This window comes from Erinaceus europaeus, chromosome 10 (genome assembly GCF_950295315.1).
Source record: "Erinaceus europaeus chromosome 10, mEriEur2.1, whole genome shotgun sequence".
In the NCBI taxonomy this organism is placed as follows: Eukaryota; Metazoa; Chordata; class Mammalia; order Eulipotyphla; family Erinaceidae; genus Erinaceus; species Erinaceus europaeus.
The window spans coordinates 56,160,215-56,232,303 of record NC_080171.1 but is presented as its reverse complement, the minus strand read 5'-3'; the positions used below and the strand labels follow the sequence as shown (position 1 = coordinate 56,232,303).

Below are 72,089 nucleotides of genomic sequence, written 5' to 3'. Positions count from 1 at the left end.
AGGTAGTTCACTTTCTAACAAAGTCCCATAACCTAGACATACACCAGTTTCTGTGAGAGAGAGCGTATGTGCACACGTATCCATAAACTACTGCAAAATATATACCTGAAAGCAGGATTACACTAGAGTTTGCAGTGAGTACCTCCCTAACACTTCCTCTCCACTATTCCAAACTTGGGATCCATGATTGCTCAACAAATTGTTTGGCTTCGTATGTTAACTCTCTTTTCAATCACCAGGTTCCAGATGCCACCAGGATGCTGGCTAGGCTTCCCTGGATTGAAGACTCCACCAATGTGTCCTGGAGCTCAGCTTCCCCAGAGACACACCTTACTAGGGAAAGAGAGAGGCAGACTGGGAGTATGGACCGACCAGTCAACGCCCATGTTCAGCGGGGAAGCAATTACAGAAGCCAGACCCTCTACCTTCTGCAACCCTCAACGACCCTGGGTCCATGCTCCCAGAGGGCTAGAGAATGGGAAGGCTATCATGGGAGAGGGTGGGTTATGGGGATTGGGTGGTGGGAATTGTGTGGAGTTGTACCCCTCCTACCTTATGCTTTTGTTCACTAATCCTTTCTTAAATAAAAAATTTAAAAATAAAAATAAAAAAAGAAAAAAAAAGGGGCATAAATATAGATAGTTATAGAAATAATAGTCAACCCATATCTGTGGCCTGCAGTTCCCAATGGAGGGCATGAGGACACAGAACTTTGGTTTTATATGGAATGGAATTATAGTCCTGTTATCTCATAATTTTGTAAATCAATATTAAATCACTAACAAAAGTTTTTTAAAAGTAAATAACAGCAAAGGTAAGTCCTAACAGAAATCTAGTTGAGGATGTTTATCATCAAATAAGTTTACCCCTACCTCCATCAGGTATCAGAGTCATCTGAAGGGCTTATTAAAATATGAAGAACATGTCTTTATTCCCAGTGTTTCTGATTCAACAGTTTTGTACAGGGTACACCTATGACTATCACTACAAATCACATAATCTATATATAATTTAACAGATGAAGGAATAGTCTTCTTGATTAATGAGTTCATATTTTACTATAATAGATGAAAAGAATAAATATTCCTAGTGGGAGAAGTTACAGTATTTTTTTCTATCACTGCCTCTTTACAGCAACAGGCTTAATGGCTTTTTTCCTCATTAAGGAAAGGAACTGACTATAGAAACTATACTAACCCAGAGCGCCTGTGCATAGATAGATAGATAGATAGATAGATAGATAGATAGATAGATAAGAAGGAGGAAGAGATAGAAAGGGAGAGAAAGAAGCACCTACAGCACTACTTCACCACTTGTGAAACTTCCCCCTGCAGGTGGGGACCTGGGGTTTGAACCTAAGCCCTGCTGCATGGTGATGTGTGCACTCTACTGGGTCTGCCACTGCCTGGCCCCTATACCTGTGCCTTTTATGGAAAATGGCCCAAACCAAGTTTTCGTCTGTTAAGAGTTTCTGGTCCTCACAGTTGTGGTTGAGTGAACTCAAAACTACAACTACTGCTATAATAGAGTAGACCAAGACTATGTTGTGAACACAAAGGAAAGCCAAACTCTGAAAGACTGAGGTGTCTAAGGTATAGGATAACAAGCTGATCCAGCAGTCTTCTCTGCTGAGGAGTATGGGTGTTTGGTAAGAAAAGAGACATCATGGCCAGTCTTGGAATTGAGTCATTTGACCCATTTCTTCCCTCTTCCTTGAGTCTTTTTGTATCCTGTAAATTACTGTGGAAATATAAAAGCTAAGTGGTACACCCACCTTAGAGCCCCCAACCATTATAATCAGCCAGATCTGCTCTGTGACTGCAATGCAACTCAACTTTCCCTCTGCTTAATTTTCCCTGATTCTCTTCCCACAAGTGTTTATCCTGAAATACTTCCCAGTAAATTACTTGAATTATAGTCTTTTTTTCATTGTTTGCTTTCTCAATTCCTATCTCTGTTAACATTGGGCAAATACCCATCATTTGGGACCACAGAAGACCCCAATTCACAAGCTATTTCTTGAACCAGATATATATTCTCTTCCTAGTGCTATAGTCCCACTTTAGGAATTGACAATTCATTCAAAAATGTTCCCTTTCACAGAAAGCCCATTAGAGTCTGTTTTGTCTGAATCACTTTGCCTTCCATTTTTACAGTTTACAGTTAACAATACTTTCCCCATATTTGGAAATTACTCACTTCCCTGATCCAGCTCTCTAGTCCTTTTTCCAACTATGACATCATCTCCCCAAACAATAACCTGGGTCCACCTGCATATTAGATGTCAGGCACAGGCAAAAACTAGTGAAGTCATGGGCCCCTTAGAATATACCTAAAACAGACCCACTAGCTTTTTCTAAAACGGAGACCCCAAATCTTCATCTGCAATGTTCTTTCCTTTAAGTTCATGATTAGTCAACAATTTGCTCTGCATTATATCTTAATTCTTTTTCAGCCACCAGGTTCCAGATGGTACCATGATGCCAACCTGACTTTCCTAGGCAGATGACCTTACCAGATGGCCCTGCCTCCCCAGATCTCTGTCCCACTAGGGAAAGAGAGAGACAGGCTGGGAGTATGGATCTACCGGCTAATGCCCATGTTCAGCAGGGAAGCAATTACAGAAGCAGACCTTCCACCTTCTGCACCCCATAATGATCCTGGGTCCATACTACTAGAGGGATAAAGAATAAGGAAGCTATCAAGGGAGGGGATTGGATATGCAGTTCTGGTGGTAGAAATTGTGTGGAATTGTGCCCCTCTTATCCTATAGTTTTGTCAATATTTCCATTTTATAAATAAAACTTAACAAATAGAAAGTCTTTGAATGTGCCAGCTAAGAGGTCAAGTAATTGTTTTTGCTTTTTATTTTCTCCACTTTTCCTGGAAAGGACCAATTGGATAAACTACTTCTTCAAGTAGAAAAATGAAGGAATTTATTATTCTTGTATGGTAGGGGCACAGTAAAATAAGAACACAATGGGGCCGGGAGATAGTTCACCCTGAAGAACATCTACCTTTCCATGTATAAGGTTCTGGGGATGAGGCCCTTGTTTGAAATTCCAACACCTTGCATAGTGTGGACAACACTGGAAGCTCCATGGATGGTATTACAGTATATCCTCACATTCTTTTTTTTCTTTCCTCCTTCACTATTTTCTCTCATTTCTTCTCTTTCTCTAAATAAAATGTTAAAATATTGGGCTGCTTAGCAATATCACATATGTATAAGATACTGAGTTCATTTCCCAATGCTGCATTAAAAACACTAAGAATAATGATATGATATGCAGGACCAAATAATAGATGAAACACTGGTACTAACTTGAATGGTTCCAGTGGAGTCTGGTTTTGCACAGTTTGTAGAAAGCCTAAAAGACCAGAAAACTTATGAAAGCAATGCATGCAAACTATGCAAATGGCTTGGTTTTATATTTGTTTCAAAGTACAACACTTTTCCCATTGTTCAGCCCAAAAGACCACAAAAAAGCAGTCCCAGTGGGTTTCCTTCAATACAAGTTCATGGAGATATGAAAACCAGTCCAGTCATGTTTTTGTCAGTGAATGTGGAGATGTGAACTTCTTGCTAAAGGTGGAGAAGATTTGAGCTGAACAAAGAGCAGGGTTCCCTTCACCCATAAATGTGTAACTTTTTCTATACAAGAAATACACTCTAAATACACACTGCATTTCAAACTGAGTTTTTAGTATATAAGCTTTATGCTAAGTCTCAGAACTCTGGGAGATAGAGGATAGATTTAATTATTAAACAACATATATAATAATATATAAACAACAGAAATAATATAGTTATTATTAACTTGATCAAAATGGAATAATTTAGGGGAATGAATTTAATTGTTAGCTGGTCTACTGTTTAGTATAGCAGTTCTTTATTTTTTATTTTTATTTATTTTTTATTTTATTTTATTTAAGAAAGGATTAATTAACAAAACCATAAGGTAGGAGGGGTATAACTCCACACAATTCCCACCACCCAATCTCCATAATCCACCCCCTCCCCTGATAGCTTTCCCATTCTCTATCCCTCTGGGAGCATGGACCTAGGGTCATTGAGGATTGCAGAAGGTAGAAGGTCTGGCTTCTGTAATTGCTTCCCCACTGAATATGGGCGTTGACTGGTCGGTCCATACTCCCAGTCTGCCTCTCTCTTTCCCTAGTAGGGTGTGTCTCTGGGGAAGCTGAGCTCCAGGACACATTGGTGGGGTCTTCAATCCAGGGAAGCCTGGCCAGCATGCTGGTGGCATCTGGAACCTGGTGATTGAAAAGAGAGTTAACATACGAGGCCAAACAAATTGTTGAGCAATCATGGGCCCAAAGTTTGGAATAGTGGAGAGGAAGTGTTAGGGAGGTACTCACTGCAAACTCTAGTGTACTTCTGCTTTCAGGTATATATTTTGCAGTAGTTTATGGATACATGTGAACATAAGCTCTCTCTCACAGAAACTGGTGTATATCTAGGTTTTGGGACTTTGTTAGAAAGTGAACCAGCTGAGATGAAATTAGAGTGTACTATAAAAGGAAAGGTCTCACCTGAGTAATGAAGCTGAAGGGTTGTCATTCCACATGTGAAGTCTCTGGACAAAGTCTGAGGTGAAGCATGTTGAGGTGGCAATTGTTGCGTTGGTTGGGTTGTGATTGGCGGATGCAATATTATTTGGTATGGATTGGGAGAGGCATGCGGGAAAGTGGGCCCTATCCAAGGGTTCCAGGACTGAGGGAAGTAGGGGCTCTATAGTGGAGATGTGAGGTTCCTGCTGTCTTAGACTTCAAAAGACAATCAATAGTTAATGTTATCATCACATTATTTGGTAATTGGGTTAACTTTGAAAAGTCCTTTTGTTATGGTTTGCTGTACAGTATCCAGTATCTTGTTTATAGCTGTGCTATTGTATGCTTCTAATCTACTTGGTCTAGGCTTTTGAGAGAGTCCACATATCAAATACACAGCCTATATATTAAAAAGATTAGGTTTGTGTTTTGAAAAACTTTGAGACATACAATTGATTTTCCCCCTCTCATATTGATTAACTACTGATTTATATGTCTACATTTTGCTAGGAGTGTACATAAACACCATTCCCATCACCAAAAGACTGTGACCCATCCCTCCCACCCATTCCCACCCCCCACTGTCCCAGGAAGCTGCATGTCTACCCCTCACCACAGGATTTTTTACTTTGGTGCCCTACTTACAATTTGATCAGGTCCTGATTTTAGTTTCCCTTTCAGATCTTCTTTCTCAACTTCTGTTGATGAGTGGGATCATCCCATACTCATTTTTATCTTTCTGACTTAGCTCACTTAACATAATTCCTTCTAGCTCTGTACAAGATGGGTCAGAGAAGGTGTGTTCATTGTTCTTGATAGCTGCATAGTATTCCATTGTGTATATATAGCACAGCTTTCTCAGCCACTCATCTGGTGTTGGGCACCTGGGTTGCTTCCAGGTTTTAGCTATTATGAATTGTGCTGCTATGAACATAGGAGTACACACATCTTGTTGACTGGGTGTTATGGAGACCTTGGGGTATAACCCCAGGAGAGGAATTACTGGATCATATGAAAGGTCCATGTCTAGCCTTCTGAGAGTTTTCCAGACTGCTCTCCACAGAGACTGTACCAATTTACATTCCCACCAGCAATGTAAAAGTGTTACTCTGTCCCCACATCCTCTCCAGCACTTGTTGCTACTGTCCTTTTTGACGTATGCCATTCTTACAGGAGTGAGGTGGTATCTTAGTGTTGTCTTAATTTGCATTTCTCTGACAATCAGTGACCTAGAGCAGTTTTGTTTGTTAGTCTTTTGGATCTCCTCTGTAGTGAATGTTTTGTTCATATCCTCTGCCCATTTTTGGATGGGGTCATTTGCTTTTTTGGTGCTAAGTTTGCTGAGCTCTTTATATATTTTGGTGATTAGTTTCTTGTCTGATGTATGGCATGTGAAGATCTTCTCCCATTCTGTGAAGGGTCTCTCTGTTTGTTTAATAGTTTCTTTGGATGTGCAGAAGCATTTCAATTTGATGTAGTCCCACTGGTTTGTTTCTGCTTTAGTCTTCCTTGCAACTGGGTTTGATTCATCAACGATGTCCTTGAGGTGTATGTGGGAAAGTGTTTTACTAATGTTTTCCTCTAAGTATTTGATTGTTTCTGGTCTGACATCTAGGTCTTTGATCCATTTGGAGTTGATTTTTGTTTCTGGTGAGATAAAGTGGTTCAATTTCATTCTTCTGCATGTTAAAACCCAGTTTTCCCAGCACCATTTATTGAAGAGAGCCTCCTTTTTCCATTTAATCCGTTGGGCCCCCTTATCAAAGATTAGATGCCCATAGGTGTTGGGATTTATTTCTGGGCTTTCAATTCTGTTCCATTGGTCTGTGTGCCTATTTTTGTTCCAGTACCATGCTGTTTTGATGATGATGGCTTTATAATATATTTTAAGGTCTGGGAGTGTGGTGCCTCCATTTCTGTTTCTTTTCCTCAAGATGGTTTTGGAAATTCTAGGTGTTTTCAGGTTCCAGATAAATGACTGTAGTGTTTGTTCTATTCTCTTAAAGAAGCTTGGTGGAACTTTGATGGGTATTGCATTAAATTTGTATATGGCTCTGGGGAGAATATTCATTTTGATGATATTTATTCTTCCAATCCATGAGCATGGGATATCTTTCCATTTCTTGGTATCAGTTTCTATTTCCTTGAGTAGCGACTCATAGTTTTCAGCATACAAGTCTTTCACTTCTTTGGTCAACTTTATTCCTAGGTATTGTATTGATTTTGCTGAAACAGTAACTGGGAGTGATTTCTGGATGTCTTCTTCAGATTTAGTGTTTGCATAAAGAAATGCCACTGATTTTTGTACATTGATTTTATAGCCTGATACCTTGCTATATTGCCTAATAACTTCCAGTAATTTTCTACTGGATTCTTTAAGTCTTTCTATGTATACTATCATATCATCTGCAAATAGTGAGAGCTTGACTTCTTCCCTTCCAATATGTATTCCTTTGATTTCTTTCTCTTGCCTGATTTCTATGGCAAGAACTTCCAATACTATGTTGAAGAGTAATGGTGAAAGTGGACAGCCCTGTCTAGTTCCTGATCTGAGGGGAATGCTTTCAGCTTCTGTCATTGAGTATGATGTTGGCTGTAGGTTTACTATATATAGACTCCACTATCTTGAGGAATTCACCATCTATTCCCATTTTTTGTAGAGTTTTGAGCATGAATGGGTGTTGGATTTTGTCAAAGGCTTTCTCTGCATCTATTGAGATAATCATGTGGTTTTTGGCTTTGCTTTTATTGATGTGGTGAATGACATTGATTGACTTATGGATGTTGAACCAGCCTTGCATTCCTGGGATGAATCCCACTTGGTCGTGATGAACAATTTTTTTGATATGTTGCTGTGTCCGGTTGGCCAAGATGTTGTTTAATATTTTGGCATCAATGTTCATCAGAGATATTGGTCTGTAGTTTTCCTTTTTTGTTCTGTCCCTATCAGCTTTTGGTATCAGGGTGATGTTGGCTTTATAGAAGGTGGAAGGGAGTATACCTGTTTCTTCAATCTTATGGTATAGCTTACGAAAAATGGGTATTAACTGTTTCCTGAAAGTTTTGTAGAATTCATTTGTGAAGCCATCTGGTCCAGGACATTTGTTGTTGGGGAGATTCTTAATAACGGTTTCAATTTCTTTGTCTGTGATTGGTGCGTTTAGATTTTGTAGTTCTTCTTGGTTCAGTTTTGGAAGGTCATATGTTTCTAGGAATTGTTCCATTTCTTCTAGATTCTCTAGCTTGGTGGCATATAGTTCTTTATAGAAGTTTCGCAGGATTCTCTGGATTTCTGTGGTGTCAGTTGTGATATCTCCTCCATCGTTTTCAATTCTATTAATTTGAGTCTTCTCTCTTTTTTGTTTGGTGAGTCTGGCTAGGGGTTTGTCAATTTTGTTTAATCTTTCAAAGAACCAACATTTGGCTTCATTGATCTTTGGTTCTTTTATTTTCGATGTTGTTTATTTCTGCTCTAACTTTAGTGATTTCTGTCCTTCTGGTTGCTTTAGGGTTCCTTTGTTCCTCTTCCTCCAAGTCCTTGAGGTGTGCAGTCAGGTCGTTCATTTGAGCTTCTTCTTGGTGTTTAATATGTGATTGTATGGCTATAAGTTTCCCTCTCAGAACTGCTTTAGCTGTGTCCCAAATATTTTGATAGGTTGTGTCTTCATTTTCATTTGTTTCCAGGAACATTTGAATTTCCTGCTTGAGTGAGTCTCTGACCCAGTGGTTCTTAAGGAGTATGTTGTTTAGCTTCCAAATTCTGTGTCTTTTAATAATTTTCTGTTTGTTGTTAAATATTAGTTTTACTCCACTGTGGTCTGAGAAGATACTTGGGATGATTTCAATGCTCTTGAATTTATTGATGCTGTCTTTGTGGCCTAACATGTAGTCTATCCTTGAGCATGTGTTATGTGGATTTGAAAAGAAGGTGTATTCCAGTTTTTTGGGGTGAAGGACTCTGAAAATGTCCAAGAGGTCTAGTCTGTCAATCTCTTCATTCAATTCTCTTGTATCTTTATTGGTTCTCTGCTTTGTTGATCTGTCTAAGTGTGAGAGTGGGGTATTGAAGTTTCCCACTATTATTGTATTACTATTGATGTATTTTTGAAATTCTTTCAGTAGGTGCTTAATGTATTTAGATGATCCCTCATTGGGTGCATAGATGTTAATAATTGTTAAGTCTTCCTGGCTGATTGATCCTCTAATCATTATGTAATGTCCTTGCCTATATTTTATTACTTTATTTAATTTAAAATCTATCGTGTCTGCAATGAGAATGGCTGTTCCTGCCCTTATTTGTGGTCCGTTAGCCTGTATGATAGTTTTCCGTCCTTTCACTTTAATTCTGTGTTTATCTTGTTGTGACATATGGGATTCTTGCAAGCAGCATATGGTTGAGTTATGTTTTCTGATCCATCCTCCACCCTGTGCCTTTTGGTGGGTGAGTTTAAGCCATTGACATTTATTGATATTATGGATTTAATGTATTGTAGTGCCATTGTTAAAAAAAAAATTTGTTTGCTCTGATATATTGCAAGTATTATAATGATGTTCTTGTTTATAAGAGGTCTTTCAGAACTTCCTTCAGGGCCGGCTTGGTGATGGTTGCCTCCTTTAACTGTTGTGTATCTAAGAAGGTTTTGATCCCTCCATCTAGTTTGAATGAAAGTCTAGCAGGATATATTATCCTTGGTTGAAACTCTTTTTCATTCAGGGCTCGATAGATATCTTGCCACTTCCTTCTGGCTTTTAGAGTTTGAGTGGAGAAGTCTGCAGATAATCTTATGGGTTTTCCCTTGTATGTGACTTTTTGTTTCTCTCTTGCAGCCTTTAGGATCCTTTCTTTATCCTTACTTCTTCTCATTGTGACTATGATGTGTCTTGGTGTCTTCAGGTCTGGGTTGATTCTGTTTGGTACTCTCTGGGCCTCTTGAATCTTGATGTCCTTTCTGTTATTCAGGTCCGGGAAATTTTCTTCTATTATTTCCTCTAGAATGTTTGCTTCCCCTTCCTCTCTTTCTTCCTCTGGCAGGCCAATTATATGAATGTTACTTCTTTTGAGATCATCCCATATGTCTCTGTTGTTGTTTTCGGTGTCTCTCAATCTCTTTTTTAAGCTCTTTCACCTCTTTCTTCGTTTTCTCTAACTCATCCTCTGTCTGACTAATTCTGTTTTCTTTTTCTGTTAGTCTGCTTTCCCTTGCCTCAGCTTCTTTCTTCATTACAGCTATTTTAGCTTTCAGTTCTCTAATTGCCTCAAGATAATCAGTATTTTCCTTGGGGGGGTCTCAACTGTTGTTTCCCTAATACTGCCATTTTCCTCCAATGTTGTTTTCATTTCTGTGATTAATAAGTTCATTATTGCTTGCATACTTTTCTTATCTATGGTTACTTCTGGCTGATTTGTAGTTTCTTCTGGGCTCTTGTCTTCATTCATTGGAGTAGCAGTTTTATTTGTTTTTGATCTACCCATTTTTTTGATTTATGTGCTTCTTTTTTTATGCTCTGTTGTTCCTCAGTTGTTGTGTCTTGAGTACAAGTAACCCTGTACTAAATACCTTTATGACAATTGCACTCACCAACCTCAGGAACTACAGTAGCAACTGAAGCAAGTATTGAAGTAGTTTAATCATTACCAGTTAGCTAAACAATTTCTCCAGTCCGTGAAATAATAGTAACCAAATCCCAGTGAAGAAAGAGAAAAGAAAGAAAGGATAGCAAGAACAGACAGTTATTCAAATCTACTATCCACTGTATATTCTAGGGGTAGCAAGAGGGCAAAGGGAACTAGAGCAGGGATACACACATAGAGAGTCCACTCTGAGTCAGATTTCTTCCCCAAAATAATTCACAAATTCAGACAGGCAAAGAAGAAGGAAGAAGTGTATGACAAGATTAAAAAAGAGAGAGAGAGAGAGGGAGAGACAAGAGAGAGAAAAGGGAAAAGATAAGAAAAAGAGCTATAATTAAAGAGCAGTGAAAGGAAATTCCCAAATGTGTATCAGTGAATTCAAAAAAGCACACTGTTTGTTGGTGTGGGGGCTGGGTGTTGTGAGTTTGGAAGCTGTAGGATTAAGGAAGAAGGGATGACAAGAATGAGAAAAAAAAAAAAGAAAGAAAGAAAGAGAGAAAAAAAGAAAAAGATAAGAAAAAGAACAGTCATAAAAGGGCAGTGAAAGGAAAGGGATTTTTTAAATGTATTTATTTTTAATTATTTAATTAGCTATGCGGGGTGAGGTGGGGGGGTTTGGCTACTTAGAAAGAAAAAAGGCCAGATGTTTCAGAAGGGTATAGACTTAGAATTAATGATACTCCGTGGTGGGACAGGAATTTGGTAAAGAAAAGGACTGGTTATGGGGGGGGGGGCAGGAAGGAGGTATGCTTGAAAATTAAAAGGAAGAAAAAAACTTTTTTTCCTTTTTTTTTTCCCCTTTTTTCCCTACTCTAATTCTTAACCCAAATTAAGTTATAGTCACCTCCTTGGTGTTACCGCTAGGACCCCTTATTGGCTGGCCTGCTAAAGGCAGAAAATCCTACCATTTCCAGGGGATGTGGTCAGAGCTCAGCCACCAGCAGCTTCTCAGTCCGCCATCTTCCGGGAAACTCCCCCCCCACCCCGAAGCTTTTTTAAAGGATTTCTCAAAGGTGAAAACTAGCTCCAAGTCCTTTTGATCCAATGAGAGCTGTACTCAAGGATGTCCTCGGATCCGCCCTCAGGGTAGTGGTGGTCCCCAGAGACTCCCAAGAGAAAGCCCCCGAGCTACAGTGCTCCCTCCTGGTCCTCTGCTGCCCGCCCAGCAGCGCTCTGCAACCGGCGGAGGAGCCGCCTTCCCGGGCCTAGGACAATGCCCGGCACACCCACCTTGCCCGCCGCCTCCTGGGAAGTCTGTAGCAGCCCGTCCACTAGTCCGCGCCACCTCTACTCTAATTCTTAACCCAATTAAGTTATAGTCACCTCCTTGGTGTTACTGCTAGGACCCCTTATTGACTGGCCTGCTAAAGGCAGAAAATCCTACCGTTTCCAGAAGATGTGATCAGAGCTCAAGCCTAGCAGCTTCTCAGTCCGCCATCTTCCCTGGAGCTTTCAGCTAAAATATTCTTGACTTCAGGTTCCTGATTATTTAACAATTGGTTCTGCTTTATAGCTTAATGTTTTTAAGCCACCAAGTTCCAGATGATACCATAATGCCAATCTGAATTCCTTGGGTGGTCGACCTCACCAATGTGTCCTAGAACCCCACCTCTCCAAAGCCCTGCCCCCAGTTCTTTCTTTCTATCTTCCTTTATCTATGTCTCACAGTTCCAAACTACCATTACCTCTTTGAAAGAAGGCATAAATGAAGGGGAAAGAGACTACATGGGGTTGGTGGGGGCAGGAGGCCAGGGATATCTCCAAAGCAAATTGTGAGATAATAGGAGAAATACTTTGAGAGACCTGTATGTGTCTTGTAGAGTCTAGGAGCAGAAAGAAATCATATTCTCCCTGGATGGACTAGGGGTCAGAAACTGAAATAAATAAAATAAGAAAAATGTCCCCAGAATGCTTCTAGCTAAGTGAATTTCAACTACAGGTTGAAAATTGAAGAAAGAGGACTAGGTGGTGGTGCACCTGGTTAAGAACACACTTTACCATGCACAAGGACTTTGGTTCAAGCCCCACTCCCCACCTGCTGGGGGGGGGCACTTCACAATTATGAAACAGCTTTGCAGGTATCTATCTATCTATCTATCTATCTATCTATCTATCTATCTATCTATCTATCTCTTTCTCCCACTCTCTCTCTCCCTCTCCCTCTTTCTCTCATAAAAATAGAAAGAAAAAGTGGCTGCTGGGAGCAGTGGATTTATAGTATAGGCACCAAGCCCCAGTGATAACCATGATGGCAATAAAATAAAGAAAAAGAAAGAATAGAATAGAAAAGAGAAATTAACATAGAAGGGCAACAAACTGGGAGATACTCTACACCATAGAGTGACACTTCCCCATGCACAAGGAATCAGGTTTGAGCCCTGGTACCACAACATGAGAGCATCTGCAGGGCAAAGCTTCGCAAGCAGTGGAGTAGTTGTGTTATTTCACCTTCTCTGTGTCTCCTTCTCTTTCTTTGTCACTCATCCTCTTAAAAAGAAGTCTACCAGAAGCAATGTACAGGCATGGAGCCTCAGCAAAAAAAAAAAAAAAAAAAAAGTAAGGAAGGAGAGAAGAAACGTAGGGGGAAGGGAACTAAAAGATGAAAAGAGATGAAAGGAAAAGGAGAGGAAGAGAGGAGTGAAGAGAAAAGAGCAAAGAAGGGCAAAAAGGTAAGTTTGGACTTTTTGTGGTTTCATTTGTTGTGCACTATGAGGAAACTGTCTCAGAAGACACGAGAGCAAGAGACTAGTGGAGAAAGGGTGTTGGAGATTCAACAAGCAGGCTCATCATGTAAGATCTAAGCACAAAAATCTCTGAAGTACTATAGCTATATCGGATGTTGTGGATATCAGAAACCACATGTGGTATATAAGTTTTTAGAAGAGAGATATCTTCAATAAGGCATTTCTCTGAATGTTGTGTGCTGCCTGGTTAGTGAATGCCTGATATATTAAAAAATAATAATAAACTCAAACAAGCAATGCCAGTTGGCCTCTCTTTTTTGTAATAAGATTCTTTTTTACTTTTTATTAGTGATTTAACATTAGTTTACAAAATTAAAAGATAATAGGGGTATAATTCATATGGTTCCCACCACCAGAGTTGTGTGTCCCCTTCATTTCCATTGAAACTGCAGTAGTTCTCCAAAGGTTGCATATATGGTAGATTCTATAACTATTTATCAATATCTCTATATATATTACTTTGCCTATTTTTCCTATGACCCTACCTTCACTTCCTCTTTAAGTCCCCTTTATACCTATTACTACTTCTGAGTGTCTTTCTTTTTTCCTCTTCTTTCAGGTAAGAAAAACAGTGTTTGGCTTCCTCTGGTGTTTTTCAGATTACCTTCCCTTTCACTAGTGACATAAAAACAAGATTCCTCCAATAGCACAGCTATATACAAGATACTGGGTACTGTACAGCAAACCATAACAAAAGGACTTTTCAAAGTTAACCCAATTACCAAATAATGTGATGATAACATTAACTATCGATTGTCTTTTTGAACCCTAAGACAGCAGGAACCTCACATCTCCACTATAGAGCCCCTACTTCCCCCAGTCCTGGAACCCTTGGATAGGGCCCACTTTCCCGTATGCCTCTCCCAATCCATATCAAATAATATTGCATCCGCCGACCACAACCTAACCAATGCAACGATTGCCACCTCAACGTGCTTCACCTCAGACTGTGTCCAGAGACTACACGTGTGGAATGACAACCCTTCGGCTTCATTACTCGGGTGAGACCTTTCCTTTTATAGTACACTCTAATTTCATCTCAGCTGGTTCACTTTCTAACAAAGTCCCAAAACCTAGATATACACCAGTTTCTGTGAGAGAGAGCTTATGTTCACATGTATCCATAAACTACTGCAAAATATATACCTGAAAGCAGAAGTACACTAGAGTTTGCAGTGAGTACCTCCCTAACACTTCCTCTCCACTATTCCAAGCTTTGGGTCCATGATTGCTCAATAAATTGTTTGGCTTCGTATATTAACTCTCTTTTCAATCACCAGGTTCCAGATGCCATCAGGATGCTAGCCAGGCTTCCCTGGATTGAAGACCCCACCAATGTGTCCTGGAGCTCAGCTTCCCCAGAGACACACCCTGCTAGGGAAAGAGAGAGGCAGACTGGGAGTATGGACCAACCAGTCAACACCATGTTCAACGGGGAAGCAATTACAGAAACCAGACCTTCTACCTTCTGCAACCCTCAATGACCCTGGGTCCATGCTCCCAGAGGGATAGAGAATGGGAAAGCTATCGGGGGAGGGGATGGGATATGGAGATTGGGTGGTGGGAATTGTGTGGAGTTGTACCCCTCCTACCCTATGGTGTTGTTAATTAATCCTTTCTTAAATAAAAAAAATTTAAAAAAAAGATTCCTGGTGACAAATGCTTCAGGTCCTGGTGGGATAGGGGTACAGAGCTCTCTGGTTTTCTTTCCTTATCATTTACCCCTCTGGGAGTATAGAGAATATGGTCCAAAATTCTTTCAGGGGTGCTGAAGGTGGGAGTTCTGGCTTCAGTAATTACTTCTGCACAGGACATGGACATTGGAAGGCCGACCCATACTCTGAGCATTCTATCTTGCATTAGCTGGGTAGGGCTCTGAAGGAAGAGATGAGGTTCCAAAACACACTGGTGAGGTCATCTGATGAGGGAGGTCAGTATGTAATCATAGTAGCATCTGGAACTTGGTGGCTAAAAGGCAGTAAGACAGAAAGTAGGACAAAATATCCAATAAACATGAACCATAAATGGGAATAGGGCAGATGAAAGACAGGACTTTAGGGTGGAAAGAAGCAAGAAAGTCTATTTTAGTCCTTGTCATAGTAATCATTGCTTGAACCTGATAGCTAATGTGGAGGTGGACTAAAAATATTGTTAGGGGAGATGGTGTCAGAATTGAGAATAGAAGTAGGAAGCAGGATTAGGGCAAGGAGTTGCTTGCAAACTTGAAGAAAATATATAAATGCTATTAACTGTTAACCACAATGACCTTATCTAGGGCCCATGTCTATTCATATTTAGCACAGGAGCCTGAACAACCTCCGAGACCCTACAACATTAAGCTCACAGTTCATGGTTACAGCTGGGAACATTCTAGGCTGCACTCATTTCGGGACCAGTCTTCCTCAAGTGGCAGATAGGATGACCCAGCCTCCCTTCAGAGAATGGGGCAGTCCATAACATTTCTAGTTCATAGTGAGGGTAAGGTCTTGAAGAAATCCACACGAGGACTTATGATGACATTCCCAATGGATGTAACAGTGACAAGTCAAGAGGGATCTATTAGATGTCGAGACCTATATTATCTATGGGGTAATCCAAGGATTCCAGTTGTCCTCTCACAGTGATTATCAAGGTTGGGCTATGGTGTCAAACCACATGGTCTTAACAGTAACCCATATAGCTACACAGGGTTATTGTAAGTGAACCAAGCTGTGAATAGACCTCTCTTGCTCCTCTCTCTATCTCCCCCCCTTTCAATTTCTCTCTGTCTTATCAAATATAATAGAAAGGAAAGAAAAAAAGAACAAATGGGAAAAAGTGGGAGAAGTAGACTCCTAGTGCCAGCATTGAGCTCCAGCAATAACCCTGGTGGCAATAAATAAAATTTTTAAAATTAAAATAATAAATCAAGATTGTGTATCTTGATTTTGGGTTTATTTATTTATTTTTTATCATAAACAAGACCATAGGATAAGAAGGGTACAATTCCACACAATTCCCACCACTAGAGTTCTGAATCCCATCCCCTCCACTGGAAGCTTTCTTATTCTTTATCCTTCTGGGAGCATGACCCCAGGATCATTATGGGGTGCAGAAGTTGGAAGGTCTGGCTTCTGTAATTGCTTCTCCACTGGACATGGGTGTTGGCAGGTTAATCCATACTCCCAGCCTGTTTCTATCTCTCCCTAATGGGGTAGGGCTCTGGAGAGAGGTGGGGTTCCAGGACACATTGGTGAGGTCTTCTGCCCAGAGAAGTCAGACTGGAGTCGTGGTAACATTTGCAGTATGGTGGCAGGATAATGGAGCTGAAGGGTTGACATCCCATACCTGGCATCTCTGGACATAGTCTGAAGTAAAACATACCAAGGCTGTACTGGTTGCATTGATTTGGTTGAGATCAGCAGCTGCAGTATCAATCGGTTTAGACTGAGAGAAGCATAAAGCCACACATGCCTCAGAGGTTCCAGGACTGGGAGAAATGGGTTTTATAGAGATTGGAGAAGATTCCTGCTGTCTTAAAGTTTTAGAAGACAATATAAAGTTATTGTTATAACCAAGATATTTGGGAATTTGGTTTATTTTGAGAATCCCATGGCTAGGATTTGTTGCAGCATACAAGACCTCACCATGATTTATGTTATTTAATGCTATTTCCAAGTAGCTGTATCATGTATACTGACAAAACCAGTTGCTTCTGTTCTCCCTGTTCTAAAATTATAGGTGATTTAGTATTTTAAAGAAAAAGTCATTATTAGAAATATATTAACAATTTATGTCCACTATTAAAATTCAATCAGGTCACCAATTTGAAAGCTTAAGTGCTTAGATTGAAGGACTATATACTCAGAACTGGGGTCTATGCATCAAAAATTTTCATATAGTTAATCTATTTCCCACTCTCATATTGATTAAAAAGTGATTTATAATACTATAAGTTCATAGGAATGTATATATATTTATTATTTTTATTTATTTATTTATTTATTTTTCCTTGCTGAGGCTTGGTGCCTGCACCATGAATTCACTGCTCCTGGAGCCCATTTTTCCACCTTTTTCTTGCCCTTGTTTTTTTTTTTTTTTTTAAACCTTGTTGTGGTTATTATTCTTGTCATTGATAGGACAGAGAGAAATCAAGGGAGGAGGGGAAAACAGAGAGGGGGAGAGAAAGATAGACACCTGAGACCTACTTCACCACCTGTGAAACAACTCCCCTGTAGGTGAGGATCCGGGGGCTCCAGCCAGGATCTTTACACCAGTCCTTGCGCTTCCCACAGTGTGCACTTAAACTGGTGCACTACCACCCAACCCCTGGGATATATATTAACACCATTCCTTCCACCAAAGGTCTGTCTCCCTACCCCTAACCTCTACAGTGAAGCTGAACATCTACCCTCACCCTCCACTCAAGAGTTTTTTACTTTGGTGCAATACTCCAAACTCAATCAATTTCTGCTTTGTGTTTCCCTTTCTGTTCTTCTTTTTCAACTTCTTTTTATGAATGGAATTATCCCATACTTATCTTTTTCTTTCTTTTTTTATTGTTGTAGTTATTACTGATGTCGTCGTTGTTGGATAGGACAGAGAGAAATGGAGAGAGAAGGGGAAGACAAAGGGGGAGAGAAAGATAGACACCTGCAGACCTGCTTCACTGCCTGTGACTCGATCCCCCCTGCAGGTGGGGATCCAGGAGCTCGAATGGGGATCCTTACGCTGGCCCTTGTGCTTTGTGCCACATGCATTTAACCCACTGCACTACTGTGGGACTCCCTATCTTTTTCTTACTGACTCATCTCACTTAACATAATTCCTTCTAGCTCCATCCAAGGTGGTTTGGAGAAGGTGAGTTCATTATTCTTAATAGCTGAGTAGTATTTCATTGTGTATATATACCACAGCTTTCTCAACCATTCATTCTGTTGTTAGACTTGGGTATTTTCTTTTTTTAAATATATTTATTTATATATTCCCTTTTGTTGCCCTTATTGTTTTATTGTTGTTGTTATTGATGTCATTGTTGTTGGATAGGACAGAGAGAAATGGAGAGAGGAAGGGAAGATAGAGAGGGGGAGAGAGAGACACCTGCAGACCTGCTTCACCACTTGTGAAGCGACTCCCCTGCAGGTGGGGAACCTGGGGCTCAATCTAAGATCCTTACACCATTCCCTGCGCTTTGCGCTACCTGCACTTAACCTGCTGCGCTACCACCTGACTCCCAGGTATTTTCTTGTGAAGTAACAAGATAGATGATAGATGGATGGACAAGTAGACATATCAAGATGTAGATATAAGCTATTTGTATGTACATGTATATATGTGTATATAGAGAGAATAAGAAAGTGATATTGAGATAGAATAGCCTCCAGAGGAAGAGAAAGAGAAATGCCTATGATAAGAAGGAACAAAATAACTGAGAGATAGAAAAGTTGATTTAACAGAGCAGTGACAGCAATTTTAAAAAAATGAAAGAAAAGGAAAAAAGGGAGGATAAACTCTCCAAGATGAAGTTTTTCAGGAACTTAGCAAGGGATAATATTTTAAAGATTCTATATTGCAGGCATCAAGGTACTAGTGTGCAGGGTGGAGGTGGGCAGAATCCAGATTCTTCTTCTAGCGTTTGCCCTTATTCCGTAGCCAGTCAACAGCGTCAGGTTGAGCCTGATGTAAAGTTTCGAGACCTTCTTTGAATCTGGAGAGGTGGCAGTCATTGACTATGTGGGTCATAGTCTGTCTGTAGCCGCAGAATCCAGATGCTTTTAAATATCTTTATTTATTATTGGATAGAGACAGAGAGAAATTGAGAGGGGAGGGTGTAAAGAGGGAGAGAGACAGAGAGACACCTGCAGCCCTCGACTTTTGTGAATTGTAGTGTATGTGCATAACCAGGTACGTTACCGCCTGACCCCAGATGATTTTAATAAGTTTTGTTCTGGATTATTAAAATGATAACATTTTCAATTATGTTTTGATATACCTTTGCAAAAACGCATTTGTTGGCATATATATGACCTTATTTAAAGAGAATGAGTATTTGAAAACTTGAAAAGTTGGCATTAGACTGAATGTCTTTAGCATATACTCAAATGTATATATAAAAACTGCTAATAGAATTATAACTATTTGGGCCAGACAGTGACACACTAAGCTGGGTGCATGTGTTACAATGTACAAGGACCTGCATTCAAGCCTCTGGCCCCTCACCTACAGGGGGAAAGCAGTACTGAAGACCTCTCTCTCTCTTTCTCTCCTCTCTCTCTCTCTCTTTCAGCATCTCCCCCTTTCTTCTAGATTTCTCTCTCTCTATTCAATAAAAAAATTAAGTTGGCCTTGAGCAGTGAAACAATGATGACAAGAACAATGACCATTTTTAAACAAATGGAGAAACAGTAACTGAGTCAATAAACATTTCTGGGAAATTTACTAAAAAAAAAAAGATTCCAACTCTTCCATTATACACAAAATGAGGATGGAAAAGATATCACAACTGTTATGCAAACAGGCTCTAATGCCTGAGGCTCCAAGGCCCCAGGTTCAATCTCCAGCACTATCTCAAGCCAGAGCTGAGTAATGCTCTGGTAAAAGAGGAGAGAGAGAGAGAGAGAGAGAGAGAGAGAGAGAGAAAAGAAGAAGGAGGAGGAGGAGGAGGAGGAATGAGAGTTGACATTTAAAAAGTAAAAAAAAAAAGTGACTAAAAGCAAGTCACCTGTGTTTCAACACTATCTATGGCATATGGTCTGCTTTATGGCCCTGAGCATACAGCATGCCTCTCTGTGTCTCAGGTCACATAGCTGGTGAGTCAGTATAATAAACTTGTCTAAATTACTGAATGGTATTTATGAGGACGGACTGAGCTAAAAGCAATGTTGGCACTCTTGATAAATATAAAACATAATACCTTCTACACATAAACACATTAAGCAAATATTTTTATTAAATACTGTGAATATCTATATGTGAAAGGTTTTAAAATTTTTCAGAAGGGGATGTTCTTCCTGAGGAATATAAAACCCAAGTCCAGAGAAGAAACAAAAAAGCAATACATTTTTAAAAACATTTTTATTATTTTTTCATTATTATTTATTTATTTTGTATAGAAACAGAAAAATTGAGAGATAAGGGAGAGAGAGAGATGGAGTGAGAGAGATTGCAGCACTAATTCACCTCTTGTGAAGCTTCTCTCCTGGAGGTGGCTACCAAGACCTTGAACCTGTGTGTGCACACCACCAGGTGTGTCACTGCCCATCTCCCATCAATACATTTTTAATACATGTATTGTTATAAATGTCTTGGGGGTATCTTATTTTTATTCAGATTTTAATAACTATGTGTTCATTAGTTAAGGAAGAGTATTACAATAACAGGATAACTGGTAAAAAAAAAAGCCCAGAAAGTCTTAACTGTGTTTATTAAGGATAAATATGGCATGCATTATGCTAACTAATAAAATGCATTAAAACACGAATACCCAATTTTATATGCCCACTGTTGACCCACTAAGAAAACATTCCAATGAATTCCAATGAATTCTGCCCTCTACTGGCTCAAACTGAAATTCCCTGTTTAGATATATTAATATTTAAAGAAAATAGTTTTGAGATAGCATATGAAATTTCTCCCTTAAAAAGAAGACAAACACTGGGTTTGAGTCTCTCTCCCCACCTGCAGGAGGAAAGATTCCCAAGCAGGTCTGTAGGTGTTTCTATCTCCCTATAACTTCTCAATTTCTCTCTGTCCTATCAAATAATATAGATGGTAAAAAAAAGTTCTGCACAAAGCATTTTCCCACTTATGATGGGAATGACTATAAACATATTTAATGATAAAAATGGTTTAAGAAATATCACAATTTGCCTTTACATATTTCTATCTTCATAGGTATAACCAATGGAGTAGAGTTTAGATGAGACTCAATATCAGAACAGAATCAGTTAATCAATAAAGTTAAAGAGTTTCCTGTGTCTTTGCTCAAGTTCTACTATTTTCTTCTGCATGGTCTCCTTTTCTCATTCTTGCCCATAAGAAGTTTACCATTCTTTGACTAACTTCAGTCAAGGGTCAGTCACTAGTATTGAGACTATGGGGGATGGAGATTATAATACTATTGGTTAGTATTGAATACTATTGTTGGTAAAATATTATTTAAGTCAAAATGTGTTTTTCAGTAGAAAATGTTCTGCAATTCACTATCAATTTTTTTTTTAAAAAAAACAACTCAACATTAACTCATAATTCACAATCCATGCATATTTTACTTCCTTTGTGAAAAATACATTAATTTATTTTAATATATAGAGTGATTGATAGGGAAGGGGGAGAAAGAGAAGGAGAGAGGAAAAAGAAACACCGGCAGTGCTACTTCACGATGTTTCCCCTCTGCAAGTGGGGATCAAAGGACTGAACCCTAGTCTTTGCACATGGTACCATGTGCCCTCCAACAGGTATGCCATCACCTGCCCTGACCCACATTTTACTTCTCTATCCTAAGTCTACTTCACTTTTTCTGTCATCTCCTCTACCTACAAATATACATATCCCTTCCTCCAAATGATAACAATAAATCTTGCTTCAAAAGTATCCTATATTTTGTATGAATCAACTCCAACCTGAGGTGACATTATTTTAGCTCAAGGAAAAATGGCAGCAGATTCTCCACCAATGGGGGCTACAGATCTGCACAGTGCAAAAGTAAACACATCCCTGCTTTTCTGGAGTTATTCATCAGATCTCTTTATCAAAATGTTAGCTTCCTTTGACTATAAAAAGACTGCCCAGTTTTGTTATTCTTTGCATACAATGCACTACTCTAAGGGAATAGGGAAAAGAATCAACTGACACATTCTGACTTTTTAGAAAGAGTCTCTGAATAATTAATTACTCACGGACAGATGTTGAAAAATAAGAACAGAAAGGGAAAACACAAAATACAAATTGAACTGGGTTGGGTGTATTGTACCAAAGTAAAGAATTTGGTTGGGGGAGGGGTGGCACCAGAAAGGAGTGAAAAGAGGGAGTGGGGCTTTCAGATCTTGGTATATGATGATGGAGGAAGACCTAGACTGGAGGTGAGAATGTTTTGCAGAAAACTGAGAAATTTTATACTTGTACCAAGAACTATCTACTGTAAATCATTGATTCCTCAACTTAAAGAAATCTGACTTGATACAAGGGCATTAAATAAAAGGAAAAAAGAATTCCTCAAATAAGAAAGACAGTGCAAAAATTCTCCCATATTAATTTTTCCTTCTGCTCCTGGTTAACATGTTTGTGTCCTTTTATTTTTAATTGAGAAAACTAATTCTCTTAAAAGTCATCACTCATGCTCTCATAAACCTTGAAAACTCCTTTTGAACTACGTTAAATTTTATAGATTTAGGGAATAAAAAATTCTGATCTTCCATAAATGGGGAAAAGTCATGAGGAACTGTCAAATCTCATAATTGGTATATGTGGCAGGGACTTAAGTATTTTAGGACTATAATCTGTTGTTGTGGTGGTCTGGTGTCGGGCTGCACCACAGAGAAGAGAGTGGAAGTCCAGAGCAAAGGGGTACACAAATCTTTATTATAGGATGGGGGGGTTTGATTCAGACCACGTGGAGCCAGCCGGCAATGGCAGTCCCCACTACCTGACCACGGGGGGAGAGCAGGGAGCGAGGTCTCAGAGAGGGAGAGCTGAGAGCCCAGAGAGGGGGGGGGGGTGAGGGGGCTTTTTATAGGGTGACAACCAGGGGTGACGTGTAGGGCCAGGATTGGTTGAAGGGGGCACTGCTAGGATTTTGCGGGGTGTAGTAAAACCTGGGGGCGTAGTAAAACCTGGGGGCGGAGACTGCATCAGAGTAACTCCTCAGCAACAATAATCTAATGTGATGCACAAACCCAATAAGCAAGATTCTAAGGTTCATCATTAGGTCCACAGAACCTACCTTTTGCCATTATAAGGCTCCCAAATGTCACCTGTCTATCCGGATTCCATTGAGAGATGTATAGTGGAAGATATATTTATTTATTTATTTTAATTAATTGCCAGAGCATTGTTCATTTCTGTTTTATGGTGGTGCTGGGCTTTGAACCTGAGGCCTCTGGTACCTCAGGGATGAAAATCTTTTTGTATAACCATTATGCTATCTCCCAAGTCCTCAATGAGATATATTTAATGAGCAAGGACACTCCTAGTTGAGAGTTTACCCATGTAATTACCATACTGAAAAGGGGTGAAGTTCCCTTCTGTGGGATGTAAAATTCACTTGAAAGACTTATAAGAAAGCACACGTGATAGACATGCAATTTCCAAATTATTCCTTTATTGAATTTTGAGGTAGGATTCATGCAGTAGTAATGTTAGAGAGGTAAAGCTTGGGTGACAGATTTTTCCCAAGGGCCCTGGAAAGAATCCAAAGAGACCTTTTTATGCAAAGGTTTCCATTCCTTTCCTTATCTTTTTTTCCCCCTCCAGTGCCAGCGCTACAAATCTACTGCTCCTGGAGGCCATTTTTTCCATTTTTAATTTTTTTTAATTTAATGTTTTATTTGTGATTAATATTAGGTTGCAAGTTTTTAAGATGGAAGTTCCAGACTACATCCACCACCAAAAGTTCTGTGTTCTCACCTTCCTACCTCCCAAAGATAACCACCAAAGGTCTTGCAAGTCTTAGAAACAGTTTGCTTACTTTCGTCTTTTTCCAAGTTTATGTCTATGAGATCTCTAGATTGCACATAGGAGTGAAACCATATGGTAGTTGTCTTTTATCTCTTTACTTATTTTGCTAAGCATAATTACCTCCGGTTCCATCCATTTTGTCCCAAAGCACACATATCTTTTTTTTTTTTTTTTTATTGCAGAGTAGTGTTCCATGGAATATATGTCCCATAACTTCTTTAGCCAGTCATCTGATCATGGGCATCTAAGCTGCTTCCACTCTTTGGCTATTGTGAACACACAGCTATGAATGTAGGGGTGAAATTGTCTCTTTGAATTAGTGTTTCAGCCCTTAGAACTCTTTGGGTAGAATTCCAATCTGTGAAGGAGTGAAGCCAGCCTTGAACACTGTTTATCCACCTTCTCCTCACTCCTTGAGAACAATCTAGGGCCCCAGGGCTCAATTTAGCTCCAATTGGGAAACCACAGCTTAACTGACACTGGCATTCTACAAAGAAGAAAATATCATCCCCAAGAGCTAAAGTGATTTATGTGGGTCTTCTGATGGGAATGATTGCTTATGAGATTTACTATCTTGAAGGAGAACAGCACAGAATATGTGTGCCTGACACCTGTGATGGCTAGACAGTTGTGCTCTAGAAAAAAAAAAAAATCCGAGGGAGCCACAAACCAAACTCCCACACCAGTCTCCTTCCCCAAAGCTGCTAGGAATGTTTCTTATTCTGGATTAAACAGAGCTCCATTTTTTTTCTTTCCATTTTTACTGGATAGAACAGAAAGAAATTGAGAGGGAAAGGGAAGATAGAGAGGGAGAGTGAAAGATAGATACCTACAGACCTGCTTTACCAATTGTGAAGTATCCCCCACTCCCACCCCGTGCAAGTGGGGAGCCAGGGGCTCAAACCAGAATCCTTGAGCTTAACTCAGTGTGCTTAACACAGTGGCCACTTCCCTGCCCCTCCTTTTCTTATGTCACACCTCCCCTCATATGTCACACCTGGACCAGCTTCCGATTGGCCCACTGAAACCACTAGGGTAGGCTATCTTATTGAAACTCCTCCCATTATGTGTGTGCAGTGCAAAGCACCTTTCTTGTGTTTCCTGCTGTGTACTGGTGCAGTGCCCTTGAACTCCAATTCTGAGTGTGCAAACTCAGTGAAAACAGAGCATCTGTGTCTCCAAGATCTCCTTCTGCCCTTGTGCTGTCTGTCCTTCAACAATACTATGTGTGCACAAGTGTCTGATTTATTTTTTTATATGTAGGAGTAAATAATGTAAATTTTAATCAGATTAGTAGTTTCAGAACAAATAAAATAACACATTAGAGAAAAAATTACTCAAAATAGTATTGTATTTATATTCCACAATTTGCTCAAATACTGGTTTTCTTATAAACTTTCTACAGGATGTTTTTAAAACAAATTCTTCACATTGTGTCTTGACTATGCATTTCAGGGAAATAGTTATATATATTTTTATAGCTTAATTTGTACTAATAGCTTAATTTGTACTAAGTGGTCACATGCAGTCCATATGGGATTCTAACATGACATTTAGTGAGTTTTCTGATGTGGACCATCCTTTTGATGCTGAAGAAAATGCATCTGACATTGACAATCACTTCTTTCGACAAGTGTCTGGTTTAAACTAAATAAAGAGGCTTGTTTGTATTTGAATTTAGGCAATCAAAATATTTTAATTCATTTATCATTTGACCATATAGTTAAAAGTAGATTAAAATAATTCAAGAAATGTAGAGGAGCTATAAAAATGTATCTGTAAATATAGCTCTTTAAACATCTAAATCAACTACAATGTTAGGCCAGACAGATCATGACTATTTGGCCCTGTAAGTATCTAAAATACAAAGAGGTTTAGATACTACTAAAAGGGTTCAAAGCATAGTGAAGTCAAGTATATTAATATACTAACCACTGGATTATCATAGAAAGCAAACCTCCAAACTAACTTGGTTATAATAATAATTATTGATGTTCTAAGCTCTTTTAAAAATTTTTTTTTTTTTAGTAAAAAGTAAACATTGACAAAACCATAGGATAAGAGCGGTACAACTCCACACAATTCTCACCACCAGAACTCCATATCCCATTCCCTCCCCTGATAGCTTTCCTGTTCTTTAACCCTCTGGGAATATGGACCCAAGGTCATTATGGGATGCAGAAGGTGGAAGGTCTGGTGGCTTCTGTAGTTGCTTCCCCGCTAAACATGGGCATTGTCAGGTTGATCCATACTCCCAGCCTGCCTCTCTCTTTCCCTAGTGGGGCGGGGCTCTGAGGAAGTGGGGCTCCCGGACACACTGGTGGAGTTGTCTGTCCAGGGAAGTCTGGTTGGCATCATAGCAGCATCTGGAACCTGGAGGTTGAAAACAGAGTTAACATATAAAGCCAAACAAATTAATCATGAACCTAAAGTCTAAACTCTTTCTAAGACTATAAGTAACCCCTTGCATTCTCTTTAAGATCCACATTTCTCTCAGTACTGGTACCTCTAGAACTATGCCCATACTTCTTGATATTTCTTCTCTATGATTCTTTACCGCCATACCACTTCTGTCAACCTCAACTAAATTTCTACTGGTGCTGCCACCCCATATTATGCTGCTACTGAATTCCTACTGTGTACTGTAACCAGAGATACTAAGCTTGAGATGTTGTCAACCTCACAACTCTACAAGTCTGGTGAGATCTTTCCTAACACATAGGTCTACCTACATACATGTTAGATGGCACATTGCTTAACTAAGTAACAAATATCATAGGCTAGGGTTTAGGGTACTGGGTACAGGTATGTATGAATCCATAAGCAAGGGACAATTACATAACTCAAAGTCAGTGTGCTCAGTAATGGTTGAAGTGCCTAAAGAAGGCATCATAAATTCTGTAATTGATTGGACTAGAACAAATTAGCTGGGCAACTTGGCAGAAAGGCCAAAGAAGACAAATGCCAAAAACCTAATTCTGGTTGGGTTCAACAAATGATACTCAATGTCTAAACAACTGAGATAAAGTCTAAGATCAGATAAAGAGAGTACTACAAAAGCTGGATAAGAGCAAGAGACTGGCCCACTTACTAATGGCCCTTTTGGTCAATATCACACTACCTCATCATCTGGGGCCCTTGTTAGGGAATACTTGGATTCCCACATACATATGATGGGCCTAGACCTCTAATGGATCCCTCTCTCCACCACCATTGGTCACTTCCATCAGGAGCAGCATCTTGTAGGCCTTCCCAGGACCTTGTCCTCACTATTAAACAGTGATAATAGGGATAGAACCAGTCTCCAAAGGGATGCTGGGATATCCTGCCCTGTCACTTGAAAAAGACTGGATTAAAAATTCTGATCTCAGAGCTCTGGTGGTGGTAACTGTGTGGAGTTGTACCCCTCTTATGGTTTTGTCAGTGTTTCCTTTTTATAAATAAAAATTTTTTTTAAATTCTGATCTTCCCTAAATGGGGAAAAGTCATAAGAAACTGTCAAATTTCCTAATTAGTATTCCCCATGGAATATATCAAAAGGAATCAAATACACTCATCCAAAAAGACCTGTGTACACCTATATTCATAGCAGCACAGTTTGAAATAGCCAAAACCTGCAAACAACTTAGATGTTCAACAACAGATGTGTGGATAAGAAAGTTGTGGTGTATATACACAATGGAACACTACTCAGCTATTAAGAATGATGAATTTACCTTCTTCACCTGATCTTGGATGAAGCCTATAGGAATCACATTAAGTGAGATAAGCCAGAAAGAGAAGGATGAATACAAATGATCTTACTTGTGGGAAGAAGTTGACAAATAAGAACAGAAAGGGGAAACACAAAGTAGGACTTGGGTTTGGTGTATTGTACCAAAGCAAAGGACCAGAGGGCAGCGAGTGTTTCAGGTCTTTGCGCATAAGGGAGGAGGACCTAGGCTGGGGGTGAGAGTGTTTTGCAGAAAACTGAGAAATTTTACACATGTGCCAGAAACTGTATTTACTGTAAATGATTAATCCCCAGAAAGTATGGAGAAAAGTATTTATGAGCACGTAAGGACACTCTCAAGGATCTCGGTTTGAGTCCCGGTCTCCTCACTTTGGGGGGGGCACTTCACAAGGGGTGAAACAGGTCTGCAGGTGTTTGTTTTTCTCTCCCCTTCTCTATCTTCTCCTCCCTCTCAATTTCTCTATGTCCTATCCTATAAAAAATGGCCTCCAGGAGCAGTGGATTCATAGTATAGGCACCAAGCCCCAGCGATAACTCTGGAGGCAAAAAAATTAAATATGCATGAGCAAATAGTCCAAATTCTCTTTCCAAATGCCATTATTTTAAAAAGAATATTTGTTTGTTTATTATTTTATTTGATGGGACAGAGAGAAATTGAGAGGGAAGACAGAAAGGGAGAGAGACAGGCACCTGCAATCCTGCTTCACCACTCAAGCTTTCCCTGTGCAGGTAGGAACTGGGGCTTGGATCCATGGTAATGTTTGTGCTCAACCGGGTGTGCCACTGCCCAGCCCCTGTCCCCCCACCTCCTATTTTTTTTTTAGATAGAAAAAGAGACAGAGACCCCGGTTCGAACCCCGGCTCCCCACCTGCAGGCGAGTCGCTTCACAGGCGGTGAAGCAGGTCTGCAGGTGTCTATCTTTCTCTCCTCCTCTCTGTCTTCCCCTCCTCTCTCCATTTCTCTCTGTCCTATCCAACAACGACAACAACAATAATAACTACAACAATAAAACAACAAGGGCAACAAAAGGAAATAAATAAATAAAATAAATATTTAAAAAATACATAAAAAAAGAAAGAAAGAAAAAAAACTAAAAAAAAAAAAAAGAGAGACAGAGAGAGAAAGATACAACAGCACCATAACTTCCTCAGGGGGATAGTGGAGAACTTTAGATCTATGTCATGCACATGACAAAGCAACCATCTAGGTCATTTATTGATCTTGTTGGTCCAGTTACCACCATTTTCACTCCTCCACTTCACAAACCAGCTCAAGATGGTAATTCTCTGTATACCGTGCTTCTAATTTTTGTTCTTGGGCTCTTCAAACTACTGTACTCAGATCTAGTTTCTGTCCCATTACTTCTACTAAGCCATTTGTTGTTCATAGTACCAATAACATTTGTTACTGTACATAATCTTCCCTGCAAATAATACTCTTTTACACACATTCCTACCCATCTGAAACTTCTCCTCTATTTATCCTTCTGAGTCCTTTCATTTTTTGATACATAGTCTATTTTTAGTCTGTTTGTATGTTTGCTTACTTATTGGCTAGTATAGAGAAACTGACAGGGAAGCAGATAGAGTAGGAGAAAGAGAGACACCTGTAGTTCTCCATTCATGAAGTTTCCCCCTGTGATGGAGACCAGGGGTTTGAACTTGAGTCCTTGTGCATAGCACCATGCATGCTCAACTTGGTCTGTCGCTGTTCGGTCCTTCTGTGTCCTTCTAATCTTAGTATCCACACCACATTAGTGTTTTTGGCAGACTCTTCAATGCCTTGCCTTTAAAAGTAAATAGTCTATAGAAATTAATTTAGGTACTCTACTCATCCAGTTAACTTGAAAATGACAATATCCATTCCCATGTCCTCATGACCTCCATTCCCATGCCCTCATGCCCTCATTACTATATATACAATGATGACTCCCAAGTTAATACCATCCCCACACACTTTTTGTAAATTGTAAAACCATATTCCCAACCACTAGTATGACTTCTACATTTAAATGCTTCCCATACAGCCTAAATGTCTCCAGCATTTTTTCCTGTTCAGCATCATTTATACTTAAAACTTGTATCAGAGAACATCATGTTTCTTTTCTTTGTTTTGTAATGTCTCATACAGTTGGATTAGAATTATTTTTGTGTCTCCTTTTCTCTAAGACTGAGTTTCAATATAGCAGGAACTGGAATTCCTTTCTTCACTTGTATTGATGATAGCTTGAGATCTGCCATTTAGGAAGAGATTTGACTTTTTTTTTAAACTTTAATTAAATCTGAGAAAATGTAAACCATACAATTAAAAAAAAAAGCTCAAGCTTAAGTAGTAGAAGAAAAAATTTGATTTTTTTTTCAATCAGAACACCTCTCAACTCCAGCTATTGGTGGTGCTGGAAATCACTCCTGGCACCTCTCTGATACAAATTCTCTGTCTTACAAGTTTCATATAGACTCTCAGTTTATACTTATAATCTGAATGGAATAAATGAGTAAAGCAAATTTGCCATCCAGGTGCTCACATTGTTTAGGAAAGGAGAACTAGAGTGTAATTTTAGGACAAACACATTCAAGAAGTCTTCATGGCAAGAATTTAATAAATAAAATGACACACAAATTTAATAACAAAAAGATAAGTATGTTTTGTAAATTTCAGTATATAGTGATGTACATGTACATGATAAACATGTAATTACATATATATTTTCCAAATATAAATCTGATAAATATTAAAGGAAAGGAAATATAATAAATAAATAGAAAATCATGGCAAACATATCCTTGATTAATATAACAGAGAAAATATTTGCTAATTAAATTCTATAAATTCTGTGACTCTAGCAGAAACAAGAGTGTTTGGAATGGCCAGAGACACGTATCCAAAATGGCAGCTAGTGCATGAGATTCACTTCATGACTCTTCTTCCTTGACTCTTGCTAGCAAGGTTGTGGACAGAGTGAAGGATCTCATGATTTCCACTCTGACGACCTCCCAGGCACACCCACTGTACTTCTTCTTTTTCAGGTAGAGATGAATTCTCCGGAAGTACCTCTTCATCTCCAGGGAAGCTCTCCCATAGCTCAGGGCAGAGTCCTCCTCTGTCCCCAGCTGCACCAAGCAGGAGTCCACGTGTTCCAGCTGCTGGTGCAGCCCTGTGCACACCTGGTCCAGGAGGGTCTTGTCCCAGGCAGCAGAGGCGCGCTCTGACAGGAGGAGCTGGAAGGCCTGCTGCACCATCTCATGGTGCACAGACATGACCCAGGCCTTCTGCAACTGGCTGCCATCCACCTGCTGCCAGGGGAATCTGAAGTCTCTCCTGTCCTTCAGGCAGGACAGAGGGGAGAGTCTCCTCATTTGGCCCAGAAGCTTCAAATTCTTGCTGCTGTCCAGGACATGGCTCTGGGGTAGCTCACATCCCAGAGAGCCACCGGGGCCACAGCTGAGCACCACCAGGGTCATCAGGAGAGACAGCAGGAGGGCCATTGGCAAAAGGAGTGAACCTTGGATCCTAGGTGCTCTGAAGACAAGCTCTCAAGCCTGGCCTGTAAATAGGGAACACAGATTTTCATTTTTCTAAACATCTTTCTAAACATCATTGACTTCTCTCTCTCTCTCTTTTTTGTTTTTTCATTTGTGTATTTCTCATACTAAGATGTCAGGAGTCTAAATTCTTCATTTTTTCAATAAAAATTTAATTTATCCAGTATGGTACAGGAGAACTAGGCCTACATCCGAGAGGAGGCCTTAAAGCCAGCTTTAAAACTCTTCCTTACTCATAGGGGATGCAGATCACAAACACAAAACAAAACAGCCATACTCTCAGTCCCTGCTAATGGGGTTGTAGGTCTCTTAGAACTCTCCCTAACAAGAGTTTGATTATGTTTATCCAAAAGGACATTTACCAATTAAATAAGAAACATCATTGTCCTAAAGAAGGAAATAGGGAGCTGGGCGGTAGCGCAGGACCGGTGTAAGGATCCTGGTTCGAGCCCCTAGATCCCCACCTGCAGGGAGTTGCTTCGTAAGTGGTGAAGCAGGTCTCCAGGTGTCTATCTTTCTCTCCTCCTCTCTGTCTTCCCCTCCTCTTTTGATTTCTCTCTGTTCTGTGCAATAATAACAACAGCTATGAAAACAATAACAACTACAAGCACAATAACAAGGGCAACAAATAATGGGAAAAATGGCTTCCAGGAGCAGTGGATTTGTAGTACAGGCACTGAGCCCAGTGATAACCCTGGAGGCAAAAAAATAAAAAAATAAAAAGAAGGAAATGTATATAGGTCATCAAATACTTGTACACACAACCTCACACAATTTATTGCATAGGTATTACTCTTTTCCATATTAGAAATAAATTTGGCCTTGATTTTTTTACTACATGTTGTTGATGTTTTTATTTTGGTGCCAAGCTAAGAACCCAGGGCCTCTGGCATTCACGATGCCACTTAGTCATCTCCTGGCCTAGTCTTCAGTCAGTAGTTTTAAAAATAAATGGAGGGTGGGAGGGTGAATGGTTGTGCACCTGGTTGAGCACACATGTTATAATATTCAAGGACACCAGTTCAAATCCCCAGATCCCACCTGCAGGGGAGAGCTTCACAAGTGGTGAAGCAGTTTTGCAGGTGCCTCCCCTTCCCCTCTATCACCCATTTAACTCTCAATTTCTGGCTATCTGTATCCAATAAATAAATAAAGATAATTTAAAAATTTAAAAAAAAGAGAAATGGGGAGATACCAAAGCAGTGCAGTTTTCCCATTGCCATCACTGATGCTCTAGTGTGATGCACCTGAAACACTGTAGGGCATGCATTTGACCCAGAAGACATCTCTCCAGCCCCTGATCTACCCCTTTATTCTCTTTCCTTTACATAGTAAATCAGGTTTGCCTAATCCTGTGGGTTTCTGTATTTTGTTAGGTCCTTATCAGATCACATACAGTAAATAATCTTATTGGAGCCAAGGACTCACTGAGCTTTGTTTGAATCATAGCAGAAGCTAATGAATACTAGTGAATGAAATTACCCGATATTCCCTGCCCCCCCCCCACACCTTTTTTTTTCTTGTGGAATCAGGGCCATGTGTATGTGCAGTTTCACCACTCCAGAGCCTCTAGTTTTTTTTTTATTCAGATAGAGGAACAAAGAGGAGGAGACAGAGAGACAGACTGAGGGAGAGACACCACAGCACCAGTGCCTTCTTCACTGCCATGCCATTGTGAGTGGAGCAAGGAAAGGGGCATCAGAGTCTTCTGTAAGCTCCACTAGTTGGCTTGTAGACAGAAGTCCACAGGGAGAAATCACAGGAGATTTCTTCAGGTTATAGGGAGGTGAGTATTTATTGCAGCAAAGCAGAGAGTGGAAAAATAAAGATACACCCATAAACATGTGTAGGCTTTCAAGAGTGAGAGGTGCATTGAGTTCCCTGGTCCTCCTGGTTTCATAGTGAATGAGCAGCAATCCCCCCAGTAACTGTTAACATTAGCTATTGTCTTCTGGTGTGTACATCTGCATTTTCTGATCTCAAATTAGATAGATAGAGAAGGTACCAGTGCAGTTAGTTCCAAGACATCCTGGCTGCTGGGTTTTCCTCCAGGTTATTTGAGGAGGGTACAGGGGTAAGTGTTACCTGACCAGTTTAGTCTGCTCTGAGATTCTGGTCACACATGCCTGTTAATGTCCTTCCACTGACATTGGGCCATCCGTTTATGGCTATGGGACCTCTTCCTAACTAGCCCCTAATAGTACTATCTTTTATGTGGTCCCAGGGCATGGACATTTTAAAATAAAGAAGGAATCAAAGAATGGACAGAGTACATAATGCTTGGAAAGCAATTGGCTATCACATAGATGTCGAGTTAAAAAAAATCCACTTTGTCCAGCCCTTAAGTGGTCCTCTACAAGAGGTGGAGGAGGCAAGATAAGCACAAAAATCCTTTGACCTTTTTTTTAAAATAAAATTTTCCTTATTCTCTCTTTATTTACTGAGTAAGAGACAGAAACCAAGGGGGGGTGGCAGAGAAGGAGAAGGTAGGGATCAGGAGCTTGAACTCTGGTTTTTGTGTGCTTAAGCAAGTGTGTCACCACCCAGCCCCCTTGACTTGCAATTAGAATTAACAGCTCTCACCTCTCCCCAGATAGTATGCAAACCATCAGTTGGCAACAACTGTATTCTCTGAAATTCCTTCCTTTAAGCCTCTACTCTTGCTTATATCACCAAAGCAAGGTGAAAGAGATACAAATGGAAATTCTCAGTGAAATATTGTGAATTTTCTTCTAGCTACCAAGCCAAGTCACATAATCCTTAATAGGAATGACTGAGAAATTTAAAATTTACTACTGGGGGGCAGGGAGTGGAGTGCACCTTCAAACAGTCTTTTTCCTAGTCGCTTTGCATGTCCACACCTGGGAGACTCTTTCCTACAATATGGAAGGGGCTTCTGGACAGTTTCTGACATTCTCACCCAGACATTCTCACCCTCCCTCCACATAGCTGTCCATTGCTCAAAGACAGCATGCCCTGCTTGAAACCAATATTAAGATACTAAGGGCCTTAGTCTTTATGAGGGTCAATTCTGTCCAGGACCAATCCCCTTTGTAGTCCTAAAGGAAGCAGAAAGATTAAGAGGTCAGGTAGAAACCTGGTCTCCAAACTTGGTCAATGTCTTTTTCCCTCTTGGCCAGCAGGTGGCAGTCTTCCTCCGGAACTGTTTTAATGGTCCAATGCATAGAGCCTGCTTTCTAGTTTTTTTTTTGCTGCTTTTGCTACACAGAGCCTGCTTTTTGACGTGATATTACATCATTGTAACAAGGGCACTGCTTTATCAGAAAAGGGGTAGTAAAAGGAGTCTCTTACAGAGAAGTTTCTGAGGAGTCTAGAAATTTGACTAAGTTTTTCTCAGTTTGTGGTTTCTCGTTCTTAAAAGGAAACAGGCAACCAAGAAACCACAAAGGAAACAGTAACAGCTCTGTGCGTCTATGTTGCCAGTGAAAAAGTTCATGAATGGAGCGTGCTGGGAATTTTTACATTAGAAAGGAAATAAACACTTATGTTGTGGGAACAGGAGGTGATTCAGAAAAGCGAGAGGGAAGGGCAAAGTCGCTAAGGATTAGAATCCGCAAGTTAATTGTCCGTAGATAGAAATATAATTTTAAGAACTCCTCAGGAAAGTTACATTTAAAAAGCAAAGCAGCCACTTGCTGAATAAGAATAAAAATAATGGGGCCTGTGTGGTGTTGTACCCTGTAGACACCACAGGTCACGATGCACAAGAACCTGGCTGGCTTCAAGGAATGGGTCCCCAAATGCAGGGGGTGGAGAAAGTTTCACCATGGGGAAGCAGTTGCTGCAGGTGTTTCTCTTTCTCTCTCCTTCTGTATCTCCCACACCCCTCTCAATTTCTTTTTCTATCAAAAAGAAAAAAGAAAGGGGAGGGGGTTAACCACCAAGACGGATGTATTCCTGGCACAGGCACCAAACTCTGGTGGCAATAAAACCTAAAAGTAAATACAATCTTAAAAGAATACAAAGAATGTTAACGTATAAAATTCTTAGTGGGGTGGGGGGAAGATAGTATACTGATTATACAAAGAAACTCTCACGTCTGAGGCTCCGAAGTCCCAGGTTTAATCCCCCGCACCACTATAAACCAGAACTCATCAGTGCTCTGGTAAAAATAATAAATAAAAAAAAATAAAATTCTTAGTGTATCTGTCTTCAAGAGAACTGAGATTATAGTAATAGATTTTGCAAATACATATGTGTGTGATATATATGGTAATAAGCGATAAAGGGAGATGGTAGGTAAACATAGCACTGGAACACACAACTTCCAAAATTGTATTATCTGTTAAATATTAAGAAAAGAATACACCTGATATAAGATATGAAAATGCTAATTTGAAGGAATATATGCACCTCTATGTTCATATTGCATTATTCCCAGTAGCCCAAATATGGAAGCATTCTAAATACCCTTCAATAAACAATTGGATAAAGAAGTTGTGGGGGAGGCCAGGTGGTGGCAAACCTGGTTGAGCGTACATGTCATAATGTGCAAAAACCCGGGTTGAAACCCCCGGTCCCTACCTGCAAGGGGAAAGCTTCGCAAGTGGTGAAGCAGGGCTGCAGGTGTCTCTCTGTCTCTTTCCCTATCTATCTTCCCCTATCCTCTCAATTCCTGGCTGTCTCTATCCAATACATAAAGAAAATAATATATTTTTTAAAAAAGTTATTGGACAATCTAGGAATACCAAAGGAGATCATCTGAGACCAAAACAAGACAGGACTAGAATGACCTCAGGAACCCATCAAATCACTGGTGAGTGCAAATACGTGTGGCTCCCTGGACAGAGAGGAGCCTAGGGAGAGATTAAGTGGCTGGTAATAGTACGACAGTTTACCATTTGAGTTACCACCTCCAATCTGTTTTAACAACAAAAAGAAAGCTGAAGGGAGGACCCCCCTATGACTCACCAAATGCAATTGTGAGTCTCCACTGCTACTGCCCTCAGAGGCTGGAGCAGCAGGGGGGAGGCCCTGTGCTGACACCTGGGAACAGAGAACTGACCAGAATACTCAGGAGAAGAACCACACCTCAATGGCCTAGCAGTGGGGCTGTGTGGTGGAAGCCTTTCCATGTAGTTCATCTGATGAGAACATAGTGAATAGTTACCTTAGAACCTACAGAGTATAAGAGGGACTTGTTTAGAAACTCACAGGGCCCAGCAGTGCTTCCCAGCTTGCCAGAGAAGCTGACACCATAGACTTTAATATAAATAAAATTTAAAAAGATAGGGATGGACATTACTTAATGCTTAGAGGATAAGTCAATCAAGAGGACTTAACAATTATTTACATCTATGCACCCAATAAGAAGCCATCTAAATTCATCAAACATACACTGAAAGAGCTACAGCAATATATTAACAGTAACAGAGTAATAGTAGGGGACTTCAACACTCCATTCTCTCAACCTAACAGATCATTCAGGCAGAAAATCAATGAAGAATGAGGGAGTTGAATGAGGAGATAGATAAACTAGAACTATTGGACATTTTCAGAGTCATTCACCCCCCAAAAACTGGAATACACATTCTACTCAAGTCCATATGGGTCATCCTCAAGGATAGATCATATGTTGGGCCACAAAGACAGCATCAGCTAATTCAAGAGCATTGCAATCATCCCAAGCATCTTCTCAGACTACAGTGGAACAACTACTGGGTCAAAGTGGAAATAAAGGAAGAAATCAAAATGTTTCAAGAGTTCAATGAAAATGAAGAAACAACTGATCAAAATATTTGGGACACAGTTAAGGCAGTACTGAGAGGGAAGTTCATATCTATACAAGCACACATTAGGAAATAAGAAAAAGCACAAATAAACAGCTTAATTGCACATCTTAAAGACCTAGAAGAAGAAGAACAAAGGAGACCTAAAGCAACCAGTAGGACAGAAATAAATAAAGTTAGGGCAGAAATAAATAATATTGAAAATAAGAAAATCATACAAAAGATCTATAAAAGTAAATGTAGGTTCTTCGAAAGACTGAACAAAACCAACAAACCTTTAGCCAGACTCACAAAACAAAAAAGGGGAAAAATACAAGTAAATCAGATCATAAATGAAGAGGGGAGATTATAACAGACACCACAGAAATTCTACAAATCATGTGAAAATTCTTTGAACAATTATATGCCACCAAGCTAGAGAACCTGGAAGAAATGGACCATTTCCTAGATACCTACGAACTTCCAAAATTAAATAAAGAGAAACTAGATCGCATGAACAGGCCCATCACAATGAACAGAATTGAAACAGTTATCAAAAACCTTCCCAAAAATAAAAGTCCTGGACTAGATGGTTTTACAAATGAATTCAACAAACCTGTCAAAGAAGAGTTAATACCTCTACTTTTAAAAGTCTTCCAGAAGATTGAAGACACTGGAATACTCCCTTTCAGCTTCTATGAAGCCAACATCACTCTGATACCAAAAGCAGACAGGGAAACAGCCAAAAAAGAAAACTTCAGACCAATATCTCTGATGAACATAGATGCTAAAATATTGAACAAAAATTTTAACCAACTGGATACAGCAGTATACTAAAAAGACTGTTCATCATGACCAAGTGGGGTTTATCCCAGGCATGCAAGGTTGGCTTAATATATGTAAATAAATCAACACAATCCACTACATCAATAAAAGCAAGACCAAAAACCACATGGTCATATCAAAAGCCTTTGAAAAAACACAACATCCCTTTATGATCAAAACACCACAAAAATGGGAATAGATGGAAAACTCAAGATAGTGGAGTCTATGTATAGCAAACCTACAGCCAACATCATACTCAACAGTGAAAAACTGGAAGCATTTCCCCTCAGATCAGGTACTAGACAGGGCTGCCCACTATCACCATTACTATTCAACATAGTGTTAGAAGTTCTTGCCATAGCAATCAGGCAGGGGCAAGAAATTAAAGGGATACAGATTAGAAGAGAATAAGTCAAACTCTCCCTATTTGCAGATGACATGATAATATACATAGAAAAATCTAAGGAATCCAGCAAGAAGCTTTTCAAAATTATCAGGTAATACAGTAAGCTGTCAGGCTATAAAATTAACATACAAAAGTCAGTGACATTCCTCTATGAAAACACTAAGTTCAAAGAAGATGAAGTCCAGAAATCAATTTCTTTTACAATAGCAACAAAAACAATAAAATATCTAGGAATAAACCTAGCCAAAGAAGTGAAAGACTTATATACTGAAAATTATGAGTCTCTACTCAAGGCAATTGAAAAAGACACAGAGAAGTGGAAATATATTCCATGTTCATGGGTTGGAAGAATTTACATCATCAAAGTGAATATACTACCCAAAGCCATATATAAATTGAATGCTATCCCCATAAAGATCTGAACTACATTTTTAGGAGAATAGAACAAATGCTACAAACGTTTATCTGGAATCAGAAAAGACTTAGAATTGCCAAAACAATCTTGAGAAGAAGAACAGAACTAAAGGCATCACACTCCCAGATCTCAAATTGTATTATAGGGCCACGAGTCAAAACTGGTTGGTACTGGAACATGAATAGACACAACTGACCAGGGGAATAGAACTGAGAGCCTGGAAGTAAGCCCCCACACCTATGGACATCTAATCTTTGATAAAGGTGCCCAGACTATTAAGTGGGGGAAAGCAGAGTCTCTTCAACAAATGGTGTTGGGAAAAATGGGTTGAAACATGCAGAAGAACGAAACTGAATCACTATATTTCACTAAATACAAAAGCAAATTCCAGGTGGATTAAGGACTTGGATGTTAGACCAGAAACCATCAGATACTTAGAGGAAAATATTGCAGAACTCTTTTTCACAGAAATTTTAAAGACATCTTCAATGAAATTAATCCAATTACAAAGAAGACTAAGGCAAGTATAAACCTATGGGACTACATCAAATTAAAAAGCTTCTGCACAGCAAAAGAAACCACTACCCAAAACAAGAGACCCCCTCACAGAATGGGAGATCTTTACATGCCATACATCAGACAAGAGTTTAATAATCAAAATAGATAAAGAGCTTGCCAAACTCAACAACAAGAAAACAAATAACCCCATCCAAAAATGGAGAAAGGACATGAACAGAATATTCACCACAGAAGAGATCCAAAGGGCCGAGAAACACATGAAAAAAATGCTCCAAGTCTCTGATTGTCAGAGAAATACAAATAAAGACAACAATGAGATACCACTTCACTCCTGTGAGAGTGTCATACATCAGAAAACAGCAGCAGCAAATGCTGGAGAGGTTGTGGGGTCAACGGAACCCCCTGCACTGCTGGTGGGAATGTCAATTGGTCCAACCTCTGTGAACAGTCTGGCAAACTCTCAGAAGGCTAGAAATGGATCTACCCTACGATCCTGCAATTCCTCTCCTGTGAATATATCCTAAAGAGCCCAACACACCCATCCAAGAAGATCTGTGTACACTTGTGTTCTTACCAGCACAATTTGTAATAGCCAGAACCTGAAAGCAACCCAGGTGTCCAACAACAGATGAGTGGCTAAACAAGTTGTATATACACAGTGGAATACTACTCAGCTATTAAGAATGACTTCACCTTTTTCAGCGATCTTGGATGGGCCTTGAAAAATTCATGTTATGTAAAGTAAGTCAGAAACAGAAGAATGAATATGGGATGATCTCACTCTCAGGCAGAAGTTGAAAAACAAGATCAGAAGAGAAAACACAAGTAGAACCTGAACTGGAGTTCATGTTTCGCACCAAAGTAAGAGACTCTGGGGTGGAGGGAGGGGAGAATGCAGGTCCAAAAAGGATGACAGAGGACCTAGTTGGGGTTGTATTGTCATATGGAAAATTAGGAAATATTATTCATGTACAAACTGCTGTATTTACTGTAAAACATTTATTCCCCCCAAAAGAAATTAAAAATATTTTTAAAACAAAGTTATGGGACACATACTCAATAGAGTATTACTCAGCAATAAAAAAATATAAAATGATATTGTGTCCTGTAGAACAAAATGGATGGAACTGGAGAAGATAATGCTTAGTGAATTAAGTAAGGAGGTGAAAGACACCTGTCAGCTTATTTAAGGAATTGAATACATGAAGTTGGAAAAATAAAAAAAAAAAAAGAGTCAACACATACCTGAGACTGGGAGAACTACAGTGGTTATCATTGAGGTCTTGGGTAGGGGGATAGATCTATGCTGGTGGGAGTGGTGTGGAATTATCTCTCTTATTTTCTTTCTTTCAGGGTTATTGCTGGGCTGGGTGCCTGCACCATGAATCCACCACTCCTGGAGGCCATTTTTTCCCCCTTTTGTTGCCCTTGTTGTTGTAGCCTCCTTGTGGTTTTTATTATTGCCATTGTTGATGCTGTTCGTTGTTGGATAGGACAGAGAGAAATGGAGAGAGGAGGGGAAGACAGAGAGGGGGAGAGAAAGATAGACACCTGCAGACCTGCTTCACCGCCTGTGAAGCGACTCCCCTGCAGGTGGGGAGCTGGGGACTCTAACCGGGATCCTTACACCGGTCCCTGCGCCTTGCGCCACGTGCGCTTAACCCACTGCGGCACCGCCAGACCGCTCTCTTATTTTCTTATACTCTTATAAATCCCTATTAAATCACTACGTCAGGGGGAAAAAATTCACCCACATTCCTACTCACTAACTTCCCCTCTATTGTTTGTTTCTGCCTACTCCAATATAGTTTTAATTTTTAATTCCACAAAACCAGCTTTCCTTGAGATCACCAGTTCCATGTTTTCCCTAATGTGTGTGTGTGTGGGGGGGGGGGGGGGGTTCAATCCATGTCTTTCATGAATCCACTAGCATTCATCTAGGCACATTTATTCTCTTAGATATGTTCTTATCACAGTACTCTTTTTTAAATAAGAGTTCATCTAATTATTTATTTACTATGAGAGAGAGAGAGAGACAACACCACTCTGGTACATAGGATTCTGAGGATTGAACTCAGGACCTAATAACTCCTAGTTTTTGCACCTTACACATTGAACCACTTCCTGGGCCCCCACCATACCTTTTTCTTGTCTTAATATATTCTCTCTCTCTCTCTCTCTCTCTCTCTCTCTCTCCCTCTCCCTCTCCCTCTCCCTCTCCCTCTCCCTCTCCCTCTCCCTCTCCCTCTCCCTCTCCCTCTCCCTCTCCCTCTCCCTCTCCCTCTCCCTCTCCCTCTCCCTCTCCCTCTCCCTCTCCCTCTCTTTTACTCTCTCCCCACCTCCTTTCCCTCTCACTCTCTTGGTTCTGCTCCCCTTTCTCTTTAATGGATGTGTTTTCAAGTTTGTCTTTCTTTTCCTTCTATGCATATCCTGCAGCCACTTCTGTTCCATGCTATTAGTTGCCTTATATGGACCCCCAGACATAGCATTCCTTGTGTATTGCAAAACTTGCTGCCCAGCTGATAAGGGGAGTTTGCACTGAGACATCTATCACTCAACTGTAGAGTTTACCATAACTACCCCTCTTATTTTTATTTCTTGACATTCTTTGTCTGTCATAGCTTCTAGTGAGAGAAGAGATCTGGCTGTTTTCTTATTATAGCATCAGATAAGACTTTGTTTTTAGATTTCTTTCCCTGCAAAAACCTAGGTTGTCAGTGACAGGAACTGGGTTTGTCGTGAGGTTCTTCCATCTAACTCTGAACCAAGCTGGATCCAGCATAGCTTTCAAGATTAAATGAGATCAGCATGTTCAGGGTGGTATGGCCGTAGATTGTTCTATATTACGAAAGCAAGTTTAGTGAAAACCAATTATTACTCATAATTTGAATATGGCATAATGGATTTTTTAAAAAGAATTTTATAATTAATTATTTAATCATTTTGTACAATCAGTCCTGAGTTTCTTTTAAAATAACTTTTTTAAAAAATACAAGATTTATCAGTGGCCAAAATTTACTAAATCAAGAAAAATAATTTGGTCAAATGTAAAGAGTATGTTTTATTATAGTACCACAATGTAAACAAATATTTTATGCTAGGGAATAGAAATAACCTAACTCTTGTAAATAGATAAATAGTTATATAGATACATAAATAGACATGAGTAGTTGCTGTAGTATTGAATACAATGATGTTACATGGAAATATTTGACAAACTGATGCAAATTGCATCATAAGCACAGCAAAATGAAAGTCTTTGCTATCACAGAACATGTGGCAAACGCTAGAAGAAGAACAGAACATGTGAAAATGTGTTATTATTAATCAGTGAGATCAGTTCCATGTTGGACCAGTGTCAATCCTTATTCCTTAGCCTTTCTTGCATCTTTATTGATGAAGAGGAGGCTGTCATGATTGCTCCCCTGGCAATCTCCTAGCCCTACTGCCTGTGAAAAGCCAGCCTTTGCCAGCCACTTAGACCTACCTAAGTGTCTAGTTCTGTATCCCCATAAGAAGAAAGCTAAGCCATTAGTTGGGGGCTGGCCCAGAGGATATACTTATCCAGCTAAGGGCCCTGGGGCTACCCCACCATAAGAAGCCAACTTGCCCTTTTGGACCTGACAACTAAGAAGGGTCTGCTAAAGCCCCACACAGAGCCTTTTGTTTTCCAGACTTGACACTGCAAGGACACTTTCCTTTCTCCTGGAATAGTTTAGCATTTTACAAAAAGTTCACTCATTTGAGGGTTGACAGCTTGATAGCAGAAGATGTTCTGACATACATTCATATTCAGGGCTCATTGTAAAAGAAAGACTAATTTAGAGGAAGTGAAAACTCATCTATAATCTAGGCAGGAATACATGAACTACTGGGATCTTATAGTGGACTGACTTGAGTGCAAGACAGAGATCTAAAAGAGCTCTGTGGAAAGGGGATGTGTTATTTCATGCTCAGGACAGATATAGAGTTGTATAGACATATATGTGTTGCTTGAAAATTGACTAGTTGTTTTCTCCTACAATGTCTAGACTGAAGGAAAACCGTCTTGTCCTGTTGCTCATCTGAGATGTCTCCACTTGGGAAATGGCTGATTCAGAAAACTGCATAGTCTGAAGCCAGCAAAATAAATAACCAAACATTTCTGCTGTGCAGATGCTGTGTACCAAGGCCAGCAACTTTTCATGCTGCAAGTTGTAGCAGAAAGGAATGACAGATAAGATACCAACAGATAAGATACACTGCCTGGTTTGCAGATCTGTAGAAACACTTGCTCAGATAGAAAGGAATCTTTATTAGCTTCGGTTCTTGTACTAGTCCCACAAACAGATAACCTCTGGCTCTGCAGAGTAAAAAAATCACTTCTTTTTTTATATTACATTTGTCATGCTTCTTCTTTTATGTAACTACATGTCTGTCTCCTTTTATCTCTGCTAAGAGGATTATGTGTCTCTGTGCAAATAATCAGTTGTATATAACTGGAAACAAAAGTTCAGAAGGGCAATTCAAGTACTCAGAGAAATCTGATGTTCTCTCCAAGTCTGAATCCAGAGTTTGTTCTGAATAATCTCACAAATAAATTCTTCTTCATATTGGTTTTAATATGGTGGTGATTTTCAGTCAACAAATGTTAAAATGGTTTTTAAAAATTATTTTACATCATGAGGGTAGTGGGTCTTGTACATACATGATCCCACTGTCTCTGGACCAACTTCATTTTTGTAATTCCAGATAAATGGGGGTAGGGTAGGGGGAGACATCACAGTACAGTCCCACCATCTATACAGCTTTGCCTAATGGCAGGGTAGAACCCAGAGACTCACAGGTGCTAAGGTACTCACTGTCAGGAGAGCCACCTCTAGGCTCTGGGGAAAAATGCATTTGATAAAGCTTAAAGGTAAATACTAAAACTCACAAGTTAAATATTTTAATTATGCCAAAACCAAACTTTTCTACAGCCATACCACCACCTTGAACACCCTCAATCTCATCTGATCCCCAAACTAAACTTTAAGTTTATAACTATACTGAAGAAAATTTACCAGTAATATATCCAAAATTACTTGTCTGATGTGCCATATTTGGCAATATCTTATGATCGAGAAACTAACTTAGTTTATTTCAACTACTAAAAATATTTTCTTTCCCAATTGTTTAAAATAATGATCTGTTTAATAAACAGGAAACAAAAAATAGGAATACAGCAGAGAAGATTAGAGATCTTGGGGTGGAAAGAAGCTGGAAAGTCTAGTTTAGGTATGTTCCAAGGGGGCCATGAGTTAGGTATTTTTATTTATTTACATTATTTATTTATTTATTCATTCATTCATTTTTGCCTAAGTGTGGTAGCTAAAATACAGGTGGACTAAAGTATTGTCTGGTAAGATGGTGTCAGAATTGAGAAAGTTGGGTTAGAACAGAGAGTAGCTCCCATACTTGAAGAAAGTATATAAATACAACTAACTATTTAACCCATCTATTTGACCCAGGCCCATGTGTGTGTGTGTATATATATATATATATATATATATATATATATATATATATATATTCACATTTAGCACAGGAACCTGTGTAACTTCTGAGTCCCTGTCAGTTTGAGTTCAAAGTTCATGGTCACAGCTGGGAACATTCTATTGCACTCATTTCAGGAACAGACTTCCTCAAGTGGCAGATTAGGATGACCCAGTCCCCCATCTAGTCCTTAAGAGGACCACAAGAGGTCTTTTTTTTTCACTTTTATTTATAAGATGGAAATATTGATAAGGCCATAGGATAAGAGGTCTTATGATGAAGTGACCAGTGATGATGGAGAGAGGGATCTATTAGAAGTCTTGGTCTACACTGTCTATGGGGGAATCTAAGGATTCCCTAATTAGGGCCCCAGATAGTAGGGTGGCCTGGTATTGACCAAAAAGGCTATCATTAAATGAGCCAATCTTTTGACCTTATCCAGGTTTGATAGTCTATTTTTTTTATCTGACAAGCTTAACCTTTTTCCCACTTGTTAAAGTACTGAGTGTCATTTGTTGTTTTCATTCTGGTATTAGATTTATAGGGAATTGTCTTGCTTTGTATCTTACCACCTTTCAGCCACCAAGTAGCAGATGCTACTCTAATTCCATCATGACTTCCCTGGACAGAAGACTTCACAAATGTGTCCTGAAGTCTCACCTCTCCAGAGCCCTAACCAACTAGGGGGAAAAAAAAACAGGCTAGGAGTGGGGGTCAACCAGTCAATGCCTATGTCCAACTAAGAAGCAATTACAAAAGCCAGCATTCCAACCTTATTCACTTCATAAAGAATTTTGATCAGGAGCCGGGTGGTGGTGCACCTGGTTGAGCGCACATATTACAAGTGTGAGGACCCAGGTTTGAGTCCCGTCCCCTACCTGCAGGGAAAAAGTTTCACAAGTGGTGAAGCAGTGCTGCAGGTGTCTCTCTTTCTCCCTATCCCACCCTTCCCTCTCTATTTCTGGCTGTCTTTATCCAATAAATAAATAAAGATAATTTAAGAAAGAATTTTGATCCATATTCTCAGAGGAGAATAAATGTTAGGGGAAGATGAACAGAGAATTCTGAACTCCAATTCCATCAGGACCCAGAGAGAGAAGAGAAAAAAGAAGGACATTCAGAAGTGGCAACAGGTATAGGTCTGACTTGGTTTGGAGAGGATAGGACCATGGAAGAAATGGGCAAGTATATATCAATATAGACAAATAGTTATAGAAATAATAGTTGACCCACATCTGTAACCTTGGGAGGGCTAATGCAGTTTCCAGTGGAAGGAATGGGCACTCAGAAGTCTGGTGATAGGAACATTATGGAATTATATACCTGTTGTCCCTTTATTTTGTAAATCAATATTAAATAAATAATTAATGATCTGTTAAGCACTCAACTTTCTAAGTAGTCATGATATTTTATTGTAAAAGCTTATCAAACTTTTCAAAATGTTATCCTGTTGAGTGCATTGCATGAAAGTTGATAATCCATTTCTACTGAAAAACTTCCATTTTAGCTTAAGTAGATTTACACTTGGCATTGTGATTGAGTTCTTGATAGATATTTTATATGCAAATTTCTACTGATTCTCAAGAATAATTTTTAGATGTATGATACACAGGAATTTCAGGTACCTTTGGTATACAGTACAGTGAAATTTCACACACTGAATACACTTTTACACTAGCACCCCTGTTCAAACAGATTTTCCGTGGATACTGAAGCTTCTTTATTGCTGTTTTCTGGCCACTAAGATCAAATGTACAGTCATCCTTTCTGTAGAAGCCACTCAGTGACCTCTGATTCTCCAAATTTCTTTTGCCATGCACACTTTTAAGGCTTTTTTGCATATTCATTTATTTACTTCTGACAGTAATCCTATGGAAAAAATATAATAAATTTACCCATGTTAAATATGAAAAAAAAACTAGGGAGCATAGTGTATATATTATTTGTCAATGTGGTACTATTACTGAGTAGTGCTGGACTCCAACTCATGAACTCCAGTTCACAGAATAGTTATTTAACCAAAAATTAATATCCTGAAGTATCAGCAAACTGGAAACAGGATCCTTCCAATTAATACAGTTATAGTAATTGAAAAATAACCATTAACCTCCACATAGAACTCTCTAGATGATTTCATACATACTCCTAGATTAGATTTTCTAATTTCTGTCTTAGAAGGTTGTGAAAAGGCCTAGGGCTCAGCAGAGAAAATAATTGCCCAAAGGTAATTGCCACAAACAGCTACTGAGGAATAGAGTCAGATTTGACTACAGAATAGACCAGACTCCATTTTTCCACTCCACATCAGGAGAAAGGACAGAATATGTCAGTGAGAGTTGTAAGTGTAGTCTCGCTCCAGTGCCTCTATCTGTTCTATATGTGAATGGCGCTACCCTTATGTGAAAGACAAGCCTTTCCTTGTTTCTGAACTCATTATTTAGAAGCTCTTGAGAGTCAAACATCTGAAGGGAAGCTTGACTATGATCTACCTTTATATTTAAAGAAGATTTGTTTATGACCTGAATTCTATGATGAGAGGAGAATTAGGTGAAGGAGTCAGGCATGGGGTGAACAAGCTCCCAGTGAATTTGGGGACCCCATAGGGGTCATTTGTGGATTCACTCTGTCCTGACAGAACACAACATTGGGGGAGAAAACCATGACACACACTCAGCTTCATAGAGCTTTGCATTACATAGAAAGTTGGAATGAGGGTCCAGATGGTGGCACACCTAGTTAAGCACACACATTACAGTGTGCAAGACTCAGGTTCAAGTCCCTGGTCCCCACTTGTAGGGGAAAGGCTTCATGAGTGATGAAGCAGGGCTACTGGTATATCTCTGTCTCTTTCCCTCTCTATCTCCCACTTCCCTCTCAACTTACCTTTTTATCTCTAACTCGTAGATAAATGAATAAAAAGAAAAGAAAGCTGGGATAAACTTAACTGTCTGTGTGTGTGTGTGCACGCACGCACACGTGTGTGCAGACACACACACGCTCAGACTTCATATTGCAATCTTGTTGTACAAAGAAGGGACCTTTCTGACCAAAATGCTGACTTCAACCCTCTATTCAATTGTAGTTCACCCATGACTTTATATATTTAGCTGAAATAACATATCCCAGTGCATACAGGATGCCTGAGAATATAGAGACACGGAATTCTGCAACATCTTGTATGGCAAAATATCCCTACTGAGTCTTAGTGTTATGTTTCAATTTGCATTTTCTTAGAAAAGAAAATCTACCAGCAAACTACACTTGGGCTCAAATTGCAATTCCTCCTGCATCTTCAGCCCAATGGCCTCCTCTGTAGTTAAAGGGTCTGCTAACCCTCAAACCTTCATGATTTAGCTCCTTAAAATAAAACTCTCTGGATATGAATACATTTCCCATTGGTTCTATTTCTCTGGGCAACCCTGACTCATACACTCTTGGATTTAGAATATTAATAAGTTCTTGGCCAGGAAAATAAATCATCTTATTAATACCAGGACATGCATTTCTATGGATTCCAGTTCAATTTCCAGAGTCACACTTACTTTGGTATCTAGTTTCGTCCTCTCTTCTCTGTCTCGAAACTATGGCCTATAAAATAAATAAAATGAATCATTTTTCTAAGTTCTTTGTATGTTTCATATGCCCTAGGCTTAACAAGCCCTGATCCCTCATAACAGACTTTCAGCACAACTAAAATTGTCTTCACATTCCTCAAACCATTGCACACTTTATCTTATCTTTTTGAGGATACATATCCTGCTTGACTAGCAATATTTTCTTTTCCTTTTTTTTTTTTTTTTTGTTTTGTTGCTTCCAGGGTTATTGCTGAGGCTCGGTGCCTGCACTTTGAATCCATTGCTCCTGGAGGCTATTTTTCCACCTTTGTTGCCCTTGTTGTTTATTGTCATAGTTGTTATTATTATTGTTGCTGCTGTCATTGTTGTTAGATAGAACAGGGAAAAATAGAGAGAGGAGGGGAAGACAGAGGGGGGAAAGAAAGACACCTGTAGACCTGCTTCACTACTTGTAAAGCAATGCCCCCCCCCCACAGGTGGGGAGCCGGGGGCTCGTATCCTTTAGCCAGTCTTTGGCTTCGCACCATGTGCGCTTAACCCACTACACTACTGCCCGACCCCCTCCCCAGCAATATTTTCTAAATATAATGTTAGAGTAGTGTATCCATGCTATCTTCTTTGAGTGTCTTCTTTCTTTGTTGAATTCACAATCTCAGTTTTAAAAAATATTTTTTTATTTATTAATTAATGAGAGAGGAAGAGAGAGAAAGAACCAGATATTATTCTGGTACATATGCTGCCAGGAATTGAAATCAGGACCTTATGGTTGAGAGTCCAGTACTTTATTCACTGTGCCACCTCCCAGACCACTGCAATTTCAGTTTCTTTATTGCTTCTTCTGATCCTGCAAATCACCTTACTATGAACCCGGAGACAGAGAGACTAGGTGTAGCCATCTGCAATGATCTTCACAGTTTAGATTAGCAGAACTCCACTGCAGCCAAACAGTACACTTATCATTTAAATTAAATATATTTGACATTTTCTCTGTTCCATCAAAACCCTGCATTCCAAAACTGGATGGATTTCTGAACATTCTATATTCTGGGGCTAATATAGATATATCTTGGCTTCTACATCACCACAGTATCTTAAATAGGCACAAAGATTTCCAGGATTTTTTTTAATATAGACTGTTTTAAAGGTATTTATTATTTTTGTACATATTCTGTAGTTGGAATTTTTATTGAGGAAAATATATTTTAATAGAGGATGACAATGAGGGAGAGAGATGGGATCTGGGAAGAGAAAGATAGAGAGAAAAGACACCTTCAGCATTGCTCCCCCACTCATGAAAACTCCCACCTGCTGATGGGACCAGGGGCTTGAAATCAGCTCCTCCCACATTAGGTAATGTGTGCTCTTCCTGGTGAGCCACCACTGGACCGTCAAGACTGGATCTTTTTAATTTTTGATCTGCCTTTGATGTGGATGTATAGGGAAGCTGGGGTTATAGCTTGCTCTCCATACTCTTCTGTGGTTAGTCAGTTCTAGTGTGTTTCCTAGTACAGAGTGTTAGGGGCAGAGGGCAAAGGAGTGAGGGCTGTTTGTCAAGGCATGAAACCCCGTTGCTTTCAGCTGACACTGCATAGTGACTTCTGGCAACCCTCATAGCCACCAAAGTAGCAGCCTAGATCTGCTAGTCCACTTCTACAACCATGTGTGTCATAGGCTGCCAAGGTCCTGAGCCTGGGTTTGCCTTGAGTAGGTATTTCAGCAGACCACAAAGCACTTCTCATTCACACCAGTTCTGTCTCTACAAGCTGTGCCTTTCAGCTCTCCAACATGTTAAAAATCATGTTATTAATTAAAGTTAATAACTCAGTGATGGAAAACATAATATGGCTAAAGACATTTCATAAGGCAGTACAGAGATAACAGTACAGAGATATCTATGAGAATTTTTCATACTAATTATAGCAACATTTCAAAGTGAGCAAGAATATATATAATTATATATAATTATGCATGTATGTGTAAGTACGTTTATATGCATGCAGATAAATAGGCTGGTAACTCCTATAGTACACTGTGTCAAAAGGATTATAACAATTGATAGGTGTTGCAGTCTAAGAGACACAAACTGAAAAAATTCCAAAGCCTTTTTTGCTAAATTGGTTTGTGTAAAAGTAGTAGTTTTGGAAGAAAAACAAAATATGAAAATCTCTTTGAATTAAGGCATACTAGGATTTATAAGAAAGCAAACTTAAGCATTGTGTAGTCCATCTGAAGTAAAGTTACAAGAAACCCTCCCAATCTGACTCTCCTGGTTACCTGAGTGTTCTCTGTCTCTCTCTCTCTCTCTCTCTCTCTCTGTCTCTCTCAGACACACACACACACACACACACACACACACACACACACACACACACACACACACTTCCTGGTTTAGCTACCACTAGTAAATCATGCAAGCTATAACTCCAAATTGTACCAACATCCATATATTATACATTAGTGAAATTAACTCAGCTTATCAATTGAAGACTTCTCTATAACTTCTTAATATATATGTATATATACTGTAATATATAGATATATTTGTTGGGGAGATTAATGGCTTATAGTAAGTACAGTGGTTGGTACATGTGTAAAATTTCTCAGTTTTCTGAAAAACACTCTCACTCCAAGTCTAGGTCGTCCTCCACCATCATGCACCAGGCCCTGAAAGTCCCCCACACCACACAGAATCTTTACCTTTGGTGCCACAGCAAGCACAGTCCAAGTTCTACTTTGTGTTTCCCCTTTCTGTTCTTGATTCAACTTCTGTCTATGAGTGAGATCATTGTATATTCATTCTTTTTCTTTCTCTTTTTTTTCTTGGCTTATATCAATTAGCATGATTCCTTCAAGTTCCATCCAAAATCAGGTGTAGGTGAATTCATCATTTATTTGTGCTTTTTCTTGTTTCCTAATGTGTGCTTGTAATAGATATGAACTTCCCTCTCATTACTGCTTTAGCTGTGCCCCAAATATTTTGATGGGTTGTGTCTTCATTTTCATTGAACTCTTGAAACATTTTGATTTCTTCCTTTATTTCCTCTTTGACCCAGTAGTTGTTACAAAGTGTACTATTTAGAGCAATGTTTGTGAAACATTTTGAGACTATTACTAATCTTTTGTTTATTGTTAAGTGTTAGTTTAATTCCACTGTGGTCTGAAAAGATGCTTGGGATGATTGCAATGCTCTTGAATTTGCTGATGCTGTTTTAGTGGCCTAACATATGGTCTATCCTTGAGAATAACCCATGTGGACTTCAGTAAAATGTGTATTCCAGTTTTTTGGGGGTGAATGACTCTGAAAATGTCCAGTAGTTTTAGTTTATCTATCTCCACATTCAGCTCCCTCATTTCTTCATTGATTTTATGCCTGGATGATCTGTCAAGTTGAGAAAATGGAGTGTTGAAGTCACCTACTATTACTATGTTGATGTTAATATATTGCTGTAGCTCTTTCAGTGTATGTTTGATGAATTTAGATGGCTTCTCATTGGGAGCATAGATGTTAATTATTATTAAGTCCTCTTGATTGACTGATCCTCTGAGTATTAAGTAATGTCCATCCCTACCTTTTTAAATGTTATTTATTTTAAAGTCTATCATGTCAGATATGAGAATAACTATTCCTACCTTTCTTTGTGGGTCATTGGCTTTTATGATAATTTTCCATCCTTTCACTTTGAGCCTGTGTTTATCTTGTTGAGTTAGGTGGGTTTCCTGTAGACAGCATATTGTTGGGTTGTGTTTTCTGATCCATCTTCCTACTCTGTGCCTTTTAATAGGTGAATCCAGGGCATTGACATTTCTTGATATCAAAGATTGAAGATATTTTAATCCCATTCTTGTAGATTTTTAGAGTGTTCTGATAGATGGTATATTTATGGTAGTCTGACTGTATAGAAGACCTTTCAGAACTTCTTTCGGGGCAGAACTGGTTATAGTTGATTCTTTCAACTGTTGCTTGTCTGAGAAGGTTTTTATGCCTGCATTGAGTCTGAATGACAGTCTAGAAGGATACAGTAGTCTTGGTTGAAAGCTTTTCTCATTGAACACTAGATAGATATCTTGCCATTCTCTTCTGGCAAGATTTATGTGGAGAAGTCTGCTGCTAATCTTATGGGTTTTCCTCTGTAGGTGACTCTGTTTTTCTCTTGCAGCCTTCATGATCCTTTCTTTATCCTTATTCCTTTCCATTCTAAATATGATGTGCCTTGGTGTCTTTAAGTCTGGGTTAATTCGGTTTGGGACCCTCTAGGCTTCTTGAACCTTTATGTCTTTTTTTTTTCTTTATTTATTTAAGCAAGGAAACATTAACAAAATCATAGGATGGGGGGTACAACTCCATACAATTCCCGCCACCCAATCTCCATATCTCATCCCCTCCTCAATAGCTTTTCCAGTCTCTATCCCTCTGGGAGCATGGACCCAGGGTCGTTGTGGGTTGCAGAAGGTGGGAGGTCTGGCTTCTATAATTGCTTCCCCGCTGAACATGGGTGTTGACTCGTAAATCCATACTCCCAATCTGCCTCTCTCTTTCCCTAGTAGGGTGAGTCTCTGTGGAAGTGGAGCTTCAGGATGCATTGGTGGGGTCTTTGGTCCGGGGAAGCCTGGCCGGCATCCTGATGGCATCTGGAACCTTTGGGCTGAAAAGAGAGTTAACATACAAAGACAAACAAATTGTTGAAGAATCATGGACCCAAAGGTTGGAGTAGTGGAGATGAAGTGTTGAGGGGTACTCACTGCAAACTCTAGTGTACTACTGCTTTCAAGTATATATTTGCCCTAATTTATGGATACCTGTGAACATATGCTCTATCTCCTGGAACCTGGTCTATAACTCGGTTTTGTACTTTGTTAGGAAGTGAACCACCTGGGATGGAATTAGAGAATACTATGAAAGGAAAGGTCTCACCCAAGTGACGAAGCTGAAGGGTTGTTGTTCCACACCTGAAGTCTTTGGACACAGTCTGAAGTGAAGCATGCTGGGGTGGCCCTCATTGTGTTGACTAGGTTGCGATCAGTGGATGCAATATTATTTGATAAGAACTGGGAGAAGGATACAGGAAAGTGGGCCCTACCCTAGGGTCCCAGGACTGGGGGAAGTTTAGGCTCTATAGTGGAAATGTGAGGTTCCTGCTGTCTTAGGGTTCAAGAAGACAATGGACAGTTATTGTTATCATCACATTATTTGGTAATTGAGTTAACTTTGAAAAGTCCCTTTGTTAGACATACAATTTTCCTCTCTATCATATTAATTAAATAGTGATTTATATACCTGCAATTTAATCGGTGTGTACATAAACACCATTCCCACCACCAAAAGATTGTGTGCCATCCCACACAACCACCCCCACTCCCACTCACCCTCCTGCCCAGGAAGCTGCATGTCCATCCTCCCCCTCACCACAGGGTTTTTACTTTGGCGCCCTCCTTTCAATTTAGTCAGATCCTGCTTTTAGTTTCCCTTTCAGATCTTCTTTCTCAACTTCTGTTGATGAGTGGGATCATCCCATACTCATCTTTATCTTTCTGACTTAGCTCACTTAACATCATTCCTTCTAGCTCTGTCCAAGTTGGGTCAGAAAAGGTGGGTTCATTGTTCTTGATAGCTGTATAGTATTCCATTGTGTATATATACCACAGCTTTCTCAGCCACTCATCTGGTGTTGGGCACCTGGGTTGCTTCCAGGTTTTAGCTTTTATGAAGGGATGCATTGGATCGACCTTCTCGTGGTGCATCCCGTGAGTACCCATTCATTGGGGAAACTGACGATCCTTCCTAGCTGACTGAATCCACATGGATCCCAGTCACTTTCAAAGCCAGCAACAAGCAGCTCCTGACAGCTTTCAACCTGACGCTGTTGACTGGCTACGGAAGAAAGGCAAACTCTAGAAGAAGAAGAAGCTACTATGAATTGTGCTGCTATGAACATAGGAGTACACACCTCTTTTTGGTTGGGTGTTATGGAGTCCTTGGGGTATAACCCCAGGAGAGGAATTACTGGATCATATGGAAGGTCCATGTCTAGCCTTCTGAGAGTTTTCCAGACTGCTCTCCACAGAGGCTGTACCAATTTACATTCCCACCAGCAATGTAAAAGGGTTCCTCTGTCCCCACATCCTCTCCAGCATTTGTTGCTGCTGTCCTTTTTGATGTATGCTATTCTTACAGGAGTGAGGTGGTATCTTAGTGTTGTCTTAATTTTCGTTTCTCTGACAATCAGCGACCTGGAACAGTTTTTCATATGTTTGTTTGCCTTTTGGATCTCCTCCGGAGTGAATGTTCTGTTCATATCCTCTGCCCATTTATGGATGGGGTCATTTGCTTTTTTGGTGCTAAGTTTGCTGAGCTCCTTGTATATTTTGGTGATTAGTCTCTTGTCTGATATATGGCATGTAAAGATCTTCTCCCATTCTGTGAGGGGTTTCTTTGTTTGTGTAATAGTTTCTTTGGCTGTGCAGAAGCTTTTCAATTTGATATAGTCCCATTGGTTTGTTTCTGCTTTAGTCTTCTTTGCAATTTGGTTTGTTTCATCAAAGATGTCCTTGAGGTGTATGTGGGAAAGTGTTTTACCAATGTTTTCCTCTAAGTATTTGATTGTTTCTTGTCTAAAATCCAGGTCTTTAATCAATTTGGAGTTGATTTTTGTTTCTGGTGAGATAAAGTGGTTCAGTTTCATTCTTCTGCATGTTTCAACCGAGTTTTCCCAGCCATTTATTGGAGAGAGCCTCCTTGTTCCATTTAATACTTTGAGCCCCCTTATCAAAGATTAGATGTCCATAGGTGTGGGGGTTTAGGTCTGAGCTTTCAATTCTGTCCCACTGGTCTGTGTGCCTATTTTTGTTCCAGTACCATGCTGTTTTGATGATGATGGCTTTATAATAAAGTTTGATGTGTGGGAAGTGTGATGCCTTCATATCTGCTTCTTTTCCTCAAAATTGTTTTGCCAATTCTAGGTGTATTCTGGTTCCAGATAAATGATTGTAGTTTTTGTTCTATTCTCCTAAAGGAGTTTGGTGGAACTTTGATGAGTATTTCATTAAATTTGTATATGGCTCTGGGGAGAATATTCATTTTGATGATATTTATCCATGAGCATGGGGTGTCCTTCCATTTCTTGATATCAGTTTCTATTTCCTTGAATTGTGACTCACAGTTTTCAGTATACAAGTCTTTCATTTATTTGGTCAGCTTGATTCCTAGATATTTTATTGATTTTGCTGCAACAGTGAATGGGAGTGATTTCTGATGTCTTCTTCTTCAGATTTAGTGTTCGCATAAAGAAATGCCACTTATTTGTGTACATTGATTTTGTAGCCTGATACCTTGCTATATTGCCTAATAACTTCCAGTAGTTTTCTGCTGGATTCTTTAGGGTTTTCTATGAGACTATCATATCATCTGCAAAAATTGGAAGGGACTTCTTCCCTTCCTATCTTTATTCCTTTGATTTCTTTCTCTTGCCTGATTGCTATGGCAAGAACTTCCAATAGTATGTTGAAGAGTAACGGTGACAGTGGACAGCCCTGTCTAGTCCCCGGTGTGAGGGGGAATGCTTTCAGCTTCTGTCCATTGAGTATGATGTTGGCTGTAGGTTTGCTATATATAGACTCTACTATCTTGAGGAATTTCCCATCTATTCCCATTTTTTGTAGAGTTTTGAGCATGAATGGGTTTTGGATTTTGTCAAAGGTTTCTCTGCATCTATTGAGATAATCATGTGGTTTTTGGCTTTGCTTTTATTTATGATTGATGTGGTGAATGGCATTGATTGACTTACGGATGTTGAACCAGCCTTGCATTCCAGGGATGAATCCCACTTGGTCATGATGAACAATCTTTTTGATATGTTGCTGTGTCCGGTTGGCCAAGATCTTGTTTAATATTTTGGTATCTATGTTCATCAGTGATATTGGTCTGTAGTTTTTCTTTTTTGTTCTGTCCCTATCAGCTTTTGGTATCAGGGTGATGTTGGCTTCATAGAAGGTGGAAGGGAGTATCCTGTTTCTTCAATCTTATGGAAAAGCTTAAGAAGTATGGGAACTAACTGTTTCCTGAAAGTTTTGTAGAATTCATTTGTGAAGCCATCTGGTCCAGGACTTTTGTTGTTGGGGAGATTCTTAATAACGGTTTCAATTTCTTTGTCTGTGATTGGTGCATTTAGATTTTGTAGTTCTTCTTGGTTCAGTTTTGGAAGGGCATATGCTTCTAGGAATTGTTCCATTTCTTCCAGATTCTCTAGCTTGGTGGCATATAGTTCTTTATAGAAGTTTCGCAGGATTCTCTGGATTTCTGTGGTGTCAGTTGTGATATCTCCTCCATCGTTTTCAATTCTATTAATTTGAGTCTTCTCTCTTTTTTGTTTGGTGAGTCTGGCTAGGGGTTTGTCAATTTTGTTTAATCTTTCAAAGAACCAACATTTGGCTTCATTGATCTTTTGTATGGTTCTTTTATTTTCGATGTTGTTTATTTCTGCTCTAACTTTAGTGATTTCTGTCCTTCTGGTTGCTTTAGGGTTCCTTTGTTCTTCTTCCTCTAAGTCCTTGAGGTGTGCAGTAAGGTCGTTCATTTGAGCTTCTTCTTGGTGTTTAATATGTGATTGTATGGCTATAAGTTTCCCTTTCAGAACTGCTTTAGCTGTGTCCCAAATATTTTGATAGGTTGTGTCTTCATTTTCATTTGTTTCCAGGAACATTTGAATTTTCTTCTTGAGTGAGTCTCTGACCCAATGCTTCTTAAGGAGTATGTTGTTTAGTTTCCAAATTCTGTGTCTTTTAATAATTTTCTGTTTGTTGTTAAATTTTAGTTTTACTCCACTGTGGTCTGAGAAGATACTTGGGATGATTTCAATGCTCTTGAATTTATTGATGCTGTCTTTGTGGCCTAACATGTGGTCTATCCTTGAGTATGTGTTATGTGGATTTGAAAAGAAGGGGTATTCCATTTTTTTTGGGTGAAGGACTCTGAAAATGTCCAAGAGGTCTAGTCTGTCAATCTCTTCATTCAATTCTTTTGTATCTTTATTGGTTCTCTGCTTTGTTGATCTGTCTAAGTGTGAGAGTGGGGTATTGAAGTCTCCCACTATTATTGTATTACTATTGATGTATTTTTGAAATTCTTTCAGTAGATGCTTAATGTATTTAGATGGTCCTTCCTTGGGTGCATAGATGTTAATAATTGTTAAGTCTTCTTGGCTGATTGATCCTCTAATCATTATGTAATGTCCTTGCCTATCTTTTATTACTTTATTTAATTTAAAATCTATCGTGTCTGCAATGAGAATGGCTGTTCCTGCCCTTTTTCGTGGTCCGTTAGCCTGTATGATAGTTTTTCATCCTTTCACTTTAAGTCTGTGTTTATCTTGATGTGACAGATGGGATTCTTGCAAGCAGCATATGGTTGGGTCATGTTTTCTGATCCATCCCCCCACCCTGTGCCTTTTGATGGGTAAGTTTAAGCCATTGACATTAATTGATATTATGGATTTAATGTATTGTAGTGCCATTGTTAAAAAATTTTTTTTGTTTGTTTACTCTGATATATTGCCAGTATTATAGTGATGTTCTTGTTTATAAGAGGTCTTTTAGAACCTCTTTCAGGGCCAGCTTGTTGATGGTTGCCTCCTTTAACTGTTGTTTGTCTAAGAAGGTTTTGATCCCTCCATCTAGTTTGAATGAAAGTCTAGCAGGATATATTATCCTTGGTTGAAACCCTTTTTCATTCAGGGCTAAATAGATATCTTGCCACTCCCTTCTGGCTTTTAGAGTTTGAGTGGAGAAGTCTGCAGATAATCTTATGGGTTTTCCCTTGTATGTGACTTTTTGTTTCTCTCTTGCAGCCTTTAGGATCCTTTCTTTATCCTTATTTCTTCTCATTGTGACTATGATGTGTCTTGGTGTCTTCAGGTCTGGGTTGATTCTGTTTGGTATTCTCTGGGCCTCTTGAATCTTGATGTCCTTTCTGTTATTCAGGTCTGGGAAGTTTTCTTCTATTATTTCCTCTAGGATGTTTGCTTCCCCTTCCTCTCTTTCTTCCTCTGGCAGGCCAATTATACGAATGTTACTTCTTTTGAGATCATCCCATATGTCTCTGTTGTTGTTTTCAGTGTCTCTCAATCTCTATTTAAGCTCTTTCACCTCTTTCTTAGTTTTCTCTAACTCATCCTCTGTCTGACTAATTCTGTTTTCTGCTTCTGTTAGTCTGCTTTCCCTTGCCTCAGCTTCTTTCTTCATTACAGCTATTTCAGCTTTCAGTTCTCTAATTGCCTCAAGATAATCAGTATTTTCCTTGGGGGTCTCAACTGTTGTTTCCCTAATACTGCCATTCCTTTCCTCCAATGTTGTTTTCATTTCTGTGATTAATAAGTTTATTATTGCTTGCATACTTTTCTTATCTATGGTTACTTCTGGCTGATTTGTAGTTTCTTCTGGGCTCTTGTCTTCATTCATTGGAGTAGCAGTTTTATTTGTTTTTGATCTACCCATTTTTTTGATTTATGTGTTTCTTTTTTTATGCTCTGTTGTTCCTCAGGTGTTGTGTCTTGAGTACAAGTAGCACTGTACTAAATACCTTTATGACAATTGCACTCACCAACCTCAGGAATTACAGTAGCAACTGAAGCAAGTATTGAAGCAGTTCAATCATTACCAGTTAGCTAAACAATTTCTCCAGTTTTGAATAAATAGTAACCAATCCCAGTGAAGAAGAAAGAGAAAAGAAAGAAGGGATAGCAAGAATAGACAGTTATGTAAATCTACTATCCACTGTATATTCTAGGGGTAACAAGAGGGGAAAGGGAACTAGAGCAGATATACACACATAGAGAGTCCACTCTGAGTCAGATTTCTTCCCCAAAATAATTCACAAATTCAGAAAGGCAAAGAAGGTAGAAGTGTATGACAAGATAAAAAAAAAAGAAAAAAAAAAGAAAGAAGGGACAAGAGAGAAAAAAGGGAAAAGATAAGAAAAAGAGCTGTAATTAAAGAGCAGTGAAAGTAAAGGTTTTTTTGTTACTTTATTTTTAATTTAATTTAATTTTTTTTGATTAGCTAGGAGGGGGAGGGAGGGGAGAGTCTGTAGAGGAGGTAGGATTAAGGAGACAAGTTCCTTCCACAATAGGTAAGATGCCCACTACCCTAGCACTGAAATATATGCTAAGAGTTAATTCTGATCAATCTAAAGGGGGAAAGATATATGCCTTTATATAATATTAATAGTAAAATAGAGCAGGGAAAAATAAAATAAAATAAAAACCCTGTCCCAGATTACCTCAAATCTTGTGATCAGAGGCAACTGATTGTTAAGAATGAGGAAAAAAAAAAATGTAGGACTAGACAAGGATAGCTGAAATAGACAGTTATGCAAATCTACTATCCACTGTATGTTCTAGGGATGGCTAAAGGAGGAAGGGAAGTTGAGCAGAGACATTCGCAGTGAGAGTCCACACTGAGTCAGAATTCTTCCCCCAAATAATTCCCAAATGTGTACCAGCGAATTCAAAACAGCACACTGTTTGGTGGTGTGGGGGTTGGGGGTTGTGGCTTTGGAAGCTGTAGGATTAAGGAAGAAAGGATGACAAGAATAAGAAAAAGAAAAAAAAGAAAGAGAGAAAAAAAGATAAGAAAAAGAACAGTCATAAAAGAGCAGTGAAAGGAAAGGTTTTTTTTAAATTTATTTATTTTTAATTATTTAATTAGCTATGCGTTGTGAGGTGGGGGGTTTGGCTACTTAGAAAGAAAAAAGGCCGGAGGTTTCAGAAGGGTATAGACTTAGAATGAATGATACTCCCTGTGGGACAGGAATTTGGTAAAGAAAGAGGCTCCTAGCATGGGAGCCTGCTATTAGCTGGTCCCCAGGGACTGGTTATGGGGGGGGGGGGGAAAGGGGAGGAGGTATGCTTAAAAATTAAAAGGAAAAAAATTTCCCCTTTTTTCCTACTGTAATTCTTTTAACCAAAATTAAGTTATAGTCACCTCCTTGGTGTCACCGCTAGGACCCCTTATTGACTGGCCCACTAAAGGCACAAAATCCTACCGTTTCCAGGAGATGTGGTCAGAGCTCAAGCCACTAGCAGCTTCTCAGTATGCCATCTTCCGGGAACCCCCCAAGGAGGGACTTTTTATAGTTTAATACTTTACCATATGAACAGATGATTCTTCATATGAAGGCTTGATAGCTGTACTCACTTACTTGTGAAAAAAATAATAAAACTTGTAACAAGTTAGAGGTTTACTATAATTGATACCTCGATGATTATAATTGGTTGAATATCTTTATGATTTTGTTAAAAGGTCATCTAATGTGACCTCCTGTAGCAGTCTCTACAGCAGGATCTTTAGACCAATTATAGTTATAATATATATATTGATTTTTAACCATTTTTACTTTGGAGTATAAACAGACTCAGATTACTTAGAGAGTTAACGGGTGTTAGTGATAATGGTTTTAACATTTGCAGTGCCAGATTGATGTCATATCTGTTGTGGATTAATTTCCACAAGATAGTTTACAGGGCACTTTTGGGGGCCCTCCAAAAGCATCCTGTATACAGAATTTGCAATTTAGTTTTGGAGATATATTATGACGTTAAATATTTAGACTTTACCTTAAATAGTAACTTTAGCAAATTAACTTTACCTTTCCTGGTAGTGATATAGCTTCAAGGTTACACTTTTAACTGTTAAGTTAATGTTTTACAAAACTTGAAGCATACATATAACATTTAGTTATAACACACAGGAGAAAAAAAACTTTTGTTATAAAAACATATGATTTAAAAAAATTTTATATCTGTCATTACTCACACAGTTTAAGACTAAACACTTACATATATGCCAAAACTTATATATAAAATCAAAAGAGAGAGAGAAAAAAATTTTGGAATTTTTCTGGACATCTCCAGAGATTTTTGCTACATCCAGCATTTTTATATAAAATATATAATTACCTTATAGAATACTCTGTACAGATGGGTCATGCATAAATTTTTGGTCATTCAACACACTCACCCACAAAACACAACTGGCCAGTCATAACATAAGACATTCAGGGGAGGGGTAGGAGAGAGGGCTCTGTAAGCCAACTTTTGTAGGTTCTGCCATGACATATTGTGGATCCTGGGATGTATCCTGTGGCTAGTCCTTTTGTATTTCTTGTTCTTCAGGGATAACAGTGCCTTCATGAGGGTATTGTCGGACATGGCGGGCAGGAACCCAGACAGGTTTAGAGTAATTATGTAGGAAAATGCATGCAAAACCTCTTCCCATGGTCAATAGAGGGTCAGGCCCTTTCCAAATTTTATCAAGTGGGTCTTTCCATTTGACCTTAATAGATGGGAGAGTAGATGGTGTTTGCCAGTGAAGAATAATAGGAGGTAAGTCCGAGTTATTGTAAATATTAAAGAGATTTAACGTATTTAAGGCTTTTGCTAGCTGGATATTGGGGGGGGTACATTCCTCCTTTGTCTTTATTTAATTGAGCCTTAAGGGTTTGATGGGTCCTCTCGACAATGCCTTGTCCCTGTGGATTATAGGGAATGCCTGTAGTATGACTAATGTTCCAGAGGGAACAAAAATCTTTAAATTGTTTGCTGGTAAATGCAGGTCCATTGTCAGTTTTCAGTTAAAGAGGTAAGCCCATCACAGCAAAACAGGAGAGCATATGGCTTATAAGCTTTTTAGAGCTTTCTCCTGTCTGAGCTGTTACCCACATAAATTTAGAAAAGGTATCAATTGAGACAAACAAACATTTTTGTTTGCCAAAGTTTGGTATGTGGGTGACATCAATTTGCCAAATAGCATTAGCTTTTAAGCCTCAGGGGTTAACACCAAGAGTCTGAATAGCAGGTGTTTTTATGAGACTTGCACAGGAAGAGCATGTAGCAAGAATATGTTTTAACTGTGGTAAAGGAACATCAGGAAATCGAGCTCAAAGGCCTTTAAGATTAACATGGGTTAGAGAATGGAAATCATCAGGATCAGAGCCAGAGCTCCTGTGGAGGCAAGGTGGTCAGCTGCAGCACTCCCTTCGGACAGAGAACCAGGAAGAGGGCTGTGGGAACGAAGGTGCTGAATATATAGTGGTTGGGTTCAAGAAGAGAGCATAGAGGTGATTTGAATCAAGAGAGGGGAAAGTGGGTTGTTATCAATTTTCACACAGGAATGAGCAAGCCATGGAAGTAAGTTAACAGTATACACACTGTCAGAAAAAAAGGTTGAAGGATTCTGGTACAGCTTTTAATGCAAGGAAAACAGCATAAAGTTCTTTGTACTGAGGGGAATTCTCAGGAAGCTCAGTAAAGAGAGGTTTAGGGGGTTGTTTGTCCGGGTAATATATAAGGGCAGCAGCTCCCTTTTTTCCACCATCAGTGAAGACTGTAGGAGCAGAAGGAATGGGATCTTGAGAGAAAAGTTTAGGTGCTAGTAGAGGCAAAAGAGGTAAAGAAGCTATCAATTTATCAGAAGGAAAATGGTTATCTATTTGTCCTGGAAACCCCACGAAGCTTATGGCAAAGCGGGAATGATGGCGTATGAGCCACTCTGTATCTGTGAGAGAAAAGGGCAGAATAATTAAATCCGGTTCTTTCCCTAAGACCTGCACAGACCTATTTCTTCCTTGTCGAACCATGAATGCTAATGCGTCTATCTCAGTGAGGAGTCTTGGAGCTCCACCTACTGGCATGTGAAGCCATTCGAGAACCCCATGGTTCTGCCACAATGTCCCTACTACTGTGGGGGTGGAGTTAAAGATTAGAAGGTTTACCAGAGAGGAGGGGGAGAATCAAACAAGGTGCATGTCCTGGAGGGCCTGGTTAACCCTTTCCAGTGCTGAGGAGGCCTCGGGAGTTAACCTACGTTTTGAAGAGGGTTGTTTGTTTCCTTTTAACAGGTAAAACAGTGGTTGGAGGCATCTTGTAGGCAGATAAAGATACTGCCTAAGCCAATTTAAATTTTCAAGAAAACTTTATAAAGAAGCAAGAGTGAGGTTAGAAGGAAAAGTAACACTAGGTTTTAGGGGATGAATTTGCGTTAGAGAAATCTCTGAACCTAAAAAAGATATTGGAGGAATTAGCTGTATCTTCTCAGGAGCCACATTAAGGCTACTTTTCTTTAATGCAGGAATGAGAAAATCACTTAGGGCACAGAGATCTGTATCTGATTTTCCCCATATTAATACGTCATCCATGTAATGAAAAACATTAAGGCCCTTATGGATTTATGAAAAAGGGCAGATTTAACAGTCTCTTGACAAATTGTAGGACTATTGGACATGCCTTGGGGCAGCACCACCCATTCAAATCTATCTGCAGGGCTGGTGTTATTAATAGAAGGAACAGAGAAGGCAAAACGTTTACAATCTTGCGGATGCAAGGGAATAGAGAAAAAACTATCTTGTATATCAATAGCTATAATTGGAATTCCCATGGGAATTGCAGAAGCAAGAGGCAAACCCCTTTGGGGGGAGCCCCAGACCTGCATGGTTTTATTAACTGCATGGAGATCTTGGAGTAGGCGCCATTTTCCTGAGCGTTTTTTAATCACAAAGACAGGAGTATTCCATGGGCTTCGAGAATGATGAATGTGTCCAAGGACAACTGCTCTCGGATGAGCTCTTTTAAAATTTCTAGCTTATCCCTAGGTAAAGGCCACTGTTACACCCAGACAGGCTCATTAGAAAGCCAGTCTAAGTGGGGAGTTTGTATACGAACAGTGGCAGTTAATATTGGGGGTGCTGGTTAGATCTGGTCTCGCAGGAGCAGGTGTTACACTCTGCAGAGGCATCTGTGGATATCCTAACATCAAGACATTCTAGAAGATCCCTGCCCAATAGGTTGGTGCTAATATCAGCTACCAATGGGTGGAAGTGTCCAGTAGAACCTTCCGGGTCATCCCACATGAGCGAATCTCGTGTGAGAAAGGATTGGGTCACCCCTCCAACTCCATGTATAAGGGGTCCTGGGAGGAGTTCCCAATTTTGGGGAACCTCTGCTTGCCTTAAAATAGTCTTTTCTGCCCCCGTGTCAATCAAAAATTTAAAAGGAATATTTTAATCTTTACTGTCATAGTAGGGTGACCTCGTTCTATAACAGGAGTGGTCCACAAAATCTCAGGCCCCGAATTTGTACCATTCAGGGGCTTGATATCTTTATGAAATTTGGACCAACAATCTCTCTTCCAATGAAACCCTATATGGCATCTGGGACACACCGTACATGGCTTCTGGCTCCCTGGCTGAAGGCAGGGTTGTCCTGATTGGAGGCAGGGTTTCCCTGACTGGAGGCGTGGTCACAGCTTATCAGGACATTGGTTATGCCAATGCCCTTGATGATCACACTGAAAGCAGGCCCTGTTTTGATTATGTGGGGTGACTGCATAAACCTGTGTCGCAGCGGGTGCCCCATAATTGCCTGATGTAAGTTCCTGTGTCGCTAAAATCCAATTATCTGGGTGTAGGTGTTTAAGACTAAGGCATGCCTGATGGAATTGTGGTATCATGCCATCCCAGACAATAGAACGCAGGAGGAAAGAGAGGATTTCAGGATTATAAACCTTTCTCTCTAAGGTTTTCCTCACCCTTGAGATGAAGTTCGCTAATGATTCATCAGTGCCTTGGCGAAGAGAGTTAATGGGAACTGAAGAATCTACATTGGTTGGGGTCACCCTTTCCCATGCTTGTGTTGCGCAGATGCATACCTGTTCAAAATAACCAGTTGGAAACTTAGCTTCTGCCTGCTGAGTTCCAGATTCAAACGCTCCTGCTCCAAACAAAGCATCAAAATTCCATTCTACCTGTTTATTACTATTTTCCTGCGATTGTCTAGAGCATTGATCATGGAAGCATGCCTTCCATTGTAGGTAGAGGGGGTCTGAGAGTGCAGCACAATCCAGGTCTTTCCAGTCCTAGGGGGTGTTAAAGTGCTGGTAAAAACTCCTTAAAATGGACTTGGTCCGTGGCACGTGAATTCTGTCCACCCTGACTGCTTGGCGGAGTTCTCTGAGCTCTTTAGAGGAGTATGGGTGCCACACCTGAGGGTTTTGTCTATTGGGGGCCACATTACTGGGAAGGTGTGGACTTGGTGTGATGACGTGGGGGAAAGAGTTACAGAAGTAGAAGCTGCTGTAGTGGCCGTCGGGGAAACTGAGCACATATCTATGGGGACGGAGCTCTTGGGGCGGACTGTAAAAGGTTTAAGGTCTCTAAACACTGAAAACATATCCTTTAACTCCTGTATCTCAGCCACAAGGTCTCTTAATGCCGAGGTATCAGCGGGGGAAGGGGTTATGGAAGCCGCAGAAGGAACCAAACATGTGTCTGCAGAAGGAGCCAAACGTGTCTGCAGGGACAGAAGTTTGGGTGCTGACTGCAAATCGCTTAGGGCATTTAGATCATAAGCACATATCTCTTAACTCTTGTATCTCAGCCTCAAGGTCACTTAACCTTTCGGCAAAACACCTTGTACATATCTTGTAAGTAGCAAATATAATTATGAGAACCCACAGTGTAGCGAAAATTAAAGCATCTCTGAGATAGAGAGCCTGTCCCAGGAGAGAAGGATATAATGTCTGGGACACCTCCTTGTAAAACAGAAAAAATCCCATGGTGCAGGGAAACGCAGGGCCGCAGAGTCAGGCGGCTGCCACTTACCTGTGTCTGGGCATCTTTTCTGGACCTCAGGCGGGGTGTGAGTGCGGGACACGTCGGGCACCAGATGTTGTTGTGTGCTGTGGAGAAGAGAGAGAGGAGGTCTGGAGTGAAGAGGGAACACAAATCTTTATTTGCGCTGGCACCTCAGAGTTGGGTGCTAGAGAAGCAGGTTGGGCCACGTGGAGGTAGTGAAAATGGCCGCCTCACGCAGTAACCTTTCCTGCGTCTGAACACTGAAGTGAAGCGCTGGAAGAGAACTAGGTGTGGAAGAAGAAGGGCTTTTATAGGAGCAGCTTTCACAAGAATGGGAAGGGGGAGGAATAACCATAGCACTCCAGGATAGGATAATAATTCTCATGAGAATGGGAAGGGGGAGGAGTGACCAAAGCACTCCAAATATCGTGGGGAAATAGATAATGCCCTGAAGGCACAATATGGTGGAACAGGCACTCCGAGAATGTCCCAACTCTCACGGGAACTAGCAGTAGCCTGAGGGGACAACATGGCAGATGTGACTGCATCTGTACAATTTCCCAGCACTATTGATAGTCTGTATGTTCTAAGGCAACTATTTACTATGTTCTCATCAGGAGAAAAACATGGGAAGGCTCCTGCCACACAATCCCACTGCTAGGCTACTGAAGTGTGGCTCTTCTCCTGAGTTTTCTGGTCAGTTCTCTGTCCCCAGGTGTCAGCACAGGACCTCCCCCTGCTGCTCCAGCCTCTGAGGGCAGTAGCAGTGGAGACTCACAATTGCATTTGGTGAGTCTTAAGGGAGTCCTCTCATCCCTTCAGCTCTCTTTTTGTTGGTAAAACAGACTGGAGGTGGTGCCTCAAATGGTAAACTGTCGTACTATTACCAGCCACTTAATCTCTCCCTAGGCTCCTCTCTGTCCAGGAGCCACATGTATTTGTACTCACTGGTGATGTGGTGGGTTCCTGATCGTTTTAGTCCTGCCTTGTTTCAGTCCCAGATGATCTTCTTTGGTATTCCTAGTTGACCTGGGAGAGGAGAGGAGAGAAATGCAGCTGTGTAGCCTCACCTAAGGAAGTCTGAATTCATCATGTTCAATAGCTGAGTAGTATTCCACTGTATATACATACTACAACTTTCTTAGCCACTCCACTGTTGTTGAACAGCTAAGTTGCTTCCAGGTTTTAGATCTTACAAATTATGCAGCTATAACTATAGTGTACAGACATCTTTTTGGATGAATGTGTTCAATTCCTTAGATATATGCCAAGGAAAGAAATACTAGGGTCCTAAGGTACACCCATTTCTTTTTTAAAATATATATATTTTATTTGATAGAGAAATCCATAAATTGAGAGGGACAGGAGTGAGAGAGAGGAAGAGCCACAAAGAGACACCTTCAGCATTGCTTTACCACTCACAAAGCTTTCTCCCTGCAAGTAGGGGTCTAAGGCTTGAACCCAGGTCCTTGCGCATTATAACATGTGCATCCAACAAGGTGCACTACCACCTCACCCCTGGTACATCCATTTCTAGCCCTCTAAGTGTTCTACAGATTGCTCTCTACATGGGCATGGAACAATTTACATTCCTGCCAGCATGCAGGAGGGCTCTGTTACCCCTGCACCCTCTCCAGTATTTGTTGTAGCTATACTCTCTGATGAATGACATTCTCACAGGGGTGAAGTGCTATCTTAATGTTGTCTTTATTTTGACAAACAATGACTTGGGTTTTTTTTTTCATATATACATTGGCATTTTGGATGTCTTCTATGGAGAATATTCTGTTTAAATCTTCTCCCCAATTTTGGATGTGATCACTATTTTTCTGTTGCTGAGTTCGGTGAGCTCCTTATATATGTGACAATTAGTCTGATATTAAGGCATGTAAAGATCTTTTCCCATTCTGTAGAGTCTCTTTGTTTTGCTGACGTCTTTTTTTATATTTTAATTTTTATGAATTTATTTATTTTTTTACCAGAGCACTGCTTACTTCTGGTTTATGGTATTGCTGGGGATTGAACCTGGAAACTTGGAGCCTCAGGCAAAAAAAAAACTTCTAACGTAAACACTTCGCTCTCTTCACCCCTACCCCTATAATAAAGTCTTCAAGAATGTTTCCTGAAGAGTCAGATGAGAAGTAAAGATTTAAAAGACAAAGAAGTGATTCAATATATAAAAAGGAAAAATAATACAGACTGTAACAACCAGAAAGCTGAAGTAATAGTAGAGATGGTCACAGGTTTTCATTTGTGTAAATAAAATGTCAACATTTCCCACATAAGAAAATAATAACTGTAAAATGATAAAATTTTCATGAAAAACTTTTGTTTTGGAGGTATTGTTGTTTCTGGTTTATCAGAGCATGCACAGCTGACTTATGGTGCGGGGGATTGATCTCAGATCTAAGATGCCTCAAGCAAGAAAGTCGGTTGCAGTACTGACAATGATACTATGTCTTCAGTCCTATCCACTGAAAAACAACAACAACAACAACAAACTTCTTTTCAATCATGCACTCTATGAACCATTAATACCAGGACATATTTCTTGACATATGGAGAATTTCACGGTGAAAGACAAAGGAAAGGTGGATAACATCTGGGAATACTACAATAACAGCAGTCTTATCTTGTGTTGAGTTCCTTAACAGCAAAAGTGTCCCAAAACAACACTGTAAACTAATAAAACAAAGTTTTTTGTTTCAAGGCAGAAAACTGGTCCTTAGTGGATGGAGATCTTGATCCTCATAACCAGTAGGGGGCACTCCTCCTCTGTAGATTCTTTCATAGCCCCAGAATCAGTTCTGCTTTCTAGTCTCCTTTTACTCCAGGGATCATTCAGCCACTGCAACTAGGTCTTTCCCTTCTCTAGAGAAATTTTTGGGGAGGGAGGTGGTCCTAATAGTGGAGTTTCTGAAAAAAAAACAATGAAAGAGAGCAAGAAAGCACAAAAGAAAGAAAGAAAGAAAGAAAGAAAGAAAGAAAGAAAGAAAGAAAGAAAGAAAGAAAGAAAGAAAGGAAGGAAGGAAAGAAGGAAGGAGGGTAGGAAGGAAGGAAGAAAGAAGTTTCACTCAACTTGCTTCCAGTTGATGGTTTTGTGTTCCTAAGAAAAAACTGACAAAATGCACAAGGACGCAGGAATCAGGTGTTTGAATAGGTAGAAGAAGTGAATGAGATTGTGCTGGGGATTTCACCACTGGATGAAGAGATTTTGTGATATGAGAGTAAATCAGACTCTGTAAATAAATACTGTATATTTTTAGTTTTTGTCTAATTATGTCATCTCTCTTGCAGATATGTCTACTAAACACTAGCAGTTAATTGACCCTCTCTCAATGTTGTCTACAATGCGTAAGAACTTAAAACTACATTATTGTTTTTTTTATATCTTCTCCGGGGAGATTGCTTTTTCCAAGATTCTATTTTTAAGGGAGTCACTTTTTAAAAATTTAACATTCAGTTACTAATAAGAGAATATAGGAAATAATTATCTAGATTTCACTTTGTTATTTCTAAATGTTTGTTTTTACCAGATCATTGTTCAGCTCTGATTTAGGATGGTGCTAGTAATCGGACCTAAAACTTCTGAGTCTCAGGCATGAGAATATATTTTGCATAACCTTATGCTGTCTCCCATGCCCACTATCTGATTCTGAGGTATTATTTTTTGAAAAAGATTTTATATCTTTATTAGTTTATTAGATAGGAACCACGAGAAGTCAAGAGGAAAGGAGGTGACAGCAAGAGAGAGAGGGAGGGAGAGACACCTGCAGCACTGCTTCACCACTACCAAAGCTTTACCCCAACAAGTAGAGAGCAAGAACTCCATTCTGGCTTCTTGCTCATTGTCACTCAACCAGATGCGCCACCATCTGGCCCCTCATGTATTCTTTTTACAGAACAGTTTCCATATTTAGCCCTTTCGATACATATTACATACCATCTTGGGGAAGATTTCACGGCTTTAAAATGTATTACTGCAACTCTACACTCTAGATATATTTCCATTCTCTTTGATAGATGTGAGAAAGGAGGCTCGCTTGCCTTTCATTCATGGGGCCCTGATTCAAGCCCCAACACCGCAGGAGAGCAGCATAAGAATTTAATTATAATTGTCCATCTAAATCTATGAAGTATTTTCAGTTAAATTTGTAACAACTATAAAACTCTCTTCTTCTAGGTCCTTTTTTGTTGTTGTTGTTGTTAAACGGGTATACAAATGATCCTGCACGATGTTTTATTATAATTTGTTAAAACATTGTATTTATTTGATAAAAACAAAGAAATTAAGAGGGAATGGAAGATAGAAAAGGGGAGAGAGAAAGAGACAGACACAACACTGCTTCATTGCTAGTTAAGCCATCTCCCTTGCAGATGAGGAACAACGGTTTGTTTTTTTCCCCAGAAAATCTGCTTTATATAATTCTCCAACACCTGGCCCCGAAAGACACTTTGTGAAGAATAGATTTTACACTGTGTTGCCTGTACTCTATTTTTGAGCTCTCAATAGAATGTCATTTATCTGTGAGTCTACTTTTTCACTCATAACATGCTTTCTTGATTACTGTAGTTTTATTCTCTATGGAAGGCTGTGTGTGTGTGTGTGTGTGTGTGTGTGTGTGTGTGTGTGTGTGTGTGTGTGTTTGCAGAGTCATGGTAATTTTGCAGTGCTGGGAATTGAACTCAAACCTCCTTTGTTGTTTAAGATGTAAAGTTCTTTCTGCATAACCCATACACTATTGCCCTTGACTACTGTAGTTTTTGAATGGGTTCTGGAAGTAAATATTAAACATCCTTTATTTTATTCTTCCTTTTCAGTATTTGTTGACTATTTACAAGGAAGGCGTTATTCTTTAAAAAATAAAATAAAATAAAATAAAGTTTAGAATCCATTTGTCAAATCTAAAAAACGTCCCTGACTGAGAGTTTTTGTGAGACTGTTTATACTGTAAAAGCTACTCTGAAAAAAAATGAGATTTTTAACAATATTTAACCTTTGGGTCCCTTCCATCTTTCAGCCATTATCCGTAGGGTTTTTTTCTCTTTAGTTCTCTTTTTATTATCTTCACATATTGGATAGAGACAACCAAATATGAAGAGACCAAGAGACACCTGCATTCTTGCTTCACTGCCTGTGAAGCAACTCCTCTACCAGTGGGGAGCCATGGGCTGGAACTGGGATCCTTATGCCTGTCCTTGATTTTGAACCATGTATGCTTAGCCCGCTGCACTACCACCCAACTCCCTGAAGTTTACTTTTATGAGTGGTGAGATACAGTGGTTCAGTTTCATCCTTCTACATGTTTCCACTCAGTTTTCCCAACACCATTTGTTGAAGAGATACTTCTTTCTCTGTTGACCAGTTTGACCCCTTGGTCAAAAATTAGATGTCCATAGGTGTGGGGCTCTAACACTCCTCAAAGTAGATCTGAGCTATTTGCCTACTTGATAGCCTCACAGTATCACCATTTACTATGATTATGAGCATATTTCTCAGTTATACTAAGACAGGATCTGATATTTGCAATGTATTGTGAAGCTAGACACTTGTTTACAAATGAGGCTGAACACCACATTCTGTGAAATATGCATTAAAGAAAACACCAATGCTCATCCATATGCAGTTATTTCACATCTGCCCTGTAAGGTAGGTAATGAAAGGGTAGGATATGATTAGGAAAAGGATGGAGCAAACAATGCATTTTAATCCTTTTCTCTAAGTAGCTGCCTGTTACCCACAGAGTGATACCTTGCTTGAAGTCATAAAATTGTTGGGTTTTTTTTTTTTCTGTAATAGTGTAAGCTAAAGAAGAGTGTTGTGTAAAGTACTGCATCCATTTTTGTCACAGACAAAAAGGGGTGGGGGTGGAGACCCTCTAGGCTCTGTCATAGGTTCTAGAAAAGCAAGATTTGACTAGAACTTACTTTTGCTCTCAGTCCTTTTCACAGCTGACCAGCAGTGGGCATTTATTTTCCTCTTTGTTGCACTTGTTATTTATTATACTTTTTGTTGTTATTGATGATGTCGTTGTTGGGAAAGAGAGAAATGGATAGAGGATGGTAAGACAGAAATGGGGAAGGAAAGATAGACCCCTGTAGATGTGCTTTACCGCCTATGAAGTGTCTCCCCTGGAAGTGGATATCCAGGGGTTCTTGATCTGGTATCATTCCGACCTTCATAGAGCTTTGTGCCATGAGTGCTTAAGCAGCTGCACTATCGCCAGACTCCCCCATGTCATCATTGTAACAGCGCATGCTCTTGGGTCCCAGAAATGTTTCTCAGAACAGTCTTATCTACAATGCCTATAGTGGTTTTAAGAAACTTGCAGTGGAGAGTCCAGTAGCAGTGCAGCAGGTTAAGCGCAGGTGGCTCAAAGCACAAGGACCAGCAGAAAGATCCTGCTTCAAGCCCCAGGCTCCCCACCCTCAGGGGGCTCACTTGACAAGCAGTCATGCAGGTCTACAGGTATCTGTCTTTCTCTCCCCCTCTCTGTCTTCTCCTCCTCTTTCCTTTCTCTCTGTTCTATCCAACAACAACGATATCAATAATAACTACAACAATAGAAAAAAAAGAAGGGAATAAATAAATAAATATTACAAAGAAACTTG

General features: G+C 39.6%; 1 protein-coding gene across 1 annotated transcript; it reads right to left on the bottom strand.

The window, feature by feature from the left end:
- Nucleotides 1-30,247: 30,247 nt before the first annotated feature.
- Nucleotides 30,248-30,820, bottom strand: LOC103122501 (interferon omega-1-like). Its single transcript, XM_007533117.1, has one exon. It carries the CDS (start codon nt 30,818-30,820, stop codon nt 30,248-30,250), a length of 573 nt encoding a protein of 190 aa, XP_007533179.1.
- Between the last annotated feature and the right edge of the window lie 41,269 nt (nt 30,821-72,089).

Excerpts from the sequence above, each read along its gene's own strand:
- LOC103122501 (XM_007533117.1), bottom strand. The coding sequence starts at position 30,820 with ATGGCCCTCCTGCTGTCTCTCCTGATGACCCTGGTGGTGCTCAGCTGT.